We start from the raw sequence: 71,524 nt of genomic DNA on the forward strand, positions 1-71,524 counted from the left end.
TGAAAGCGATATGTGAATAAATGTCTTAGTGAACTCAGGGAAAATATGGTATATGATAATGAAATGATTTTAGAATTGAAAGAGGTTGAGGGTTCAGATAGGAAGTGGGTTGGTGATATGGGGGTTTAGAAAGGATTAAGAGAGGAGTATTGGGTTATAATGTAACGACCTGATAATCATGAGTGTCGAAAAGTGTATTTTCGGGACTCCGTTTTCGTAAATCAAACTTATTTACGAAGTTAGTTGTGTAGTTAATTAGGTTTTGGTTAAGTGAATTTGCATGAATTAAGAGTAATTAGGTAAAAGGACTAAATTGCATAAAGTGTGAAAGTTGAATTATAGATTAAATAAAAATTAAAGGGACTAAAGAAACAATTATGCCATTGTCTTAAAATGAGGCAGCATAAGGTGTATATTATTATAAAAAATTAAAGTCAAAATATATATTATAATATTATAATATTAAATCTTAATTATTAAGTATATATATTATATTATAATAATAAAATAAGTAATAAAAAGAAATAAAGAAAGAAAGATAGAAATGAAACAGAAAGAAGAAAGAAAGAAAAAGAAAAAGGGAAAGAAAAAAAGGAGAAAGATAAGGTTAGGGGGTTTCAAAGTTTCCAAGCTCAATTGGTTAGTCAATTTAGTCCATTTTTCTTGTAATTTTTATGTTTTTGGAATCCCGGTATTAAGTGCTATCCGACCCATGTCGAAATTTTAGAAATTATTGAGTTTTTAAGTGTTGTTAATGTTGAATAATTTTAGCATTAGGGATTAAATTGATAGGTTTTTAAGCTAGAAATGAAAAAGAATTAAATTTTAGAATAAATTGCAAATTTTGAGAAATAGGGACTAAATTGTGAAAAACTCAAAATTTAAGTGAAAATAGGGAGTTAAATTTAGTATAAAGTGGAATTTGCATGAAAATAAAGAATTAAATGTGAAGAATAAAAATAAGTCTCGATTTTGGGACTAAATTGAAATTTAGGAAAATATTAAGTAAAAATTTAAATTGTATTGATGTATTTTAATTGTTTTAATTTCGTAGCTAATGTCGTACCGGAACCCTTGACTAAAAAGGGGAAAGATAAAATTGACGTCGAATAGCTCGAAATTCCTGGTTTGTATTTCTATAATCCGAACCTAGTTATTAATTGTTGTAATTCGATTTAATGCATATGGTAAGTGTTTGAGGTGAGTATTTAACATTTTGATAGTTGATTGAAATGGATTTAATTGGCATATAAATTATGAATGTATTAATTATTGAATTGAAAAGAATATATGTGCTAATGTGAAAGTTGGATATTAATTATTATAGATTGAATTGAATTCATGTGTATATGTGATTACATGAAAAATTTATGAAAATTTATGTTAGATATTGGTTGTTTTTGAAATGTGAAATTAAACCCTATTGACTGTATCGGGCTGAGTCGGATATAGATGGCATACCATAGGATATGAAGAGTTTAGGGATTTCTTCAACTTCGAGTCGATGAGGCACTGGGCGACAATTTGCTTCGGTTTAATCAACGAGACACTGGGTGTCAATATATATAGCGTTGGGCGCATATTAATTTGGATTTATCTGATGTGGCACTGGGTGCCAAACTGGTGTGTTGGTTGGACCCGTGTATCCGTCCGAGTCCGAGTCGTGTTAATAGGGGTAATTAAATAAAACGGTACTATGATTAATATTGGATGATATTGTATGTGAATTGAAAATGGGATACTGATTTGAAACATGAAAATGAGATACATGAGTTATGTACTCATGAATTGGATATGGAATGGATAATGTTATTGTTTAAATGATATGTGGATCAAATTGTTAAAAGCTATTATATAGCAAGTGATGAGAATTGAGTATGGTATGAAATGATGTATTTATGAGTTGAATATATGAAATGATGTATTCATGAGTTGAGTATTGAATGGTTAATGCCATTGTATAAATAAATGTGGTTTGATATGTGAATAACTATTTATATAGCAATTGTGTGAAGTAGGACATTGTTTAACAAATGAAATATGATAGCATATGATAGTCATGATACTAGACATTAATATGTGCTTAAAATTCAATTGTGCATATTATATTATCTTATTTTTAAATATTCAGATTATAGAAATACCACTGAGTTTTACTCAGCGTACGGTTTTGCTTTTTGTGCGCAAGTTAGGTATTTAATTTTTGATCGCCGATTCAGCATCCAACAACGATCCCGAACTCCAATGTGGTGATGTTTTTCTTTTGCGTCGGCATGTACCGAGGGTGTCTAAATAATAGTTATCTTATGGATTGATTGTAAATGTGATTATAAGTTTAATATTGGTTTGGTGTATATATATAAACATGTAGTTGTGTTTGAAACCATAGTATGGTACGGTAAATTGAATCCAAGCTTGGTATGTGCACGTGAATTTAAGCTAATGTTTTAGGTAGATATAAACTAGGCCAAATTGATGGATTTTAGCATGCTTATAATTTTAATTTGAATGATGCATTGATGATATGTTTTGATGATATAAATGTGGATCCAATGAGGGTACATTGGTTAGGCACCTAAGATGATTGTTTTGGCATGCTTTGAATCTGTTTGATCTGTAAACTTTGGTAATTCTCCGTAATCCGATTCTGACGATGAATATGGGTTAGGAGTGTTACATATATATTGTGTTTACTGGAGTTCTCATTATCAGAGTTCCATTATAGGTTAGGAGTTTGTGTTTGTCCTAGATATCTACAATGCATCAAATTTATTGAACTCCTCTGAGATTCACTAAGGACTGCAAAAGTGATATGTGAAAGTATAAGCATTATAGTGTTATATGTATTTTAGTAATACATTTGAATTAATTGTTAAATGAAATATGTGAATTAAGTGTTTATGTTATGTTTGTGATATGAGAAAAATATTTTGATATGTGAATGTGAAAGTTGATCAGCGACTATATCTGTTAAAATAAATAACTATAAGTTATAATGTAACACCCCCTACCCGTATCCGTCGCCGGAATAGGATACGAGGTATTACCAGATTTTACTGAATTAATTTTTTTTAACTCAATATAACTCGTTTATAAATATCCACTCTTCCCTAAAATTTTAAAACCGAGACCAATCCAACATAACCAATCCATTTCAAAATATTTTCAAGATAGATTTACCGTATTCATAAGATAATCTTAGCACATACCAAAACCAAAATTTGTTAGCCATATTAACGGCTAATCGTATATTCATTCCACATTAACATCTACTTTACTAGCTTATACATGCCTTTGATTTCCAAAATAAAGTTTCTTTATGTACCGAGATCTTGAGGTTGATAGTGTGATGTGTCTCTGACCAAATCCGACCTCCGAGCTTTTAACTCTACAAACAGGGGAAAAAGAAACAGGGTAAGCACTTTGTGCTTAGTAAGCTCATGTAACAGGAATTATACTTACCTAATATTTTTTTTATACAATGCAATAAATATTCATACATCCATTCAATACATTATTCCCCTATCATGCACAAACTCAACATTCAAATTAGTCCAATAATTTCCATGTATCAATAATTTATACCATGATTGATGAGCTCATCAATTCCATGATTTCCATTTCCTTGTTATTTTTCCCGTTGAACTACTTGGAATTTCGATGGATTTTCAGGGGTACACCTAAGTGTACAAATTCCGGGTCCGTCAATTCATATTCATGTGCGCACATTTCCATTTCGAGAGCACACTCCCTGAACCTCATCCTATAATGGATTACCATTCGAGCTAAATCACAGAATATAAACTCATAGAGTATTGTCGGGATTACCAGTCCAGGCTAAATCCCTTGCAACGACAATTACTCTAATGAGCTTGGATCTGAATTACCAGTCCAGGCTAAATTCAGACCCTAATTCGGATTACTCGTCCGGGCTAAATCCATTTTCCACATATTCTTGGGGAGGGCTATATCAGAATAGGATCACACGTCCGGGCTAGATCCTTTTTACCGTCAATTCCTTTTCAGAGATCCATCGAATTTTCCTTTCATTCAACCGAGATTTATTTCCTCGTTTCATCAAGAATATCAATACTTCATCAATTATCATACAATAAACATCCAAATCATATTCACATCAATAACAAACATTTCAAGCATTTAGGAATATAATTCAAGTTACACGAACTTACCTCAATACTTGTTCGTAAACAAAAAAATCTACTAATCCCGAACTTTTTCTTTTCCTCGATCTAGCTTCGTATTTGAACTTTTTGGATCTAAATAAATAAATTTAATCATTAATCTAATACATTTCATGTTCATGTGTAAGATTCTCTATAATTCCATTATTATTTATAGTGCATTCAAAGCTGTCTCACTGAGTCATAGTCACTAAATTATTTATATCTTGAGCTACGGAACTCCAAATCAAGATCCATTAATTTTCCCTGAAACTAGACTCACATATATTCTTACCATAAAATTTTTAGAATTTTTGGTGTAGCCAATAAGTACAGTTTATTCTTTAAAGTTTTCCCTGTTTCATTGTTTGACAGTTCCGACCTCTCTTCACTAAAAATTAATTATCTCATTGTACAGAATTCGGATGATGTTTCCACTTGTTTATTCTGAAAATAGACTCATTAAAGATTCTAACCGTATAAATTATAACTCATAATCATTTTTGTACAATTTTTAATGATTTTCCAAAGTCAGAACAGGGGAACCCAAATTCATTCTGACCTTGTATCACAAAATCTATTATATCTCATGATTTACAATTCCATTGATTAAACCATTTCTTCTATGAGAGACTAGACTCAATAAGCTTTAATTTCATATTTTATTCATCCTCTAATTCGATCTCTACAATTTTTGGTGATTTTTCAAAATTGGACTACTGCTGCTGTCCAAAACTGTTTTAGTGTATGATGTTAATTACCATTTTTCCCTAAACTTTCAATAAATGATAATTTCATCCCTGCTCAATTAACCTCTCAATTGAGCTGATTTTTCTCAATTAACACTTTATCCCATCAGTTTAAACTACTTTATAACCTTTGGAAATCAGAATTTTAGCACTAGACTTTAATTCCAAACCTTTTCACAATTAGGTCCTATAAATCAATTTCTATTGAAATTACCTAATAAAATCATTTCATAAACAAATTAAAGCTTCACTTTCATGCTATTTCATCATGAAATTACAGCACTCAACCATAGTGACTTTCAATTTCATCCATGAAATCAAAAACTAATGAATTTAGTAATAGGACCTAGTTGTAAAAGTCTTAGAAACAGAAACATTATAAGAAAAAGGCAAGGATTAACTCACTTGGTGCAAAAATTATGAAAAACCAGCTTGAAGAAACCCTTAGGACGTTTTTGGCTGATGAGAGTGCAGAAAATATGAAGAGAATTCTAGATATTCCATTTTAGTCCTAACTTTTAAAGCAAATTTTTGCAATATTACAATTTTACCCTTAATTCTTCAATTCTCCTGATTTTTCTCAGCTATTGCCGCCCAAAATATCTCATTTTGGGGTTATTTTCAATTTATGTCCCTCCTCATTTAACAATTGAGCTATTTAATCCTTCTAGTAACTTTTACACCTTTTTCAATTTAGTTCTTTTTACTTAATTGACTACCCAAACATTAAAATTTTCTAACGAAATTTTATTACCATTTTACTAACACTTCATAAATATTTATAAAAATATTTTTGACTCGATTTTACTAGATCGAGGTCTCGATACCTTATTTTACCCAATTTCTTCAATACTTTCTTTTCTAACTAACCACTAAATCGGTAAAATTTTTCTATCAATATTTTCATACGATTTTCCTATCATACCAATATTCATGCAAAAATATTAAAATAAATTTCTATTTAAATCAGATTTGTGGTTACGAAACCACTATTCCGATAGCCTTGAATTTGGGCCATTACATATAAAGTTAATTTAATTGATTTTATATTTTGGAAATGAATTAAAACTTTAAGTATATCAATGAAAATTTTTGTGAATAAATATTATTAAAATGAATTAAATTATATATAAAATGTAAGATTGAATTCAATTAAGTACATATTAAGCTATTCACAAAAAAAATACAAATTAATCTATTGTAAAATTGTACTTTAAAGATAATAAATTACAAATTAATCTATGGTAAAATTGTACTTTGGCCCCAAATGTAAAAATATATATTTAGTACCTTCAAAATAGTGAAATTATAAATTAGTACATGGTAACTTTACATTTAGATCTCTCAAAAATTTATAATTTAGTTCTAACTCCCTAAAATATTTTTGGCCTCACCCCTAAGCTCAACTACTTATAGTTTTTATTTTTATTTTATACACTTTCTAGTTTTTTTATTATAATTTTAATGGTTTTAATTTTTACTATGCATATATATATATATTGAATTTTTAAGATATTTTTTCAATTGCAATAAAAGTATAATGCATGCCCTTATATTAGGAGCTAGATTGCAATTTACTCATTCAATTCAAAAAATGGGCAAGTTAGTCCTTATACATTAGATAAAAAAGCAAACTAGATCTTTTGTTAAAAATTTCATCCATTTTTGTTATTCATGGCACGTCGCATGTCACTATCTGATTATTTCGTCAACCACGCTAGTTTTTAACAACATAAATGGATGAAATTTTTATCAGAAAAAATCAATTTCCTATTTAATCTAATGTATAGAGACTAGTTCGCCCATTTTTTGAGCAGAAGGGGCAAAATGCAATCCAGCTTCTAGTATAGGGCTTCCATGATACTTTTACCTTCAATTGCCATGTTATCAACCACATCATCAACCATTCATCTATCAGCTTAAAGCAAGGTTATTTGAACTGGACCAGACCGATCAATCAAATTGGGAACCGACTGGGCTACTGGTTAAGAGAAGGGCATTTAACTGATTGATTTGGGAATCAACACGAACTAGTTGAATCGAACAAAAAATCGATTAAACTAGATTTTTATTTTTAAAATTTTATAATTTTTTAAATAATTTATTTAATCGAATAGGATGGACTGATTGTACCGGTTAGACTGAAAAACCGATGAACCAACCAATTCCACCGGTGGCCTAATTCTAAAATCATTGACTCAAAGTTAACGGGGTCAAAACTTCAACAGAAAAAGATAATTCAAATGGCTTAGTTGATTGTTATTTATAATTTTTGAGTTGGTTGACACATTTTTATAAATTTTATAGTTTTTTTATAATTTCATAAAAATTATTTAGATATATTCCTATTTCTTTTGTAATTTTATTTATAAAATTTAATAACATTTAATAGTTTTAGGATTTTTAAAATATTTTTTAACTGCTACACTAGCAATCACATTATCCATCTAGTCAACGGAAAATTAATAGCGTCAAAACTTAAATGGAAAAAGTAATTTTAAAAGTTTAATTAATTGCTAGTTTTTAATTAAGACGGTATTATTTTTAATTAGTGACTCAAAATTATTTATTTATTTATTAATGGTAGGATTTTATCTATCTAATATATATACAAATTAAAATTCTCTCTAAAATAAATAAATAATAAATTAAATATTTAATCGAAAACAATTGATGTCTTAATAAAAATAACCATCATTTAAAGTATTGAAATTATCTTTATATTTTTTAATAATTCTAATATTTTTCCTACTGCCACTTAAATTGCCATGTCAGTTAACATCGAGGCTTCCACCAAAATATAATTTTGAGAGCTTAAATGATTATTACTTCTCAATTAAGAAATAAATTAAGAGTTGTTTTCTTTTTAAGGCTGAATTGATTATTCATTTATTTTAAATATTTTTAATTAGAAATCCAACAAATGTAGAGGAGTTTTTTAAAATTAGTTTTAAAATAAAAGAGATAAATATTAAAATTATACATGAATTTTGGTTTAATATGTAATGTTGTACATGAATTTTGGTTTTGTGTGACTTTATATATGAAGTTTTGATTTAATTCAAATTTCACTAATCACTAACAACATTATCGAATAAATACCATTTTATATCGATATATTGCATACACAAACAATTATATTAATTTGATACGAAAATAAATGTATTTATTTAAATGTGTGTAATTGAATCAAAATTAAAACTTTATGTATACATATAAACCATGGCTCAAGTTTCATAAATATAATTGCGGTAAATTAAAATTAATATACTAAATTATACATTGTACAAAAGTTCAGGTATAAAATTTTAAATTTATCCCGAAATAAAAAAAATCATTTTTAATTTAAATCAAACTTGATCCGAAACTTTTAGGCCCAGTGTAAGAAGATTAGCCCCCTAGTTTGCGGCTCCATATTCTCTCTGTTAGCTTTGACTCGTCACCGTGCGGTAATTTTATAAAACTCTCCTCCCCAAAACGCACCGAAAAACTGTCTATAAAACGAGGTCGGGATCCGAGAGCATCATTGCAAAACCCTAATTCACAAATTAGCGCGTCGGCCGCCATCTTAGTTTCTTCAGCCTTCTGTTTGATCTCTAGCTGTTTTCATCATCAACCTGCTTCTTTTCCGATAAATTCTTCATTTGTTTTCTCCATTTGTTACTAAACGTTGCATTACTTATTTTCTATCAAAATGGAGGCCAAATGATGAACATTCGAATCGAATAATACTCGAAAAATTTCAAAATCGAGTATCATGATTTCGTTTATTTGAATAGGAAGATCTGATGCCTCTTTATTTCTTTATTTATTTTGATTTTAATCTTTTGCTTGCACTTTGTGAAAGAAGCCAATGATGAAACTATTTGAGACTTTCTGAAATGCAGTTCTATCTGTACTGCATGAATTTGTAGAAACTCATGAACTAGGACGGTCTGAGGCTTTCTTTAAAAACAAAATAAAATCCGTATTTTCTTATTTAAGTGGTTTTACTTCAGCTCTGTCTGTGTATGATGAGAAATCTTTGAATCAGTTATCCCTGTCTGAGCTTTTTGGATGAGATGTTGATATCTGACACAGACAACTGAGTTTTAGTTTTAGTTTTTGCTCTGTTTTTTTTTAAATGTGGTGCTTAGACAGATGAATTTCAGAGTATTAATCTCGATTTACAGAGGTTTTGAGAGACATTGAAACTGAATTAAATTTTAGTTAAGTTGATATTTGCCCAATGATGGAAAACTCATTGAATGGAGCAGTAGGACTGATTTTCGTGTTAGAGCATTTACTATCTTCATCTGTTCAATCTTTCTTTCTTTCTTCCTCTGTTTCTCTTTCTCCTTCTGTTTCTGTTACTCTATCTTCTCTGGTTTCTATCTATAATTCTCTCTTTCTCTGTATCTGTCTTTTCTCTTATTCTTACATCTCTTTTTTCTCACAGCTGATGATTGGTAAATTCTTTTAGCGAAAACCAGTTTGCTAATACTGCGAATGACCTGATATAGCTATGAGATCTGAGGGCTTTGTTCAACATTTTGAATGTCGGGGTTTGTCATCCAGAATTTGATTTATAATAATCTTGTTTTACATTATAGGGATAAACATTAAATTGATAGAATGTTTGAAGTATATCCATTATCGAGAATTTTAGATATTAAAATGAAAATATTTATAGTTTATAGTCAATGGTTGGTATGATCTGACTCTGAAATTGCAGCTAATGTGGGATCGTTTTTCTAATCATTGATGATTTGTATCTGATAACATTGATGGTTGGCCTCAATACATTGCTGTTTGTTTTTGAGATGTTTCCTTGTCTACTTATCATTTGTTTTTGCAGATGTTTTTATTGTTTTGGGATTTGTATTTTATTTGGTTCCCTTGTGGATTAGAAATATATTCTTTCCTGAATTTTCTATCAAAATAGTGTTATATGCATGATTAATTTCTTATTAATCTCCTCGCTATATTAATATACTCAATTTTATTTGTTAACTAATTTATATGATTAGAATGTAACGTATTAATATGGTTTAAAGATTTAAAAATTATAACAAGATGTTTGTTTGAATCGACTTTAGAAGAAAATTTTAAAATATTTGTTTTATTGGGTTTAATTAATAATGTATAAATATGATAATAATTAATAATGTTAAAATTGGTTTTTATAATTAATAAAATTAAATATATTGATGAATAATTTAATTAATTAAGTAATTAATAATATTTTAATTATCAATTCAATGGTCAATCTTACATAATTAGAATTTAGATTCATATTAAATTATACTTGTTATTTTAGATTAATTATATTTAATATTTGGCACTATAAATATTTGTATTAGATCCTAAAAGGTGTAATTTTATTATTATATGAGATGTTTAGTAATTATTATTTAATATTAATAGTTTTACTATTATTTGATTTAAACAATATTTACATAATTATGAATGTTGTTTACAATTATATTGTCAAATATTATGTCAAAGATAATGAAATGTTAAAGGAATGATTTTTCTAGGTGAAATTTTGACTTTTATTTGAATGACAAGTTACTTTATCCAATTATTTAATATTTTATTTTGGTTATTTCTCACCCTTTTATTTTTGTTATTTTATTCCCTAAATTGTTTATCAAATTTTATATTTTATTATAAATTAAATTTATTATCATTTAATTAGAGAATATATTTTGAAAATTATAGAAATATTATTTAATAGATTTTAAAATTAACACGTGTGCAACAACAGTTTGTGTTTGATATATATCACACTTTATTTATTTAAATTCATATTAAAAATATATGAATAATTAAAATATTTAATAGTTAATTAAAATTTAGATTTATATTTTTTGGTTAAGTATTTAAAAGTGTTAAGATTTACTCCATTATAGTTTCGTTCATTAATATCCAATACAACGATCATTACCATTCAAATGTGTAAAACTCATGTAGCACCCATATATTAAATGTGAAAATCAATTTGTGAAAGATGATTAAACATTTATTAAATATTAATGGATGAAAAAGTAATATGAATGATGATTAAACATGCATTGAATATTAAATGTTAGCCATCACGAATACAACCATGCAAATCTTGTGTAATGGGGCTTCGACTTAAATGTTCAAGCCAGTTAGGGGAACTAGACAGGGTTGTCCTTTGTTACATTATCTCTTCATTCAGTGCATGGATTGGCTGTGTCAGGTAATTCATTCATCCATTAACTCTGGCAAATGGATTCCAATTAGATTGTTGAGATCAGGACCTGCACTTTCCCATCTATTTTTTGCGGATAATTTGGTTATTTTTGCTAGAGCTGAGTTGGAACAAGATAAACTTATTGAGGAAACCCTAGATATTTTCTGTGGCTTTTCTGAACATCATATCAATGCTCGCAAAACAAATGTTTTCTTTTTCTAAAAGCATTGATGACGTTCAGGGGGGAGACTGTGTGGTGTCATCGGATTTTGTCAGGTTCAGAATATTGGTTCATATCTAAGAGTTCCTCTCTTCCATGAAAGAATCACTAACAACTCCTTGAGATTTATGGTGGAGAAGGTCAAGGCCAAGCTTCAGCATTGGGAGGCAAAATAACCGTCTTTAGCTGGCAGAGTCACGTTAGCCTAGTCGGTATTTCTCACAATTCCTAGTTACTTTATGTAATCATTGATGGCCCTAAAATGTATCTGTAAAGAGATTGAACGTATTGCTAGACAATTCATATGTGGGAATTCCGGAGGGGAAATAATTGGCTTTTGTTAATTGGCAATCAGTTTGTCAACCAAAGGCTTGTAGAGGGCTTGGGTTGCGACGGTTGTCAGATCAACATACCTCTTTTATGTTAAAATTGGGGTATAATATTCTATCCAATACTGATTCCTTGTGGGTTTTTGCTCTCCTTACAAAATATAGGATGGAATAAGGTATTCCTTTGAGTATTTGTAAGGGAAATTGTTCCTTCTTATGGAGAGCTCTTTTTAAGATTTGGCCTCTTCGTCGCGAGAACATTCTCTGGTCTATAGGAAATGGAAATAACATAAGATGTTGGAAGGACATGTGGATTCCTGGAATTAGGTCTCTTATTAGTTTTATCCCAACTCTGAATAATATTGATGAGGACTATGTGCTTAAGGAGCTGGTCATAGAAAATGGATTTTGGAATTTTGATCTATTTTAGATTTGGCTACCAAAGGAGATTATTAACCGTATTGTGAGCATACCTCTCACAAGTCCCTTTGTGGGTCCAGATATAGTGGCTTGGACGGGTACTTTGTTAGGGTCATTCTTTATCAAAAGTGCCTATAGGGTGGTGAAGGAGGATACGTGGAATCTAATGGATAAGCTGTGGAAGCTGTCATAGAAATTTCAAGGTCCTCAGAGGGTTCGTCTTTTTATTTGGCTGGTTCTTAAGCAACATTTGCTTACGTAAGTAGAGAGGTGTCGACGTGGTATTGAGACTAATGATTTCTGTTTTGTCTGTGGGTCAGTCTCGGAGGATGTCATCCATGCTATTAGAGACTGTAGATTAGCGAAAGATGTTTGGACTCAGGTTGTACCAGTTGAGAAACAAGAGTTTTTCTTTTCTAATGATTTGCAGGAATGGTTTTTGAACAATTTACAGAATCGTCAAGATTTGGTCTTTGGAGGGGCTGAATGGCCAGTCTTCTTTGGTCTAGTTACTTGGCGTATTTAGAAAAATATAAATCTCTATATTTTCCAAGGTTCGCCATGGAGTGTAGAAGAAATTATCAAGGGTCGTTTAGTTGGGCCTAGTAGTATGGGCATCTTCCCAAGGTAAGCTCTAATGTTAGGCAAGTGATGGGGGGTGGAAGTATAATCAGATGGGTAAATAAGTGCATTTAAGAACTGATTGTAACACCCCTAATCTGAATCCGTCGCCAGAACAGGGTTACAGAACATTACCAAAATTTACAGATCAAATAACAGACATTTCATATCATCTAGCATTTATATTAGAACTTAATCCAAATTCATAATATTGTCCATTATGTGAGCCCTTGAAGCTCAAAATACATGTTAGAAATAAGTTGGGACTAAACCAGGTATTCAGAAAACATTAAAATTTTTCAAAAGTGCAGGAGACACACGCCCGTGTAGCCAAGCCGTGTGTCTCACACGGTCAAGAGACACGCCCATGTCTTAAGCCGTGTGGGCATTCGAAATAGGGATACACGACCGTGTCCCAGCCCGTGCCCAAACTTGGGAGCTCTCTAACTTGGGTCACACGGCCAAGTCACATTGCTCATATGCTAGGCCGTGTGAACAATTTTGAGTATACTGACTTGTACAGATTTTTAAAATACAGGGGACACACGGTCTATAATGGCCCAAATTCAAGGTTATCGGAATAGTGGTTTCGTAACCACAAATCTGATTTAAAGAGAAATTTATTTTAATATTTTTACATGAATATTGATATGACAGGAGAATCGTATGAAAATATCGATAGAAAATTTTACCGATTTAGTGGTTAGTTAGAAAAAGAAATTATTGAAGAAATTGGGTAAAAACAAGGTATCGAGACCTTGATCTCGTAAAACTGAGTCAAAAATATTTTTATAAATATTTATGAAATGTTAGAAATATGGTATTAAAATTTCGTTAGAAAATTTTAATGTTTAGGTAGTCAATTAAGTGAAAAAGGACTAAACTGAAAAAGGTGTAAAAGGTACTAGAAAGATTAAATAGCTCAATTGTTAAATAAGGAGGGACATAAATTGAAATAAGCCCAAAAGGAGATATTTTGGGCGGCATAAACTTAGAAAAATCAGGAGAATTGGAGAATTAAGGGTAAAATTGAAATATTGCAAAATTTACTTTAAAAGTTAGGACTAAAGTGGAATTATCTAGAGTTCTCTTTATTTTTCTGCATTCTCATCAGCCAAAAACGTCCTAAGGGTTTATTCAAGCTGGTTTTTCATAAGTTTTGCACCATGTGAGTTAATCCTTGCCTTTTTCTTGTAATTTTTGTGTTTCTAAGACTTTTACAACTAGGTCCTATTACTAAATTCATTAGTTTTTGATTTTATGAATGAAATTGAAAGTTGCTATGAATATGTGCTGGAAATTTATGATGAAATAGCATGAAATTGAAGCTTTAATCTGTTTATGAGATGATTTTATTAGGTAATTTCAATAGAAATTGATTTGTAGGACTTAATTGTGAAAAAGTTTGGAATTAAAGTCTAGTGCTAAAATTCTGATTTCCAAAGGTTATAAAATAGTTTAAAGTGAAATAATAAAGTGTTAATTGAGAAAAATCAGCTCAATTGAGAGGTTAATTGAGCAGGGATGAAATTATCATTTATTGAAAGCTTAGGGGAAAAATGGTAATTAACATCATACACAAAAACAGTTTTGGACAGCAGCAGTAGGTTAACTTTGAAAAATTACCAAAAATTTTAGAAATTGAATTAGAGGATGAATAAAATATGAAATTAAAGCTTATTGAGTCTAGTTTCTTACAAAAGAAACGGTGTAAGCAATAGAATTGTAAATTATGAGATGTAGATTTTGTGAGACAATGTCAGAATGAATTCGGGTTCCTCTGTTTTGACTTTGGAAAATCATTAAAAATTATACAAAAATTATTATGAGTTATAATTTTTATGCTTAGAATCCTTAATGAGTCTATTTTTAAAAGAAACAAACGGAAACATCATCCGAATTCTGTACAATGAGATAATTAATTTTTAGTGAAGCGGGGTCGGAACTGTCAAACAGTGAAACAGGGGAAACTTTAAAGAATAAACTGTATTTATTGGCTAAACCAAAAAATCTAAAAATTTTATGATAGGAAGATATGTGAGTCTAGTTTCGGGAAAAATTAACGGATCTTAATTTGGAGTTCCGTAGCTCAAGATATAAATAATTTAGTGACTATAACTCAATGAGTCAGCTTTGAATGTATTATAAATAATAATGGAATTATAGAGAATGTTACATATGAAAATGAAATGTATTAGATTAATGATTAAATTTATTTATTTAGATTCAGAAAATTCAAATACGAAGCTAGATCGAGGAAAAGAAAAAGTTTGGGATTAGTAGATTTTTGTTTATGAACAAGTATCGAGGTAAGTTCGTGTAACTTGAATTATATTCTTAAATGCTTGAAATGTTTGTTATTGATGTGAATATGATTTGAATGTTCATTGTATGAACATGGATGAAACATTGATATATTTGATAAAAAGGGGAAGAAATCCAGGTTGAATGGAAGGAAAATTCGATGGATCTTTGAAAAGGAATTGACGGTAAAAATGTTCTAGCCCGGACGGGTGATCCTATTCTGATATAGCCCTCCCGAAGAATATGTGGAAAATGGATTTAGCCCGGACGGGTAATCCGAATTAGAGTCTGAATTTAGCTTGGACTGGTAATTTAGATCCAAGCTCATTAGAGTAATTGTCATTGCAGGGGATTTAGCCTGGACTGGTAATCCCGTTGTAAGGATGAGGTTCGCGGGAGTGTGCTCTCTGAAATAGAAATGTGCGCACATGAATATGAATTAACGGGCCCGGAATTGTATACTAAGTGTACCTCTGAAAATCCATCGAAATTTCGAGAAATTCAATGGGATAAATATGAAGAAATAACAAGGAAATGGAAATCATGGTATTGATGAGCTCATCAATCATGAGATATATTATTGATACATGGAAATTATTGGACTAATTTGAATGTTGAGTTTGTGCATGATAGGGGAATAATGTATTGAATGGATGTATGAATGTTTATTGCATCGTATTGAAAATATTAGGTAAGTATAAATCTTGTTACATAAGCTTACTAAGCACAAAGTGCTTACCCTGTTTCTTTTTCCCCTATTTTGTAGTGTTAAGAGCTCGGAGGCCAGATTCGGTCAGAGACGTATCACACTATCAACCTCAAGATCTCGGTATATAAATAAACTTTATTTTGGAAATCAATGGCATGTATAAGCTAGTAAAGTAAATGTTAATGTGAAATGAATGTATGGTTAGCCATTGGTATGACTAACAAATTTTGGTTTTGGTATGTGATGAGGTTATCTTATGAATATGTTAAATCCATCTTAAAAATATGTTGAAATGGATTGGTTGTGTTGAATTAGTCTCGGTTTAAAATTGCAAGGAAGGTTAGAAATTTATAAAGGGGTTATATTGAGTTCAAAAAAAAAGAACTTTGAGATTTTGCGAAAAATTTATTCGGTAAAATCTGGTAATGCCTCATACTCTATTTTGGCGACGAATACGGGGAAAGGGTATTACACGGCCGTGTTACCTGGCCGTGTGTCACACACGGTTGAGACACAAGCCCGTGTCTCTGCCCGTGTGGACAAAATAGGCCATTTTTCTAGCCATATTTCTCACCCAATTTGTCTTCCACCTACATTAACACTTTGAGTTAAGGCTGACTTAGGCAAGTTTGGACGAACGGATCGCCTAAGGCCGCACGGATCGCGAGATAAAAGGTCTAGCCCCGTGACAAGTGGTATCCGAGCTGTTGGTTCGAACCAAGTGATGTCCGAGTTATTGGTTCGAAGGCACCGTTGGGATGTCTTTAACACATCAACAAGCCACAACAAAGCAATCAAAACAAGCCATAATCGTGTCCTAAACATAATATATCAATACATACCAACCATAACAATGCCATATATATATACATACCATATAAAATCCAAACAAATGACTAATCTTAACAAAATATTTATATGCCAACATTGGCCAATTTAGCCTATACATGCCATTCTAATCAAAATAATTTATTATATATACCGAAATGGGACGATGGATAGTGTGATGTGGCTTTGACCAGCTTCCAACCTTAACGAGCTTTCGAGTTACTATAAACCAGGGAAAATAAAACAGAGTAAGCATTTAATGCTTAGTAAGTTCGTATAACATGGAATTTAACTTACCATTTAATCACATTAAAGGTAAGCATTCTAAGCATATTCAAATCAAATTGGCTAAAAGCCCTAACACATATCCTCATCAACTATGTTAGTTATGTATTTCATATGAATATCAAGAAACATGTATGAGCTCAACAATAATAAAATTTCCATATACATATACTTTCCACATCATGTGTCCATATAACATGTACAAATAATATCCATGTATTTCAAATATATTTTCGTAATAATTCGTCTTGAATTCAGATTGTCTCATATTATAACTTTTCCCGTTGAACCATTTAAATATCATTGGATACATGGGTAGTACATACGAAGTGTACAAATCTGCAATCCATCAATTCATATACAGTTATGCCCATATGAGCATATAATGGGGAAACTCTTTCGAGCCATGAAACGGGAAGCTTATGTGAGCCATATAACGGGAAGCTTTTGCGAGCCAATTATTGGGAAGCTCATACGAGCCATAAACGGGAAGCTCAAGAGAGCCAAATATCAGGAAGCTCATGAGAGCCATGTAATGGGATGCTCATAAGAGTTAAATAACGGGATGCTCTTGCGAGCTGTGGTGTGTCCACAACACATGCAGGACCACAATACTTCTTAGATTCAAACGGGATTTGATACTTGTTAGATATCTTTGGATATGTGATCAATATTTATACATTTCATAAACATAACATTCAATTTAACATATAAACATATAATTTAGTTACACGAACTTACCTCGACAAGTGTTCGTATACACAAAAGCTACTAATCCAAAACTTTCTCTTTTCCTCTATCTAACTCCGTATTGTGTTTATTTGGATCTAATTAAGCAAAATAAGCTTGCTTGAGCTCAACTATCATGACTAGGGTTTCCATCTCTTATTTTTAGGAAAGATGATGAAAATGATGATATTTTTACTATTTAATTCATTTATCATATTTTATTTAATCATCTTTTAGAATTAACTTTAATAATTTACTAATTTCCAATGATGAATAATTATTCTTATCTACTAACTCCACTAAATGGTCTATTTTTCATATAAGGATCTCAAATTTTGAATTTCATAGCTATTTAATACCTTTAGCTACTAGAATTTAACTTTTGCATTTTATGCAATTTGGTCCTTTTCATCAAATTAAACATGTAATCGGTAAAATTTCTTAACGAAATTTTCATGTGATATTTCTATCATACTATATACCATAAAATAATATTAAAATAAATTTTCTTCCTGTCATTTGTGGTCCGAAAACCAGTGTTTCGATTTTACTGAAAACAGGCTGTTACACTGATAATTTGGTTAAGGTAGATTCAGGATATGTTGCTGTAGGGGGAGTATTGAGGGATGAATGGAGGAAGTGGATTATGGGTTTTAATAGAAGATTGGGGAGATGTACTATATTTGAGGCAAAACTATGGGGTATTTTAGATGGCTTGTCATTGCTACAAGGAAGGAAATGTGACAGAGTATTGATGCCAACATATAGTTTGGAAGTCATTGAAGCAATAAAGGAGTTCAATTCGAAGACTTCCAACTTGGCCTTGATCAGATGAATTTATCAACATCTGAAGACTGTCGACCATTGGTTACTACAATATATCCCAAGAGAGGAAAATAGAGAAGCTGGTTGAATGGTTAAATTGGCTTTTGACAAAGAAGAAGGGCTAAAGTTGTTTGTGGGATGCCCTAGTGATTTAGTTTAATTGATTGTATTTTTTTTTCACCAAAAAAAAAAGTAATAACCAAACTCCTTTAAAAACTCTTATAAAAATGATTAAAAAGACAAAAAAGTCTCGTAGACATTAATTAATGACGTGAAAGTTAACGTTATGTGTGACATGGTAACTGGCATAAAAATAATGATGTAACAATTAACTTGACGCTTGACATTAAAAAATGTTGACATGGAGAACTTAATTTATTTTTAAAAATTATAAAATTATAGAAAAATAAATATAGAAAATTATTTTATAATAAAGTGTAATAAATTTAAAAATTTAATAATATTGAACTTTTAAATAGATTTCTAAAAATTTTCTAAAATTTGTATAATTTCAAGTAATTTTAAAAATTATTTTAATAAAATGTTGCTATCCCCCAACATTTTGTTATAGCTTAGTCGATCATTTTCAGCTTTTATTACATCACTCTCTTCAGCCAAAATCATTACTCATCACTCACATTAACTATAGTTGTTGGTAGGGATCGGACTAATTGGCGAATAAGTTAGATTGAAAACTCGTTAATTATCGGTCTAGACGAAAAATTGAATCAAAATTTGAGCAGATATTTCAATATTTAACTGAGCTAAAAATCGATTTAGCTTTTTAATAATTTTAGGGGGGATAACCATGGAAATTGGAGAGCAAGAGCGAGGGGTTTCCTTTGGCGCCAAAAGGCGGTCGTCAGCGGCGGTTTGAGGTCAGGAGCATTGCAGACAGAGAAGCATGAAAGTCTAAGTGTGAATCTAAAATAATTCTCAGTCCTGTCATTATCAACCTTTAAATTTCTCCTATTCAACAACAATCAAAAGATGGCATATGCAATAAAACAATCAACTCCGAAAATGACTGGTGTTTCCATTAAATCATCTTGACATAAAATAGGATCAGTGATTAAAGTGATTTCATGGATTAAGTGTATTATTCATCCTAACTTCTCCACAAAAAGCTTGCTTGCAAGGAAGAGTAGATGGATTATAAGAGGAAAACTTATTTTTGGCTGATCTTGGAGCTATAAGTAAGCCATTGCTTTTAGTGTAATTTAAACCCTACATTTTAATGGAGAATTCTAAAGCAGTAATCAATGCCATTGTAAGTAAAAGAACTGAAACAAGTAGAGAACACAAAACAGCTGCAACAATCATATTTTAGACATGAAAATGATCGAGGGATGTTTTATAGAAAGCCACGATGACCCCTACTGGCTATTTCAATCACCATTTTTGGCTTATGGACACCATATTATACGTGCTGTGAATAAATTAGTCCATTGCTTTTACTTAGTGGGAACCCATTAAGACACCCTCCGAGTTAGGCTCCATACATGTTTAAATTGAAGATTTAAGAATAATTAAAACCTATGGTCCTTGGACTTGTGTGCGAGTGTTGGAACACAAAGTGAATATGATAAATTCAAATCCTTTGTAAATACACACTTTTGTCTGTAAAGGACATTTATTGATACAACATGGTATATACAAGTTCTATAAAAGCAACCAACTATGTCAGATTATACACACGGGAAGATAAAATCTTTATGAACATATAAAGTCTAAAGCATAAGCATTTTTCTTTACTGCTACTGCAATTTGACCCAAATGCCTTTGCTGGGAATGCCTTGATGGACCACAAATAAAAGATAAAACCCTGACGGCGCAAGATTACCCGAACGTGGTGTCGTGACATCAATGTCATACGTTGCTTTCCCCAAAGCCACCACCTTGTCGTTTCCAAGTACAAGCAACCTTTGATTCATAGAGAATGAATGTGTGTTGAAAGCCGGCGCCACCATTGTTACCGACACCTGGTTTTTAGCTACTTTTCCGGTAATCACCACTCGAACAGTTAATTTTGTGCCGTATTTGATTCCGGACATTGACTTTGGAGCAGTGATTGTGGGTCTTATGTTGTTGAATTTAGTGTCTAAATATGCCGGAGAGAATGCCTCTAAGCTTAGTTCAGTAGGGAAAAGAACACCCGTGAGGTTGTAAAATGCGTGGGGATTGCTTCCTCCTACTAAAACTCTGCCATCACGAAGCAATGCGGCTGTGGAATGGTACAAACGTGGAACGGTTGTCGGATTTTGTGTCTCGAACCGTGTCCCAATTTTGTTATCAGGCTTGTACAATACCGGGTTCAAAACCGGGTTCCGACCCAATTCCCATCCTGCTGTTCCTGAACCTGCTCCATTGATGAGCAAGACATTGCCGTTCGGGAGCAATATCATGTCACCCATAACTCTAGCTAAAGGCATGGTCTCCATGACCCACTGTGGATTCGGGTCGGTTATTTTGATCCTGGCACAAGTATTCAAGGCTCCAATGAACTTCCCACGTACAGCTTGAACATAAGATCCTTTTGGAGCACCCCCACAAACCAATACTTCAGCTTGAATGGCTGCCGCTTTCAAGTTCTTCAGTGGAAGCAAAATGGCCGAACCAGTGCTCGGGTAGCTTCTTGGATCGCCGCCTGGAATTGTTGGATACGTCTTCACTACTTTGTTTTTCATATAATCAAGCAAAATAGCTCGATTGTTGGCGAAAATAAATAAGTTCCCATCAACGTTAAGAAACACAAAAGGGTAGAGGTTGTTCTCAACTCCTCTCTCACTGGTTTGCGACAAGAAAGGCAAACTGAACGTGTTGGCGGTAATAGTTTTAGGAACGAACTCGTAATTAAATTGTCTCCGACCACCGACAACAATTTGTCTTCCATCTGGTAAGATATGGTTGGAGGCGTACCATCTTTTGGCCGCCAATCCATTTGGTGTCTCTTGCCAATCGCAGGTGCTGCATGGGCTAAAAGTCCTAACCCGTCGTTCGCCGTCATTAAAACCACCGGTTTGGACCAAATTACCATTCGGCATGATAGCCCCTGAAGAGCACCAAACGTCGGTTTGAACCATAAGAGGCCTGAACGTATTGGTTAAAACATCGTACTCAACTGAATGAGCCGTGCAATCCACTTTAAGAGCAGTGTCAGATGGGTCATTGCGGCATTTCCCGTTTGGCAACGGCAGTTTGGACGGGCCAAAATCAGTCCTATCAAACACAACAACACGGTCATTCCTGAGGAGTTGCATGTGCATGGCGGAGACGCCAATGCTTTTTTGTAGAAGTTGCCATCGACCGTCGGCGGCGGCGGCGAGGAAACGGTGACATTGTTGTGAGGCAAAGAGGAGTTGAAGGATTAGGACGGAGAAAACAAATGGTATGGCTGACATATTAGATTGGGAAAGGCTTTTATTGGTTTTGTTTTTATTGCTCAAGGCTGACTGTTGGGGTCCTATTTATAAAGACCTCGTGAGGGAGAGAAGCAATGGAGGTTTGAGAATCCCACACGCTGGTTAGTGAAAACGATGGTGTCTGGTTTTAAAATTAAGGAATTTAGAGGGAGAACTAAAGCTGGCTTTCTAGGTAGTTGGCTTGGCTGTTCAATATTTTATGTTGCTAATATTCTGTCATCGTAGCTAGTTTGGTGGCCCCGGCCCTGGAACTACACTCCTCATTTTACCCATTCCAGTGTCTTCATTCATGTCTGCCTGAAAACTCTAATAATTAATTCAAGGATAATAAAAAAAATAGGAAGGGACTAAATATGTAAAATTCAAACTTGGGTTTTTAATTTAGAAATATTATAAATTGTATGCATTGAATGAGATAGAGTTTGACAGACTATAAGTTGTTAAAGATTCCCTGGAAAACACTCCTTTGACTTTGTTTTCCCAATTAGTAGTCCTCACGTTAGATTGTTGTGTGTGAAGACGTACATTCTTAACCAAAATAATAATACATATGGTGTGAGGAGTGATATCTTCAACTCATCATGATTAATAGTATAAAATGAATGCTTGTAAATGGAAAGATTGGGATTAGCTGATGAACCTACCTAACTCCTTATTAAAGTCTCAGAAATAGAATGGAACTAAAAGATGATGGGAGAAACAAGAATTTCTCAAATTCTTCATTCAAAAATCCTCACAAATCTATTTTTTTAATTATTTTATTACATTGTAAAACAAGTAACCCTTAATTATATTTTAATTTAAGGTTGGGTTGAAATTATTATATTTGCATTAAAAACTGGTAAGAGATTAGGCGTGCCAAGCCCAAGAAGCTGTATGCATCAGCATCAGTAGTTTGCAGCGAGCCTCGCCAGCCACATCCCAACCAAAACTCCATCATCCGCTACTCCAGCTTACAAATCCCAGCATCACCATTAAAATAGATACAAAAACTTTATTAATTATTCATGCTTCCAAATTTATCTTTTTATTCAAGCCAAAAGATAATTTTTCAAACCAAAAAATTCCGACTGAAAAACCAGTTGGGTGGCAAAATTATAAAATTGCCATTCCTTATATATTAATTATTTATTTTAAGTATTAACAGTGGGTTGTTTAAATTATTTTATTATATTTGTATTATAATCTAAGTTGAATTTTGTTAACACTAAAATAATAATTTTGCATTGTCGTAATAATAACGGCTGAAAACTTTACATTGGAGTCAATTATAATTTAAATTTGGTAAAAGACCTCTCAGTCCTCTCAATTTCAAAATTGAGCAAATTGGTCTCTTTTAAAATATTAAAGCAATTTAATCCCTACCAATTTGAAAGTGAGTAACTAAGTACAATTAATCACAATGTTTATGTCTTTTGTCAATTGTACATAATTTTAATTGATATAATATCAAATTTAGCCTTCAATGTTTACATATTTTGTCATTTTGGCCTTAATTCTAAAAAATCAACAAATTCATCCTCAACATTTACACAAATATTGCGGGATAAATTTGTTAAATTAGGAACAAATTGACAAAGTGTGTAAACTTTTAAGGCTAATTTTGTTATTATACCAATCAAAATTATGTACAATTGACAAAAGACATAAACGTTGTGATTAATTGTACTTAGTTGCTTACTTTTGAAATTGACAAGGATTAAATTGCTCTTGTTTTTTTTTAGAGCGACCAATTTTCTGAATTTTGAAATTGAGAGGGACTGGAGAGGCCTTTTTACGTTTAAGTTTGTATATTTCATATATCATAATATTAAAGAATTTGAGTTTATATATTTCATATATTACTTATATCAAAATGTTAATTACTTAATAAATTATTTAAAATATTTTGATTATAATTTAAGTTTATATATTCCATATATCATAAATTTAAATAACATTTAAATACATACTTTCTATTTTGTTTTACACATCATGTCTAAATTAAACATTTTATCTTATCAAAAGCACTTTATGTGACACCCCTCATCTGATCTGATCACCAATTCAAATGTTAGGTGTTTCAACTGTTACCAATGCAAGTCACAAAGCAACTAGTAAGTTAAAAAAAAATTAAAAATTTATTATAAATTCATCATAAATAGACAAAGTACGAGAGTTTTAAAAATGTTTTCATGACATATATCAGCTCAAGTCGTGCCCACAAAAGTAGTTGTGAACCTACAGAAGAGTTTGAAATGTTATCTTTGGACAGTGAGTGTCGTCGCAACATCAAAAAAGGAACGTCGCGACGTCATTCGAAATTTGACTAGGTTGCGACATGATAAAGCAAGATTGCAACATCGTGAGAGAATGTCGCGATGTTGATTATGGCCATAATCGCAATGTGACCTACTGTATAACCCCAAAACATGCCAAAATTGTCCCAAATAATTTCCATACAAGTTTTGAGTAAACTTTACTTTAAGGATACCTAAAAAATCCAAAACAATACCACACATAATAATCATACTCATGCTGAGTTTACTCACAATGTAAATTCAACCATAACTCAAAATTACCATAGAAAACAAGCTTAATGGCCTTCAAACCCTTGTTTCAAGAGAAGGGGTAGTGTCATGGATGCCAACATTATTAAACTTCAACACTATAAGCTAAGCATAATCATTAAAGCTATTCAAATGTTAACATAACAGTTGAATAACATATGGATCTAGACACCTTAGATAGATACATGCCATAAAACATAGTTACAAATTTCCATACTTAGGTAATCTCGATGAAAGTGTGATGCTCCTGAATTGAGATGGCTTCAAAGATTCGAGGGCGAAGATCTACGCGCATGAGCAACGGTGCATAAGCATAAATACTTAGTAAATTCATTTGACAACCACTATACTTACCTTGTCCTATTTGATACTCTTTTTATTTGGCTCAACAACCATAGCTTACTACCAACATGTCCACGTGGTAATATGTTAACAAAAGGGATTAATGAATATAAGCAAACTAATTAACATCATATTTACATATATACACTAGCATGCATAGTTCATTCTTATTTCATACCATCAATTCTATAGTTGTTCCTTATGTTTTGCATTCATAGGTATCAATTTCATTTTTCTTTTAGTTTTGTATTAATTTCATAATTTCGTCCATTGTAACCTTAGTAACACTATGGGAACTTGTACACTATATAAATATCGAAGTGTAAAGCCTGAAAGCAACAGAACTCTAGTATGACATAAGCAATTCGAAGAGGTAACACGAGCCCAATGATCTGCAACTAATGTTCAACTAAGGGTAGTATATCATAAATCCAAAATATACACATTAAACAAACTTCAAACCCTACAAATCGTCAGTACAGAACTCCAAATAAAATCACACAACAAATCCAAATTAGTATGCCAACTGTATTCTAATCTTCCTACCAAGCTTACATGGAATTCAATTCATTTGACCTCATGTCGGTGACATCATTGAACACCATAACTCATTTCTATCACTAATTACTTTAACATTCTTTCATATTATGACTAAATCTAAGATCTTGTCGTTATTGCATTCATAACTTATCACTTTCATGATTCAACTATATATTGATTATCAAATAATACCAATATCCATCAAGTACGATTTTTAACCACTTAATGTATTAGTTTTTCTAGCAAATCAATTCATCATATTTTCAGACTCACTAAGCCTATGGCATCAAATTAAAAATTCAAAAAAGGTAATGTCTTACCTTTCCAAAACAACAAAAAGGGATATTTGCTTCTCCAAATACTTTCACTCACAACACATTTTCTTTTCCTTTGGCTACCTCTTTCTCCATTCAAAATATATAAACACATACAAGTATTTAATCAAATTATGAGCCCATCGCCAATTAGCCTAATCAATTCAATAACAACTCATGTATGTGCTAAAAGTTCAAGTATGCTTCCTAAACAACCTAACTTTATTTCAATTTCTTCAAACCCTCACAAAAGCATAACCATGGGCTAGCTAATTTAACATTTAAAAGGATGGACTTACTTTAAACTATCACCTAACACCATTAATTTAACAAAAAAATACATAAAGGTTCCTTACCCTTGGAGAATAACCCATGGAAATAGAGGAAACTTTGAAAGATTTTTCCCTTTCCTTTCTTTCTATGTGAGCCGAATGGATGACTTCTCTCTCCCACTAACTTGCATTTTATTTATTTGTCAAAATTTTCATTTATTATTTATTATAGCATCCAATGGCCATGGTTTAACAAAATGATGGATAGTGGAAACGCATGGGCAAGATTAATGTTTTCCACTTAAACATTAAGGTTATGGTCATGATAAATAGCTACTTAAGTCATTAAGGTCTAATACTCTCAATTGGGCAAGCTACTTTACCTTGATCTACAATTTAATCCTTAAACCCTTCTACCAATTCTAATATCATTCCAATATATACTACATCTTTTCTCTCTCTCTCTCTCTCTCTTTTATCAATCGTCAAATTTAACTTTCGTATTTCGAAATTCAATTCACTCGATTATTGAGACAATACAAATATTGACAAAAATATTTTAGAATGTTACACTTTCTGACAGTAATAATGTACACTATAAAATTTTTTAGTACTTCAGAAAAATTTTCAATTTTAATGGTAAATTGGCTTTGAACTAAACTTGGTTAGGGTCCGAAAACTAAAGTAAAATAATGATGAGGCACTTTTAAGTAAAATAAATTTCCTTTTATTTGGAAAAAATGAAAAAAAAAATTTGTGTTGCAATTGAAAATTCGAGAAGCAAAAGGCAGTCAAAAAAGTCAATCACATATTAATGAATTCTTGGCCTCGGGCACGTCATCGCCAACGTAAACATTTATTCTCCACTTGAATATGATTTTGGGATTAATTTAAAAATATTATTTTAATTTTAATTCAAAGTAATTCTATTTCTATCTATATTTATATCTATACTGACTGATTGAGTTAGTGCCACGAGTTTATTCGATACTAATTTAATTATAAAATTATTAAAATATCCTTACATTAAAAGGTAATTAATATTATGGCAATGCTATTTTCATCTTTTATACTATCAAACAACTGGAAAAACATTATTTGAAAATTGAACACAAAACTAATAAACTCATATAAAAAGCCTTTGCAACTTCACTAATAATAATTTATTAATTTATTTTAATAAATTTATTTTAATATAAAATATTTTCGTTCACCCACATTGTGGGTGTGATAAAATCTAGTTTATTATTAAACTTTTGACTAAGTTAGGGTCAATGGATGCCAACTCAGTTGAAAAAAAGACTAATATACTTTCTATCAAATGATAATATTTTTGTGATGATATTTTGTTTTTCACACAATTATACATTCTTTAAATAAAAGAACTAAAATTAATATATCCAAAGATTGCACACGTGTTTAATGAATTTATAAACAAGTTTTTATCACTAAACTAATAATCTTTATTTAGTAAATTTTTTTAAAAATGTATATTTATTTACCTAAAATATTTTTTTATCGTGGATGTCAAATAATCTAGTATATATTAAACCTTTAATTTCTATTTAGTTTTATTTATTATTTTAATTTTAATTCAGTTATGCATACTTAAAAATAAATTTAATTATTTATATATGACCTAAACATCTATAAATATTAATCTCTTGATTAAGTTGATGTAACAAGTCAACTGAATATCAATTCATTTGAGAAATTAAAAAATATGATGATATTTTATCCTTTTATTTTAAGTATAAAACTATGAAGAATTTGAACTTACAATACATGACTTAATTGTTTTAAACAATACCTTATTTGGTTTTAATGTGAAATTTTATAAATATATTATTTATGTATTTTTTCACCCATAAGATATGTGTGCCATAGAACTAGTAATTATTTGTTAATATAATTTTTTAAAAAATTGTATGTAATAAATAAATGTAAAAATTTGAAAGTAGTATAATCGATATGTTAATATTTTTTAAGTCGATACGTTAATGTTAAAATAATCAAAATTTGTATATAATGATAAAAGTTTATATATAATTTTAATATTTATTCTTTAAATTTATATTTATATGGATAAAAATCAATATTAAATGTAATCATATTGTTTGATATTATAAGTCGAGTTAATTGCATCAAACATCGGCATATTGTGACTCCAATTTTAAATTGGTTCAAAGCTTCAAAACATTTTAATTACATCCCCAAACAACGATGTTATATATTAATAAGGTCTTTCCATTATTAAAATTATTAATCTAATCATTAAATGACGATCAAATCTTATGTGACTAAATATAAAATGAAAATTCTAAAGAAAAATACAATATTTTCACGTAACTTTTAGAAGTAAAAACTAAACATAAAGTAAAACTGAAAAAAAAATAGTGTATGATAAAGCTTTTATTAAAGTTTTGAAAATGTAAAACTCCTTACCTGAGTTCATATGATAACTCGAGCAAATGATGCTATATATATGAACTAAGAGCACTAAACTTGAACATCATCTAGTTCTGAAAAAATAACAAGAATTGTGGGAATTTTCTCTGTGTTTCATTCCTTCCAAAATCAAGAACATATTTACACGGTAAAATACAAAGATAGAAACCAAAATATTATCTCCTAAACTTTAGCATATAATCTCCTAATTAAACCAAAATACTATCTCCTAAACTTTAGCATCTAATCTCCTAATTAAAAGAAAATAGATATACACAAAAACTACCATACATATTTACAGAATTAATTCCAATAAGTTCACTTCATTTTAACCAAATTAAGCTCATTTTGGAGTGGCTCGTGTCATTTCCAAACTATCATCAAAGTTTGGTTGCAATCGGGGCGCATTTAGAACCCTTTCGGAGCAACATAAACCAAATTAGGTGGTCCGAAGCAATTGTTTCGACAGACCACCTAATTTGGTCTAGTTTGCTCCAAAAGGTTCCTGAATGTGCCTTGATTGCAACCAAAATTTGACGATAGCTTGGAAATGATCTAAACCACTTTAAAATGAGCTTAATTTGGTTAAAATGAAGTGAATTAGATGATGTTCAAGTTTAGTGCTCTTAGTTCATAAATATAACATCCTTTGCTCGATTTATCATACGAACTCGAGTAAGGGATTTATAGAAAACCTTAAAACTAATATTTTAAAACATCCATTTTTACAATATTTAGTTTTTCTTAAAATTTTCATCTTAATTCATGTCAGATAAGATTTGATGTGTCATTTAATTGTTAAATTAGTGATTTTCGTAATGGAAGGACCTAATTGATATAACATCAATAGTTTGAGGTGTAATTAGAATGATTTAAAGTTTAAGGACCAATTTAAAATGATGGTATTAGTTTAGGATGTTTGGTGCAATTAACTCTTATAAGTTTAAAATTATTTAGGGTAAACTATGCCCAAGGTCACTAAACTAGTAGTAAGTTTACATATTGGTCTCTCAATTTCAAAAAAGTTATAAAATGCTCACTAAACTATTTGAAAGTTTTCATCGAAGTCATCAGGCTGTTAAAATTATTGTTGTACGATCTTCTCTGTTCACGTCACATGCACTAATCAGAAGCTCTAATTCCCTTTTCTCTTCTACAATTCATTTATTTATGAAACATTTGTTATCATCACAAATCTATGAACTAAAATCCAAATAGCTTTCTTATTCGATCTTCGATACTGGCCATTAGATCGACTTAGATCTAATGTATCTTCTTCTACTTGTCGATGGGTACTAATCTACTGTATCGATCGTCGAATCGCTATTTAAAGCTCACTAGTCGGGCTTTAAAAAAAAAGTCCTGTGACTTAAATAAAAACTTTCAAATAGTTCAATGACCATTTTGTAATTTTTTGAAGTTGAGTGACCAAAAGGTAAACCTACTAATAGTTTAATGACCTTGGGTGTAGTTTATCCAATAAATATAGTATTTTCCATTTCATTTCAAATTGACTAAAAATGAAGATTCAGCGCCACTTCGTTTCCGAGCAATTAATCATATACGAAATCAAAATGCTCTCGAATTTAAAGACGAAAAATAATGCAAGAGTTTTTTCATCTCTGAACCAAGAAAAAACCATACATCGCTTTATTTTTCGTTGATCTGATCCACCTTTATTTCAATAAAAATGGCCGAACAAATTAGCATTGCCAAATGCCCATCCTCTAAATCAACGACGACTGTATCCAGACGCAGATCCTTATGGCCGTCCGTTCTCCGTTGGATTCCGACATCTATAGACCACATCCTCGCCTCCGAGAAACGCCTTCTCTCTCTCGTCAAGTATGTAATTCTTCGATTTTGTTTGCTTATCATTTAATTTTTGAATTCTACAAGTTTACCTTCAAAAAGCTGGAACCTTTGATTTCACGTTACCTCAATTCTCATGTTTCAATCACCTTTTTTTTTCCTTTTGTTCCTTTTCATTTGGATTACAATTGGGTTTATGTAAGTGGATTCTATTTTATTAATTTTGGTGGGAAAATTGGATAGGAATTCGATCGAATGAGCTGTTGAAAATTTCAGGACTTCATACGTGCAAGAACATGTGAATATAGGTTCAGGTCCATCTGGTTCTAAAATTAGGTGGTTTCGTTCTTCGAGCAACTCGCCGAGGTTCGTAAATTAAGTTACATTTGATAGCAAAAAAGGCGCCCCAACACTTGTTTTGATACATGGATATGCTGCTTCTCAGGGTTTCTTTTTTAAGAGCTTTGATTATCTCGCCGAACATTTCCAGGTCATTGCCATTGATCAGCTTGGGCAAACAGGAAGCTCCTTTTGTCTTAAAGCTAAACTGCACTAGTGATAACTTCGATTCGATCAGTTCTCAGGTTCATTTATGGTTTACTAAACAAAATCCTTATGATGTGTTTGTTAAAAAGCAGCTAATGCCATGCATCCTGTATTTTGAGCTTGATATCACAATTCCATTATAGTTTCTTAGTCTTTTTTCACCTTTCTTTCCAGTTGGGGTGGACCGAGCAGGCCTAACTTACATGCAAAAGCACTGAAGGTTAGTGAGAGGAATTAAGAATCCCTTCATTTACTAGAAGTTCCTAAAGCAATTGCATACATTTTTCTCGTTGTTTCCTTGTTAATGATGCAGAAACTGAGGCATGGTTTGTTGATTCTTTTGGGGAACGGCGTAGAGTGAAAAATCTCAGTAACCTTATTATACTTGGACATTCTTTTGGAGGATATATTGCTTCTAAATATGCTCTCAAGGTGACTGCTTTTACTTGTTAAATGTTTCAACGGAACAAGTTGATACCACATTTTTTGGTTCTACTGCCTTACCTTTATTCTGTACTCTGTAGCACCCTGAGCACGTTCAGCACTTAATTTTAGTGGGACCTGCTGGATTTTCATCAGAACCAGATAGCAGTATTGAGTGGCTAACCCGCTTAAGAGAGACATGGAAAGGGGCAACTTTGAATCGTTTGTGGGAGTCTAATTTTACTCCTCAGAAGATTGTAAGATTTGTTTATCTTGTCCAATTTTCTAAGCCTACAACCAGAAATCAAGGTCAGCTATTACACATTGCTCTGGACTGGTCTGCCAAAATTATATCATTAGAGAACTATTCTCTAAATGCATCTAGTAAGTTTGTTCACTGTTAGGAAAAACGTGGTAACCTGTTGCTATTGAGAACTAAAATCTTATCTCTCCATCTGCTCCTATTTGGTTATTGCTTCTACCTTAAACTGTTGTTGGAATAATTTTGTGGGTCTCCTCTGTTTATATTGCTGTCAAAGTCCTCCTACCCCAATTTGATTTGTTTGATTTTGTATTTAGTTTCATTGATTGCTTTTGGAATGAAATAGTTTGATTAATTGCTCTGTGTTTTCTGGATGATTCTGTATGCAGAGGTTTAGGTCCCTGGGGTCCAAAGATTGTACACAAGTATACGGCTACTAGGTTTAATCCTAAAGATTCAGCTGATTTTGTACTGGCAGAGGAGCAGAATAAACTTCTGACAGGTTAGATAAGATTTTTAAGTTTGTGTATAGCTTATGTATAAGTAAATAATAGAGATATCTAACAACTACTTTTTCCCTCTTCTTCATGGTTGAAGATTATGCATACCATATTTCCGCTGCCAAAGCAAGTGGAGAGCTGTGCTTAAAACATATATTCTCTTTTGGAGCACTACCTCGGGTGCCTCTTCTAAATAGACTTGGTTACACTGCTTGATATTTATTGGGTCCATTGCATTGGCTAATACATGCGTATTTATATTGATTTCTGTATAGACCTTTGAAAATACTATTTCTGCAATATCCTCACATTGACTTAAAAACATACTCTAGAATGCAAAATATGTATCTCTTGTTGCTCTTGGTACATTTCTGTAGATCCACAATAAAGAAGCAGGTATTGTTAACAACCATGAATTTATCTATGCATCAATTATATGAGAAAAAAATAAAATAAAATAAAAAGAGAGTAATGCCCTTGTAATGTTCTCAAAGCTTCACTCTGGTGTAAAATGCCAGTGAATAGGCATACCTTCATTGCTAGCAGAGGATTATGATATAAGCGGTTCATTCATAATTGCATGGCATCTAATCAAAACTAGGAGAACACACTTTTCAAAATTTGATGCTGACTAATTTAAGAGCCATAGAATATGAACGACTAGCTTGTATCTAGCAACAAGAGATGAGTTCAGGTTTTTAGAAGACACTACTAAGTTTCATTTCTTTTTTCTATCTTTTTTTTCTGTGAATAGTGCATCTGAATGGAAAGTGCCAACAACATTTATATACGGGACTGAAGATTGGGTGAACTATCAAGGAGCCCAAGACACTACTAAGGTTTGTTCACTTCTGCCATACATAAGAAGTCAACAGACATTGTGCATTTTTCCATGTAAACCTTTTATATTAATGGAACCTTAAATGGAGTAAGTTAGAACCCAAATGGCTATATCTTCCTGTCAGACTCCTTATCTTGGCTGCATTTCTGTCATATACAGGGTGGACATTTCGTGTTCCTTGAAAACACAGAGGGATTCCATTCGGCCGTGTCATATGTGCATGTAGGAGATTTCTCTCACCTAACCCTGATACTCAACCCTTGCCTTAAGGCTTGGAATCAGCTTAGAATAAAGTATTGTAATTTCTTCACCCACACTTTTTTGTATAATACATAATCACGAGATTCCTTTGTTCTGTAACATTCTTTTTGGTCAATAAAACATTCTTTTCTTCCAACTTTTTATCTTATACATATTGGCTGTTGAGTTGTAGATTGTATCTTATATCTGGCTACTGGTTAATGGGAATTTCTGATTTAACAGATTGTATCATATATTTTTATTGTATTTTTTAGTCAACATAAATGGGCAGTTGCAGTTTTTAGAAGGAAAACTGGAAAACTGTTTGGAGTTGGTTCAATATCATGATGGGATTGAATGTGGGGGGTTTAGGAGTGTTGAACCTTGTCCGAAGTCACGAGACACGTAAGGCCACTGTACTCTGTTGTTATTTCCATTATTTTATCTGTAACTATTTTCCTTCGGCGGAAATTAAAAAGTTGAGGCTGATACGGTGGGACCCGGAAACTCGAAACCATACAACTTTTCGTGTCATATCTATTATTTTGCATGCAGTAGTAATTTATTTCATTCACAAAGAGAAAGTGACATTAAGAAGAGTGGGTCCACGATGGAAACTATAAAATTTTTTAATTAAATTATAATTTTTATGATAGAAAAAATATAATTTTATTATTTTAATAGATTATATTTTTATTATTTTAAAAAAATAATTTAAAATTTTATAATTTAGGGTTTCAATGACATACTTAACTGCTACTTCTACTATTCCCTTCATTATCTTCACGTGTTTTTTACAGGTTATATGTTTTACTTTTTGGTGGGAACAACCTTCTTCATTCCGTACAAGGTAAAGCTCCTTAAACGGTGCCGTCCAGTCAAAACTAATAGTACATTTTATGTTTATATATTTAAACATAACTTGCATTCAGCAAAGATGGAATAGTTTGGCTAAAAGAAAGAACTTTTAACATATAATGCAATAAAAAATAGAACAATATAATGATCACAAATGACATAGTTGGAGTTTGGGTGCGAAATAAATTTTTTTTTTTTAAAAAGGAAAGAATGAAGGAAAGTCTCAAATGGGGGAAGGTAAAGAGGTTGGATCAGCTGAAGAAGGAATTTTAAGTCCAACCCTACATCCTTCTAACATGAAAACGATATCTGCCATTGATGGTCTATCAAATGGATCTGTTGCAGTGCAAAGGAGTCCAACTTTGACACCTAACAAGAATTCTTCCCACTCTGATGATTCAGGGTCTAACTCAACCAACCCTGGTTCCAACAACTCCGAAATTTGCCCCTTTTGTAGTTGCTTCTTCACCCATTTCACTATGTCTTCATCTTGTGTGAACATTACCGGTTTTCTTCCTGTCAGGATTTCTAAAACTACGATGCCGAAACTGTACACGTCGGCTTCTTTGGATGGTTGTCCTGTTAATGAAGCTTCAGGTGCCATGTAGCCTAGTGAACCAACTGGGGTTGATGATGATGAAGCCTCTGCCGGGGTGGCTATTGTCAGCTTCTCGAGTCCGAATTCGGACAAATGAGCTTCAAAATCGGCATCGAAGAGTACGTTTTGGGGTTTGATATCACCATGAACTATTGATAAGGAGTGCAAAATCGCTAGGCCGCGACCAATACCAAGTGCGATGAGATGACGCATTGGCCAATTCAACATATGTCCATCTTGGTGATTTGCCTCTTGGAGGAGTGTGCCTAGGTTTCCATTAGGCATGTAGTCATAAACAAGGAGCCTTAAGTCTGGTGGTCCGGCATAATAGCCTCGTAGAACCGTTATGTTTCGATGCTTTACCTTGCCAAGCAATTCGGCTTCTTTTCGAAATGTACATTCATCGATGGATCCATCAACAAGGCGACGGATTGATAGGACTGTTCCGTCTTGATAGGTCGCCTTGAACACAAGTCCATATCTTCCTCTGCTCATGACATTTTCCTCATCGAATTGCCTTGTTGCTTCTAATGTCTCTGCCAGCGTTATCTTGTTATTAAACATAACTAATTTCGGACCTCCATTTTCGCCGCCCCCACGATCCCTATCTGCTACCGAACTCGCACTGGCTGGACTTCTTTTCTTCTCCCCATTTCCCCATTCTCTGAGCCTCTTGCGCCAGCGTAAAAGGCCGTAAATATATCCACAACAGAACACTGCAACAAAGAAAGCTCCACCAGCAGCTATAACAATTAATAGAATCAGCTTCCTACGTTTTCTGTTTCTCACATTTGCACATTCTTTCTTCAATGGCTTACCACATAGTTCTCTGTTCATCGAAAACACGGAAGGATCATCGAAATGAGAACCGAGTGCACTCGGGATCTCACCTTCAAGATAGTTTCTTGACAAATTCAGGTGCTTCAAGCTAATCATGTTTGAAAGGCTTGATGGGATGGATCCGCTCAAGTTATTTGATGAAAGATTCAAAGCTGTTAGATTGGATAGTTTTGACAATAATTCTGGTATGTTTCCTGATAGGTGATTTCCATCCAGGAAAAGAGTAGTAATAGATGAAAATCTGGAGATTTCATCTGGGATTTCACCATCTAAATGATTCAAACCCAAATCAAGCTCTTTCAAATGAGATAATCGAGAGAGATCACCTGGGATATTGCCACTCAAACGATTCGAACGAAGCTGAAGTACTTCAAGATCAGAACAATTATCAAGCTCCAAGGGAACCATACCTGAAACTCGATTAAAGCTGACCGAAAGCACAACCAATGACTGCAATAAACCATAGCTACTCGGAATCTGACCAGTGAATCCATTAGAACTGAGATTCAAGTACTGCAAATCAACCAAGTTGGTGAAACCTTCAGGAACATCACCAGACAACCTGTTTTCTTGAAAAGCAACAACCTGCAAACTTGGTAACCCGAAAAGCTCAATTGGCAGCTCTCCAGAAATCTGCTGCTTGCTAAAATCAAGAGAAGTTAATTTCATCATGTTCCCAATACTCCCTGGAATCGCACCGGCAAATCCACAGGAACTTAAATTTAAAACCACCAAACTCAATAAATCCCCCAAACCAACAGGAATTTCTCCAGAAAATTTGTTATTGCTGAGGTTTAAAGTAGTTAAATTACTCAACCGCATTATATCTTCGGGGACCTTTCCGGTGAAATTATTTCCGCTCAAATTCAACGTTTCAAGCCCCGAAATGTTCCCAAACCCGTACGGGATTGACCCAGAAAATAGATTTCTCCCCAACGATAGACTTTTCAAGCTCTTCATTTGACTGAAAAAAATCGGCATTTGCCCGGAAAATCGGTTTCCTTCAAAATCGACGACCTTTAACGAGCCACACTGTAGGAGCTGAGTGGGAACCGAACCGGTCAACGAGTTGTTCGCCACTCTAAGATCTTCTAACTTAAAAAGGTTGCCTATTTCAACTGGTAATAAACCAGTGAAGAAGTTTCTAGAAATATCCAATATTCTCAACGTGGTCAAAGTGGTCAACCAAGAGGGAAAAACACCGTGGATTTTATTCTCGTGAAGGTCCAAAACCTCCAAAACTGCAACGCAACTTTGGTTATTTTGCGGCTTAACGAATTCCGTGAACTCATTAAATGCAAACTGCAGGATCCTCAACGACGGCGTAAAATTCCCCGACGATTTACAGAAAATGCTTTCGGGAACAGCACCGGAAAGTCTGTTATGCGATAATGCTAGCACTTGAAGATTCGGAACCGCACCGATACTTCCCGGAACAAGTCCTTTAAGCTTATTATCTTGTGCGCTTAAATGTACCAGCGAAGAGCAGTTCGCTATAGCCGACGGTAATGTACCATACAACTGGTTCGAGTCAAGCCAAAGGTACTGTAGTTCTTGGAGCTTGCCTATACTCGCCGGAATGCCACCGGAAAACCGGTTGTATGAGAAGTTGATAAGTTGGAGCTGAGACTGTGCCGAGAAATTTGACGGTAGTTCTCCGGAGAAATCGTTTGAGGATAAATCGAGGTACCGGAGGGACCAATGGAAATCGGAGGCGATTTTTCCGGTTAGATAATTATGAGCTACATTGAGGACTTGTAAATTGGTGAGGTTAAAAATGGAAGGCGGGAGGTTGCCGGAGAGTGAGTTGTAGTGCAAGTAAACAGCGCGTAAGAGAGCGCATTGGGCAAGAGCGTTAGGGATGTCGCCGTTGAAGTTGTTAGAATGGAGGTTTAATTTGCGGAGCTCACGTAAGTTGGATAATTGATCACTGAGTTGGCCACCGAGTTGGAGGCGAGGCAAATTGAGCTCGCGGACTCGGTTGTTGTAACAAACAATGCCACGCCAGTCGCAGGGAGCTGATGGCGTGAGCGCATCCCAGCCGTCGAGAGCACCAAGTGGGTCTTGGAAAACACTGCGTTTAAAGGACGTAAGCGCACGGATCTCCGCTAGAGTAACGGCACTGTGTTGTTGAGCGTAAGAAGATGGTACGACGACGTTGGAGATGAAGAAGGTGAGGGAGAGAAGAATAATAGTAGCCGTTATTTCCATAGAGAAGAAATGGAAAGTACAAAAAAACTGAAAGAGTTTTTATCGTATACATATTGGCTGTTGAGTTGTAGATTGTATCTTATATCTGGCTACTGGTTAATGGGAATTTCTGATTTAACAGATTGTATCATTTATTTTTAGTGTATTTAATTTTTATTCAACAAAAATGGGCAGTTGCAGTTTTTAGAAGGAAAACTGGAAAACTGTTTGGAGTTGGTTCAATATCATGATGGGATTCACGAGACACGTAAGGCCACTGTACTCTGTTGTTATTTCCATTATTTTCCTTTGGCAGAAATTAAAAAGTTGAGGCTGATACGGTGGGACCCGCAAACTCGAAACCATACAACTTTTCGTGTCATATCTATTATTTTGCATGCAGTAGTAATTTATTTCATTCACAAAGAGAAAGTGACATTAAGAAGAGTGGGTCTTTTTTAATTAAATTATAATTTTTATGATATTAAAAAATATAATTTTATTATTTTAGTAGATTATATTTTTATTATTTTAAAAAAATAATTTAAAATTTTATAGTTTAGGGTTTCAATAACATACTTAACGGCTACTTCTATCATTCTCTTCATTATCTTCACGTGTCTTTTACAGGTTATATGTTTTACTTTTTGGTGGGAACGACTTTCTTCATTCCGTACAAGGTAAAGCTCCTTAAACGGTGTGGTCGAGTCAAAGCTAATACTACATTTTATGTTTATATATTTAAACATAACTCGCATACAGCAAAATGGAATAGTTTGGCTAAAAGAAAGAACTTTTAACATATAATGCAATAAAAAATAGAACAATATAATGATCACAAATGACATCGTTGGAGTTTGGGTGCGAAATAATTTTTTTTTTTTTAAAAAAAAAGGAAAGAAGGAAGGAAAATCTCAAATGGGGGAAGGTAAAGAGGTTGGATCTCTCTTGTTGCTCTTGGTACATTTCTGTAGATCCACAATAAAGAAGCAGGTATCGTTAACAACCATGAATTTATCTATGCATCAATTATATGAGAAAAAAATAAAATAAAATAAAAAGAGAATAATGCCCTTGTAATGTTCTCAAAGCTTCACTCTGGTGTAAAATGCCAGTGAATAGGCATACATTCATAAGTGCATGGCATCTAATCAAAACTAGGGGAACACAGTTTTCAAAATTTGGTGCTGACTAATTTAAGAGCCATAGAATATGAACGACTAGCTTGTATCTAGCAACAAGAGATGAGTTCAGGTTTTTAGAAGACACTACTAAGTTTCATTTCTTTTTTCTACATTTTTTTTCTGTGAATAGTGCATCTGAATGGAAAGTGCCAACAACATTAATATACGGGACCGAAGATTGGGTGAACTATCAAGGAGCCCAAGACACTACTAAGGTTTGTTCACTTCTGCCATACATAAGAAGTCAACAGACATTGTGCATTTTTCCATGTAAACCTTTTATATTAATGGAACCTTAAATGGAGTAAGTTAGAACCCAAATGGCTATATCTTCCTGTCAGACTCCTTATCTTGGCTGCATTTCTGTCATATACAGGGTGGACATTTCGTGTTCCTTGAAAACACAGAGGGATTCCATTCGGCCGTGTCATATGTGCATGTAGGAGATTTCTCTCACCTAACCCTGATACTCAACCCTTGCCTTAAGGCTTGGAATCAGCTTAGAATAAAGTATTGTAATTTCTTCACCCACACTTTTTTGTATAATACATAATCACGAGATTCCTTTGTTCTGTAACATTCTTTTTGGTCAATAAAACATTCTTTTCTTCCAACTTTTTATCGTATACATATTGGCTGTTGAGTTGTAGATTGTATCTTATATCTGGCTACTGGTTAATGGGATGGGAATTTCTGATTTAACAGATTGTATTATATATTTTTATTGTACTTTTAAGCGCACGGATCTCCGCTAGAGTAACGGCACTGTGTTGTTGAGCGTAAGAAGATGGTACGACGACGTTGGAGATGAAGAAGGTATATAAGGGAGAGAAGAATAATAGTAGCCGTTATTTCCATAGAGAAGAAATGGAAAGTACAAAAAAACTGAAAGAGTTTTTGGAAATGAAGGGATGGCAGAGATTCAGAGAGGGGGCGCGGTTAAGCGGAGACAGGCGGACTGACAGAAACGACGCCGTTTAAATCGGGCCAAAAGGAGAGAATCATTTAACAGGACTGTTGTGCTCACGAGGGGTTAGATCAGGTCAGTTGGGTTTTGCTCTAATTGTTTTAATAATGTGTCTCTAGATGCAACCCAAAGTAATGCACTCACACAATTGAATGCTAGGAGAAAAAAAAAATCGTAATTATATATTTTGTTTATTCATTTTCTTATTTCAATTATGATATATTTGATTTTATAAAAAAAGTTATATTTAATTTCCATTAGAATTAAGTATTTTAAATGTATATTTAATTTAGTTATATATTATCATTGTTAAAGTTAATATATATAATTATAAATTTTAAATAGTTACAAAATTAAAAGAGAAGACAAAATTAAAATATAATTATTGTTTATAATATTTTTAAAAATAATAAACTTGCAACAAATGAGTTCTTAGTTTAATAGACAATTTTAAGGTTAAGAATTTATCTCGTATTTAAGTCTCATTTTGTGTAAATTATGTGTGGGTTATTAGTCATGTCTTACGGTATTTAGATCTTATATAGATTTATTTTGATCTCGATATGCTTAGGTTATCGATTGATTGTCATTTATAATGATTAATTCTAATTATAGTTATTCGGATCTACTATTTGTAATTGCAATGTGACTACTTGTAACTTCAAAAAAGTACATTTATTAATTATGTTATGTTTAACATATGATTGTATTAGAATATAAAATTATTTGCAATTTAATTCAGGCATAACGATAAATTTAATTCTTAACACTTACATCCTTATCAATTTGTCCCTTATTTTTTGAGCTGAATTTGGTCATCAACAATTTAAAAAGAGTCAAATTTCTTATTATTTTTTAACGAAAATATTGACTAAAACATTAAAATTTTGAGCATGATAGCTCACATGGAAATCCACGTATACCTTATGCTAATTTTCTTGAATTTTTATTTTTTTAATAATTTTATAATTTTTCAAATCCTTGGGTTATTAATAGATGGAATGCAACTAATTCAAAAAGTTAAAGGCTTGGATCCGCTTAATTCCACGTGTACCTTAATTCCACATTAAAATTTTGAACATGGTAACTCACATGGCAATTCACGTGTACTTATCCATTAATTAGATTGATATAACTTGATTTGCTCATAAAAAGTTAAAAAGGCTTGGATCCGTTTAATTCCAATTCGAAAATCTTGAGCAAAAAACATTGAAATTCAAATTAATTTTAACTTGAAATAACTTAAATTTGTGTGTCAAACCTAAATGACAAAGCTCAAAATTATCCAAACTTGAAATGTCCCATCCTAAAAAAAACCCAACTTGTAAGCTTGAGTAAACATTATTTGAACTTAAAATGTTGAGAAAAATTTTTAAACTTAAATTGAATCGATCTAGATTAACTTGACTCAAAGTTAACTTAACTCGTGTGGTTGATAGGTCTAATTAAATATAACGAATATCTTAATATCTCATTTAAATACTTTTATTTTCATTAAAAGAAAAAATAATTTAAATTCTAGTTAAAAATCAAGTATGAAATCAAGCATAATGATCAAATTCTAGTTAAAAATCAAGTACTAATAGAGCTATTAATCTGTATAAAGAACTAAGTGGATATAAAAGCAATGAAAAGAAGAAAAGGTTATGGTGTCACAAGCAGGCGATTGTTGCTTTGATAATATATAATATGGATTGAAATTTTATAGTGAAAAGGATGAGAATATTAGGAGTGATGTAAAGATGGCAAGTGGGTAGTGATGATTTGGTGATTAAAAGGTGTAATAATAAAAAGGCATGAGGAAATGATTTGTTTACTCCATCAAAGTGCTTATAATTTATAAGGTTGTAGTAGTAATGATTTGGTTGAGCAGCGTTTATGGGGCTTATCATTACAAACCACCTGCGCTCTCCTCTTCACATCATTTCGTTTGCTAAATAAAAATCATGCAATGGACGCCTTATATTGTTTTCTTAAGTTTGATTCACACCACCCCTGCTTTTGTGGATACTATAGGAATGCCTATGAACTCTAGATTAGGCATCAATTGATTCTAATGATTTAGTAATCGAATGTGATTACTTTTCGCAATAGAAATGTCATCTGAAGTCATATAAACTTTGTAAATAATAAACCATTAGCCCAATCACCAAGACTGGTAGGCTAGAGCCATTGACCAACCCCAACAGGTTTAGCGCATTAACACTCATTCTATACCAGACATGGCTTGAAAAGATAACTCAGGTCAGGTATAGACGTATAGGTCAGCATCACTCCGTGGAGGTGAGATAAAAAAACGAATCAGGTGATGATGTGGTACGTATCAAATTACACACAACCAGCCAAGAAAATGTGTTTGACTACTGAGAAAACAAAACAAAATAAGAGAGAAACATAAATCATTCAATAAGAATTTGATTATATCATCATATCTGATTGCTACTGTAGCATACATCTTTATATAGCATCATGCACCGTGTGCTCATTATTAACTGATGCATAACAACATTACAACTGACTTCAAACACTTTGGCTAACTACCATCATCTGTATAAGAACTTCCAACTGCTTAACTGATAGAGTTGCATTGTTAACTGATCTTGGAATCTATTCACTAACATTCCCCTGGTTGTCTTTATCTGAAAACTTCAAAACATCAGTAAGAGCCATTACTTGAAGGTTGTTTCGAAAAGAAGCAAACAGTAACTCAAACACACAATTAGCTAAGCTGCGATACTCAGTCTCTGAACAAGACCTGGAAACAACTCCCTGCTTTTTAGAACACCAGGCAATAGGATTCGGACCAAGGTACACATAGTAAGTAACCTGAAGTAGAACGTCGATCTTCAATTGTAGAGGCCCAATCTGCATCTGCATAGCATACAACAACAAGCTGCCCTCTAGTATAATACATGCATATTCCATCGTTCCAATGAGGTATTGAAGCACTCGTTTCACTACTCGCCAATGAGTATCCAAGGGCGAGTTCATGTATTGACTAAGTTTGTTAACAACATAAGGAAGACCTTTTATTTTCTAAATCTAGTTGGTTTCTTCTTTTCAAGTTAGATTCGAATCGAATCTTTTTTCGAGTCGAATAACGTAAATACGGTCTTGGTCTGCTATCCTTGTCACATTCAAATTAGTATTGGATTTTGTTAAAACAACAACATATTTGATAAGCGGCGAGGGTGGAGTTAAGGTGCCATCAACGAATTTCTGCAACTTATGGGCCTTCAACGCAAGGACATCTGTTGATGCCAAAGAAGATAATTAGTATCATCGAGTACTATATTAAATCTTTTTTGTAAAGAATAGTTGATTGTCAGAGGCCATCAGAAGAAGGAATGCTCCGCAGCGTCAGTGAATCATTCCAGAGAGATCAATATTTGGAGGTGCCATAGGATGGCAAGAGAGAGAGAGAGAGAGAGAGAACTAATACACGAACTAGAGAAGAGAATTCGTGAGGAAAAATAACTCTGATACCATATCAGATTACACACAATCAACCAAGAAAATTGTTTGGCTACTAAGAAAACAAAAGAAAATAAGAAAGAAACATAAAACGTTCAATAAGAATCTGATTATATCATCATATCTGATTGCGATAGCAACATACATCTTTACATAGCATCATGCACAGTGTGCTCATCACTAACTGATGCATAACAACATTACAGCAGATTACAACTGACTTCAACCACTTTGACTAGCTACCATCAACCATATAACAACTTCCAACTGCTTAACTGATAGAGCTACACTATTGGTTGATCTTGGAATTTATTCACTCATAGTACAATATCATAGTGTCACATTTGCTGACACATTTGATGGCAAGGTTAATTCTAGGTTGTTTTTGTGTCTGAAACAGTGGTCACACCTTCATGCACTGTTCCATTGCCTTATTTGCCTCTTTTAAGAGTTAATAGATTTTAGAACAAAAGCTTTGGACTATTTATTTTTGATGATATTGGATGAGTAAAGCCCAAAACCATGAAGACTAATTGAGTGATCTAGTCTTTGAACAATAGTGAGATCGCTAAAATTGATGAGTGCTAAACCAGTGTTAGGACTCAATTAATCATTTGTTGTACTGTGAGAAAGGCCCCACGGACATACACTGAGGTCAAACTGCGTAATCAATCTCAATGTTCATTTTATATTTTTATACTTTTAGTTTCGTGATTGAAACTGTGGCCACAGCTCCAAGCACTATTGCGGCCAAAGTTTTTGTTTGCAAAGCAAATAACCCCTCGTTTCTACAACATTCAATCTTTTAATAATCGGGTCCATGGTTGAACAAGCTAGACCATCTGTTCCTGGTTCAATCAGTTTGATTGATTCGACTGGCAAATCAACAATAATTAAATAAATAATTAAAAATCATAAAGATCTAAAAAAAATTAAACTCGTTCAACTGTCGATTTTTGTCTTGATTTTTTTTTTTACCAATTTCAAGCAATTTTCGAGTCAATCGATCCAACCCCTTTGTTCAAATCATTATATGGATCAATTCTCAATCCATCCAATTCAATAACATTGATTGGTCACATCATCAAATCTTGATAGAATCTAAATTTAATGACCAAAATGAATCTAATTGTCAAATTCAATGACAAAAGTGGACAAAACAATACAAATATCAATATGGACCTAGTTATCAAATTCAGAGGCTAAAATTTATATTATCCTTTATTTTTATATTTTTTAAACTTAAAAGTATTTTGCAAAAGGAAAAGAAAAGAGAAGACATGTAGTTACGAAGCGTATTCATGGGATGCCATGGAAGTTCAGAAGTATGGGGAACCCTTTGGTGACAAATTATCTTCGACATTAATGATGAATACATACATATCACCGAAGGCTTAGGCGGGGCATCTTTTGGTTTGATATTTTTTTTTTTGAGTAAACTACCTAATTGGTCACCCAATTTTTTAAGCATTTTCATTTTGGTCTTCTAAATAAAAATACTTGCAATTTAGTCACTACTAGTAGAATAATTAAATATTTTAATCACCCAATTTTTAACTCACTAACAAAATCTAATGTGGTGTTCCACATCATGTCCAAATAAGCAGTAATTGTTGACTATTTTTTGATCCACTACTATTCATCATATTCTTCCCCTCTAAATGTAACGACCCAAAATTCAGTGGTGTTGAAAATTATAATTTTGGGACCTATTTTCGTAAATTGAGTCCGTAAATCAAGCCATTCACTAATTAAAAATCTATAGCGATTGGATTTTACAATTTAGTCCCTGGGCCTTAATTAAACATAATTTCAGCTAAATTAACTATCCAAATTTACATATAACAATATATTATACACATCAATATTAATATTTAATATTTAATATTTACGAACTCGATTTTCAAAAATGAGATCCGAAATCGTAATTTTTGACACCATTGAATTTCAGGTCGTTACATGTGGAGGGGAAGAAGATGATGAATAGTAGTGGGTCAAAAAATAGTCAACAATTACTGCTTATGTGGACATGATGTGGATTGCCACATCAGATTTTGTTAGTGAGTTAACAGTTGGGTGACTAAAATGTTTAATTATTCTACTGGCAGTGACTAAATTGCAAGTATTTTTATTTGGGTGACCAAAATAAAAGTATTCAAAAATTTGGGTGACCAATTAAGTAGTTTATCCAATTTCTTTTTAGAGTTTTAAAAACTATAAAAGTATAATTAATAAAACTGTAAAATTTTTGTTTTGGTCCCTAAAGTTTTACAATTCAAATATGAATTCCTCGATATAAAAATTTCAAGTTTACGAAATGCAATACAAGGTTTACCATTACTCAAAAATAGAGAGTTTTCTATCAATAATGTGATTTCCCACCATCACGCTTCACAACTGGCTTGACATTCTTATCTATTAAGAGAATAAAGTTAAAATATGCTATAAGTTTTATACTCTTTATTTATCTGAATTTTAGTTTTATACTTTTATTTTTAGAATTTAGTTCCTCTACTTTTTGAATTTAAAAATTCAGTTAAAATCGTTATACGATTAAAATTATTCTATTAAATTCATTGGTGTGACGCTTTGTAGCCATGTAATAAAAAATATAACATTGTAATGGACTTGAATTTAAGAAGAATATCAATTGGATTTGCTTTTTAAATCCAAAAGTAAATACTTAAAAATAAAAGTAGAAGAACTAAATTTCAAATATAAAAAAGTACAAAGAATTGAAATATATTTTAACTTAAAAATAATTATATGTTATCAATTGTGTTGAATATGTGTAAATACTTAAGTAATTAATTTCTAATTTATGAAAATTTAATTAAAAATTAGAATAAATATGTAAAAGTTACATGTCGAAACCGTTTTTTTGAAAAACAAAAATTTGGTTGTCGATTTTAAAAATAAAAATTGGAGTCGCCACCGATCCTTTATTAAGGTGTGATCGGCTCACCTTAAAATGATTTTGGTCTACGAATTTTGAGAAAACGAGTTCGGAAGTCAGTTACGCACGAGGAAGGGTTAGCACCCTCGTAACGCCCAAAATTGGTACCAAATTGATTATTTAATGTCTTAGTGTCGAAAGTTAAAAAATATTTTAAAATAAGCTTGAATGATGAAACTTGCAAAAGGATAACAAATTGCTCAAGTCATGTAAAGAAATCGAGTCCCAATACGTTAGGGTACAATTCCTCATAATCCTCGAACTTTGAATATCACTTTTTATTTTATGCGAAAATCTTCATTTCGAGAAGGTAACATGCCACACCCAATACGTTAGGGCACGACAAATTAAGTTCCCAAAATGATTTTTGGTGCTCGTGTATTTAAAATAAAGAATATCCTCGGTAATTTGAAATCAAGAAAGAAAATCGAACCCAATACGTTAGGGCTCAATTTTCCTCGACAATCCCAAAACCTTGAATATTGTTTTTATTCACAAAACTTATGAATTGAGAAAAATTGATTTTAAGGCTTTGATAAAACCAAAAAGAAATAATTTCTAAAAGTATCTGAAAACCTCAATGAACAATTATGAGGCAAATACTTTAATTTAAAGCTTATATGAATAAATATTTACAAATATATATACAAGTACAGAAGCAAATTTGCAGATATGTATACACATATACTTAACACACATACGATAATACATATAAAAGATGGAATGCAATATATATAAAAATGCATGTATGGGTGAATATGAAAATTGTAAAATAAAAATAAAAAAATGTACATACGTTAATGCATATATAAGTGAACCAATAAAACAAAATTTATAATAATTTCTAAAAACATGTATGTGTAAAAATGCATATGAATTAGAAAATGTAGGCATATACACATATATATGTACATATTTATTTATATAAACTATGGGAGCAGAATATATAAAATATATGAAATATATGTATATAGGAACTAAAATATGTATGCATATATGTATCTATTTTAAAACGTATAAATATATATATGGAATATAAAATATGAGAAAGTTAAAAACTGTAAAAAAAGTTTTAAAAAATGTATGAATGCATGTGTTCATGAAAATTTAAAACATATATGTATTAATTAAGCATTAAGATAGGCGTATATAATAATAATAATAATAATAATAATAATAATAATAATAATAATAATAATAATAATAATAATAATAATATCAATAAATAGGATAAAATAAAAATGATATAGCATAATTATGATAAAAACAAAAAAATAGATTAAATTGAGTTAAAAACGAAGCAATGGGGCGAATTTAAAATAAAATTTAAAAAAGAGGCCCACACGAATGCGCGCGTAACAATGGAGGACCAAAAGGGAAATTATCCCATCCTTCCCAAAACGCTGCGCATCAATGGGTTAAATTGGAACACACAAAAAAAATGCGACTCAATTTGCAAAAGGAACAAATCGGTTTGACTGAAGCAAGTCACAAAAAACAGGGGCCAAATGCGCAATTAGACCTTAAAAGCCAAACGCGCGGATCCTCCCCTTCGGGTCGGGTCACCGCGCGGGTCGAGGCCTGGACAAAACGGCGCCGTTTTACTCTGCTATTTAAAGCAGTATTTTTTTTAAAAAAAATCAATTTGCAGCAGAATAAAAAGAAAAAAATGAAAGGAAGGAAAAAAAATTTCCTCTGCTAGGGTTTCGCCTCAGTCCCTTGCGCCGCTGTCCATCCGCCGTGGTTTCATCGCAACCAGTGGCCGGAGGCGCGCCAAACTGGGTTTTTTAACCCTTTTTCGAGCCGATCTGAGGGCGAGGTAAGCCTCTCTCCCTTTTCTTTTACTTTTGTATGCACAGAAACTAAACAAAAATAAAAAACTAAAGAAATTTTAATAAATCACCTTAAAACTGATATTTGCTTTTCTATTGATTTTTCTCTCTGTCATGTATTTCTCTTTTTCCCCTTTTACAGATTTCTAAAGGCTTTTTATAGCCCGAAAAAGAAAAAGAAAAATAATAAAATCAACATCTGTCTTTGCTGTTTTTTCTCTTTCGGATTCTTTGAACCCGTTTTTGCAGGTGTCGTGGAGCGAATTGTGCGCGTGGGGAGGCCGATCTCCGAGTCCTGCTGCGGCTAGAGGCTGGGGAGGTTGCTACTTGTTGCGGCTACTTGCTGCTAAGGTTTTCTGTAGTATTGGGCTAGTTCAATTGGGCCTACATGTGTTGGGCCATTCTAGGTTTAGTTGGGCCCGGGCATTATTGGGTTTGTACATTACATATTAGAAATTTATGACAACATAGATTGTATGAACATATAACATTTGTTTAATGCAAATAAATGACTGAATAAATTTAGATAAATGGTTTAAATATTTCATGGTGGTTGCATGTTAAAAAAAAATATTGGAAAAGAAACCGATCAAAGATTAGGGTTTTTGGTGGCTTAGGGTGTCGTGACTTTGTATAATAGCAGCGCAACGCGGTAATGCAGAAAGGTTTCGAATGTACTCAAGGCACCGCGACCCCACCTCTTGGTGTTGCATTCTATATAGCAAAGCCCTGCATCAGATTCATACGGAGAGCCATGAAGTAACCTCTTGGCGCTACAGTGTCTATAAGACTACATTGTTTTGCATTATTTCGGGATCTATAAATTTCAGTTTATTTAAATAAAATTTATAAATTTCAATACATCAGCTACATTTGTACATGTAATTTATTTTATTGATGATTTGAAATAACAACATTTGCATCTCCAAGGGTTGTTTGTATGCAGAACTTACACCGTTGGGTGCATTAAAGATCGATTTAGAAAACCTAAGGTCAACCGTTTGCCTTAAATGAGATCAGCTAAGGCTAATTACTAGCTATGTATAGCTTCATGGCTTGACTCCATTGCATTAATTAGTGTTGCATCAAACCGAGGACAAGCGTAAAAGAGTTTTAGGCCCGTTTTATAGGTTTGAGTTTAATTCGAAAAATGAATTTAAAATTTTATTTAAATTGATCAATTTGAATAAAAATGTTAAAATCTAATCTTAGATCGTCTGTATTATTTTTTATATTATTATTTTATATAAAATAAATTTTAAAATATAATATATTAAATACACTAAAACATTAAAATAAATATTTTTCAACAAATTGAAAATAAATTAAAAATTATTCACTTAAATGACACTAATATAGGTTCAACTTGACAAACAAATACATCTAAAATAGTAGCAAAATTAATAATAAAACAAGAGTTATACAATATCCAAATAATAATAACAAAATAGTAGCAATATAATAGCGAAATGACACTAAAGTATTGAGAAAACAACAGCAAAAATAGTGAAAAAAACAACAAAAAAACAGCAGATTTTTTTTTGGTAAATTCGAGTCAAATCAGGTCCAAGCAAAAAAAAAACCATACATGAGGCTCAACCCATTTAGAAAATGGGTCTTGTTTTTTTTATCAAAACTCATTTTTGGGCCTATATTATTGTTCAAATCCATCCAATTTTTGGGTAGGCTTTCGAGCTAGGCCAAGTGGTCCAGCCATGATTAGGTCCAAACCAAACTAAGCCTTAGTTTGGATGGGCGGTGTATTTATCTCTGATGAGGTTATGAGATTAGTTACTGTAGTAGTGAAATTGAATACTATAGCGGTGAGATCAGAAATAGCGATGGGTGTATATTTGAATTCAAACGCAGCTGTAGTGGTAAGATGAGAATAAAAAATTACCATTATAGACATTAGTTTACAATGTATTTATAATAAAATAAATAATTAAATTTATATTTATATTAAATAATATAATATAATATAAAATTGTATTTTTTATAAAATGATAATTAAAATATTAAAATCATATACAATAAAATTTAAATATGTTTAAATAATTTTATATTAAATAATAATTAAACTTATATATTTATGATAATAAATTTATAAATTTATTAGATTGTTATATAATAATTATATAATAATATCTAGTAATACTTTTACTTTCTATAAAACTCAAAAAAAAAAAAACAGAGAATAAGGGTTATAAAGAAATTGATCTCAACTTTTTCTCCATCCAAAAAATTAAGAACAGCAGTATGGTGAGAGTGCTCAATTGCACCACACCTCAAATTTTTCAAACAAGAAATCAGTTCAGTGAAAAAGAATATTCAGCCAATATTCTATTTCACTATGGGTAAAATTCAATCCAAAGGGAGCATAAGTGTCCGGATTATGTAAAGCAATTCTCTATTTCCTTTTTGGTCAATTAAAAAAGCAAGACTAGCCAGAGCTATACAACAGGATCGAGTATATTAAGGTTACGTGCAACTATCACAGCATAGGCCAAAAGAAAAAGAAAAATTATCCAACAATTCAAAGCATACACATATCCAAATATATCTTTAACATAAGATTTAAATACAGAAATTTAGAAAACGAAGAACGGGAAAATGTTCCATAATCATCAAATACATAATCTCCAACAGATACGATACACCATAGGCACATAATAAAAGTGACGATAATTTTTAAAGTAAAAGTAACAGTACACACCAATTTTGCTTTCACAGCAATATTATATGATTAACAGTGCATGAACTTAGCTTATGGATACGGAAATCATGGCGAGATAGATATTTTAATCAAGCAAGGGATAGGTGGTGAGATCGGAGCCTCCGCCACTGTGAAGGCTAGGATGGTTTGGCTGCAGGCGTAAAGCAAATATACGAGGACCTCCATTTTGATACCCGATCAGGGTATCATAATCGCCTCCATTATCAACTAATCCATATGGATCTTCTTTCAGGGATTCCTTGAATCAACATAATTTAACATATAAAAACAATGGTTTCAAATGGCTTCTAATTAATTTAAGGATTAATAAGGAGGTGCTTACCAGTTCATGTAAGAGATTTTTGTGTATCTCTTCCACATTCCTCACCTTCAGGCAACAAAGAGATGGAGCAACTTTATATATTTTGTTAAATTCAAATGATTTAGAATATTTAAATTGAAATATACAAATATTTATCACCACACATATTTTATATATACAATTACCTTTTTCCTGGAAGTATCGATCTGGTTGGAGAGAACACGATACTGTCGTACATTATAAACATAAAAATTTAGATTCTGATGAAAAGGAATTCCATCCAAGTCTTCTTTTTTTTTCATGCAAACGTTTCTTTGTAAATACAAGTAAAGAATAAGAACAATATATGAAATGATGATCCATATATGAATTTTTTAATATCATAAATGAAAATAAGAATTTGTTACCTTTCTAAAACCTCTGTTGATGGTGATTAAATTCTTTGTCATATATTTTTGTGTGTGTGTGTCTTTTAGACTAGCTTCTTCTTTTTATAGCTCTCTGATATGTAATTTTTAGAGAGCAAATGAAAAAGAAAAAAGATCTTGAGATATGAACTTAGTAAAGAAAAATAAATCTAACCATTTTTTCTTTTTGACTAAAAAAGAGTTAAAAAACTAACTTAGAAAATGCCAAATAAGGAAGATTAAAGAATGAAAACCCTAGTTGAAAAGTTCCTTAATTTGGTTATAAAAAAGCCCAAACCTTTCTATCACGAATAAGAGTGACAGAGCTCTCCATTTCTTGTTCCAAAGCACCAAGATCTTCGATGCTCAAATCATTCAAACAGTCGCCCATCCTTCTCCTAACATTGATTTCATCATATATAAATATATTTATAATGGAATTTCATAAAAATAAATAATTATTATTATTATTTACCTAATCTCTTTGCGCAGGTTCCTGTTAACCTCTTTCAGCTGCTTCAACTGCTCTTGCATTTTCTACATATAAAAAAAACTCCAAAAAATTCAATATAAAACAGAGATTTATGGCGTTTTAATGAAAATCAAACAAAAAATAAACAGAAAGGAAAAGAGAGAGAGAGAGAGAGAGAGATAGACCTCATAGTGGGTGTTCCAGATATCGATCCCCAAGGTTTTCTGGTACTGATCAATTACTTGCTTCGTTCTATTAAAAGAAAGAGAAACAAATAAGCTTTGTTTTTTTTTTCTATGAAATATAGTTTAAGTTTCAAAAAAAAAAATCTAGGGTTTTAGAGAAGGAGCTTTACGTGGTGGAAGGGCTGATAAACTCATGGAGTTTACCAGTAGTGGAAAACATGATGATCGAAACTCTAGCATCGCAAAGAACTGTAAGTTCATTAGCTTTCTTGAAAAGACCGTTTCTTCTCTTCGAATACGTGACTTGCCTGTTGGTCGAGTTCTCTATCAGCTTGATCTGGATCTTCCCTCGAGCCATGATTGATTTTATCTCTAGTTTTTCAGGGAAAGTTGTGAAAATGAAGAGGGGAAAAAAAACAAAGAGTTAAATCTTAAATGAAATGAAATGAAGGAGATGGTGGAATCCATTACCAAAAATGGAAAGGCAAAGCCTAATCGGTGAAAGGCTTCTCAAAGTTTGTTAAAGGCGGTAAATTGGAGAGTTTCCCCTTCTTTGATTTGAACCGAATATCGATGTTTCACTGTTTGGAACAGGAACTGTGGGGACCATCACTTTCCGTCTTTCTCCGTCATTTCTCTTTTCTTTTGTTTCCCATTTTTCTCCTGTTTTACTAACCCTCTAATTAACAGCGGTTAACGGTGTTTTGTTTGTGTTGAGTGTGCCTATTTATTTTTCAATAAAAAATATAACCGTGTTAGTTATTTTTGATGTTGTGTGATTATATAAAATTTATACATCATATCATATTAAAATTTATGTATAATTTTAAAATTTAGATAATTGTCAACATATATTCACATGTATTAAAATAATTAAATAAAAATAAAAATAATTAGTACAAATTTAAATTTAAAATAAAAAATAAATAAAATTATTATAAAAATAAGATATTTTCAAAATAAGTGAAAACTTTTATTCTCTTTACTAGAAATAAGTAATGGGAGTGATTAGTTTGTTACATATAGTAAAACATATGAAAAAAATTCGATGATGAAATAAAATGATGGTTTTTATAAAATTTATCATTAAATTGTTACCATGGAAGAGGAATGGATGATTCATTTTTTAGGGTGCTTCATGGATTGATAGTGAAATTATCAAGGTGTCGTATATCTGGGCAAAGCAATACGTCTCTTCTAACAATGGCACGGCAAATGACGCACAAGACAAGTTTTCGTCTTCATCTTTAACTAATGATTGGGTCATTTTGAGTATAGATAGTTCTGTCCAGAAAGAAGCTGGTTGCGCAGCATCAGGAGGAATATAGTGTGAGATCAAGGTGGAGCTTGAATTCTTGAATTTAATAAATATTTAAGGAATTGTTCTGTCTTTGACGTTGGGTCGTGGGGTATTCTAGAAAGATATTCTCTTTTTATTGAGAAAGGTTACGACAGTGTGTTAATTTAATGTAAGTGTTTTGAAGCGATTATAGCTATTTAGGAAAGGTTTTGTAGAGGGTACGATTCTGCTTGTGGTATCTTGCTAGGAAAAACAAAAATTGAGTGCTTAATATTTTGAAGGTCGACATGAACCCACTCATTCTATAACAACAGATTTGCATAGGCAATGGATCTTTGACACTTTATTTTGGATCCAGAGGAAAACTACGTATCTCCCACAATGATGATATTTAATATATTGCACTCTTTTGAAATAAAAATTGAATAACCTCTAATATTTGTCTTCTTTTATCATTTTATATATACCAATAAATTTTGGTCACTGTTTACATTCAAACCAGGGCGGGCCTCTATAAGGGTTTCGGGAGCTGAAATTTTGATTTTTCCCTTAAAACTTTTTAAAAAAATTAATAAAACCCTCAAAGTTAATTTTTGAAAGTTTTTAAAAAATTTTAATTAAACTCTTAAATTTTTAAATTCTCGTTAATATCACACAATTTTTAAAAATTTTAATTACCCTTCAATTATTTTTAAAAAATCTCATTAAACTTTTAAAATTTTTAAAATTTTACTAAATCCCCACTAATTAAAACCATTCATTAACAATAGTCCTGTCTTTGTTCTTAAACTTTTTCTTTAGAATTTTTTGGTAAAATGTTCTTAAATATTTTTATTTACATAATTTTTAACAATGCTTATTTATTTAATATAATTTTCATATATGCTAATATAACTCAAACTGACATATTTATATATATTGAGCCTTTTGACTAAATATCAAAATTGGTTATTTAGTGCTACCAACAAGTGTGTAATAATAAGATACATTATATTTTTAATGGGAGAATGATATTGGGACTATTATTATTCAAAGTAAAATCTAAATTAAATACTATTATTCGTTGTACATCTAAATTCATAAAAAGAAATCAAGTTAAATAATCTAATAATTTTAAAAAAATTGTCGATTCAATCTTAACTCTATTGGTATTGGCATTGTTGTCAATATAGAAGGACGTGGATTTGAGTGTGCTGAAATGCATTATCCTCATATTTATGAGTTGGAAAGAGGCTATAGGTAGTTGTAAGCATTGTATCAAAAAAATAAATATAATTAGAGCTTATAATAAAGTTATTAAAAAAACTATTAAAAATGCGAGTTAAAAACTACTAAAGATCTAATTATATATATAATATAAAAATTATACGCATTTTGTAACTAATTAATTCAACATATGTTATCTGAATACATATTTTGTATTCGAATAATAGATATCGAATGAAAATTTTAAAACTAAAATCCAACTATGTCCTTATTAACTCTAACACGGTTAGAAAGATTCTTAAATTAGTGCCAACAGATATTAGATTGCTCATGGGTAAAGACGAGAAAATATCCAGAGGATTTTCTCATATTCTGGATCTAGCTAGTTCATAGTCTGGGCGTGAGGGGCAGATGAACTGGACTGCGTTGGCCTGCCATTTTCTTTTTTGAAGAAATTAACGTTGTTAAGGTCTCGAGGTTATGTCATTTCAAAGCCATACCCACACGTCTAATCCTACAATTTTTTTCCATCCTTTTTGCTGGAAATATACCTTCTTGGGAACTGAAATTTGTAACAGATGAACAATTGATATGTTGTTTATACTGTGACCCTGCCTGGATGCATGATGGCTAGACCCACCAGTTCAAGATCCATGATGATGTTAGGTTTTCAAATGGCCTGCTCTCCAGAGTTCTTTTTTATTTTCAGTTATTAAATGGAGCTATTCTTTTTCGAGTAAAAAGTTTTGATCAAACGAAACTTAAATCGAGTTTAATTTTATAAGTGAAATTAAGTCTAATTCAAAGCTTGAATCCTCGAATTTTGAATTGAACTTCTTGCAACTTGAGTGCTAAAAGAAGAAAAGCATTAGCATAGTATAGTAGGACTTGCTTTAGCACATGTGCTGGATGTCAAGTCTTCCTCTGAGTGCTTGTTCGATCTTCTCAGTGGAGGAGGAAACCAGTACTTAATTACTTTGGAATATGAATTGGTGATCGGGTTTTAAAACGGGATGAAGCCCTATTTTCTCCCTTTACAAGTTTCAAAATCCAGATTTATCCAATACATGATGATTAAAGGTAGAGATGAGCAAATAACCTCAACTTGATGGGTCCAATTCTATAAATTAGGTTTTTTTTTTTTGGCATAATAACTTATTTGGTTCTTTATTTTTAGAAAAAGTCATTTTAGCTTCCATTTAATTTTTCACCTATTTTAACCCTTAAACTTGCATTGTTTGTCAAATAACCTCAAAAATAAATGAAATAATTAACATATGTTAATTTTGATGACGTGACATACACATGGACTGCCATTCATGTGGATGCCACATTAGCACTTAATTATTTTTTTTAAATAAAAATTTTTAAAAAAATATTTTCTAATATTAATTAATTAAAAAATAATTAAATGCTAAAGTGAAATACACATGGACTTCCACGTGGATACACATAATTATGGGCTTGCTCGAGTCGGGCTTGGCTGATGCAAAATTTTAGGCCCGTTTTCTTGGCCTGGGCATGACCCAACCTGAAAAATGGGCCTAAAATTCTACCAAAGCTCGACCTAGATTAAAAATGCTAAACCCGAGTCTGACCCAACCCGGACATATTAATTTAAAAAATATAATTGTAATATCCCGAAAATTACTACTGTAATATCCCGAAAATTACTACAGTAAGAAAGTAGGTATCATTGATATAGTAAAATAAGGAAATAAAATGACAAAAAGGGAAGTTTTGAGTTATGGCAATATTGGGAAGTATATTATGATATATTAATTCAAGAAAGGATTAAATCGCAAAAGTGAGAAAAGTTTTGTTGATTAAGAGTAAATACTCAAAATTTGAGGGGGTAAAGTGTAAATATGAAAAAGTTGAAGGACCAATGGTGTAAATATTTTAAGGGTGGAATAATCTAGAAACTAAGGAAAATAGATGAATTAGGACCAAATTGAAAATGTGAAGAATTTTGAGGACTAAATCATAATTTTACCAAATTAAGTGATGACTCAAGGATGAAATTTTTAAAGATTATGAAGGGCAAAATGATCAATTAGAAGAGAGAGAAATCTAGAAGGCAATGATGATGTTGGAGATATTTTAGATTAAATAAATAAATAAATATTAGTTTATTAATATTTTAATTTAATTTTTAAATATTATTTTATTATTTTATTTAGTATATATAAGAAAAGGAAGATGAAGAATCACCATCCCACCATTTTTTCCCATGCACCAACGTGAGAAGAAGAGAGAAAGAAAGAAAGTTTTGCTTTCTTTACAATTTGGTCATTCCACCAAAAATTCACCATTTTCACCTAGAAATCAAAAGAATTTCCATATCCATCAAGAGAGAAAGATAACAAGGAGACTATGGGGAGCTAGAACATCAAGTTAGATTCAAGAAAGAGAAGCTGGGGGAGAGAGAAAATCAAGTTAAAGGTTGAAACTAATAGGATAAGGTAAGAACATCAAGATTTCAATATATTTTTAAGTTTAATATTATTGAAAAAGCATAGAAATGATGTTATAGTAGAGTTTTCTTATATAAGGTCTTATGTTCTTGATATATTAGTGAAGGGAAATAAGTGAAAGAGATGAGAAATATTATAGAGAAAGGGAATAAGGGAGTTATAAACTTAGTAATCAACATCTTGCACTAAAATAATTTTGAACAGCAGCAGTAGGTTAAATTTGAAAAATCACCATAAACGGTGTAAGTAATGGAATTGTAAATCATGAGATATAATAAATTTTGTGAGACAATGTCAGAATGAATTCGGGTTCCCCTGTTCTAACTTTGGAAAATCATCAAAAATTTGAGAAAAATAATTGGGGGCTTAAATTTATATGTTTAAATCTTTAATGAGTCTATTTTCAATATAAACAAATGGTAACATCATCCAAATCCCGTACGAGGAGATAATTAATTTTTAGTGAAGAAGGGTTGAAACTGTCAGGCAGCAGAACAGGGATGAGTTTAAAGAATAAACTGCACTTATTGGCTAAACCATAAATTCTGAAAATTTTATGGTAAGAAGATATGTGAGTCTAGTTTCATATAAATTTAGTGGATCTTAATTCGGAGTTTCGTAGCTCAAGATATAAATAATGTAGTGACTATGACTCAAGTGGACAGCTTTGAATGAACATATAAATAAATAGTGAAATTATAGATAATGTTATATATAATAGATAATGTTATATATAAGCATGTTATATACATTAAGGATGTGGAATGGGAGGAGGAGGAGAAGGAGGAAAATATATAATTATTCAACTAGCATGAGTTTTCATTAAAATGACTAATTTGCATGTTTTAGGATCAAGGACTAAATTGAATAAAAGTAAAATTTTAAGGGTAAAATGGCTAAAATGTCAAAAAGTGACCAAATTGCATGAAATGAATTGTTTTATTATTTAAATTAATATATTGAATGAAATATTAATTTAGATCAAGATTGGGTGGAAATTGAGGAAAATAGAAAATTACCAAAATGTCTTTGAATTTTGGTATTTCTGCAATTTAGCCTAGTAAGTTCGTATGAACTATATTCTGTATAATTTTAATTAAAGTGAATGTTATTTGGTGATGAATATTATATAAATATGTGTTTTATTATTGGTAATATGTATAATTATTAGATGTATTGAAATGATTATCGGAAGCTCGATTGGATTGGAAGCTTTTCGGAGATATATCACACTATTCATTGGTTCTATCAGTAATTTTGAATGATTTGATTCTGGTTATAATGGAATGAATAAGTTAAATTGGCCAACGTTAGCTCATTAATGTTTTGATTGAAAATACATTAAAAAAAGTGTAACAACCCTTACCCGTCTCTAACACTGGATTAGGGTTATAGAATGCTACCATTCAAAACAGAACAGAAACAAGCTATCACAGTTCAAATTTTCTTTAAATAAAATTTATTCATTAAACATGTAATAAAAAATATGATATTCATACATAATTGGGGTTAAATTGAGCTTACGGAAGTTCTAAAACAATTTGAAACGAAGCAGAGACTAATTTGAAACATTTAAGAAAAAACATGGCAAAAATGCTAAACAGGGGTCACACGGTCATATGGTTCAAGGCCACACACCCTTGTCCTCAAACCGCGTAACAACCTGATGTCGTGTGATAAAGGCTCACATGGTCGTGTATCAAATTGTGGTCATGTGAACCATCCTGCACCTAAATTGAATAGACCACACGACCGTGTCCTGCACCCATGAATGACACACTGCCGTGTGGCAGACCGTTTCACAAGCCGTGTGTGCCTCAAATACCTTAAAAAACAAGCCAAAGTTGACCAAAGATCCCTTAAGCCACAAGCCAATGCATTAGAACCTTGAACAACATGATATAAGACATCAAAACATACCAAATTCAACTTAATTCACTCAACCTAAGTGTCTAACCAATATGCCACAATTGGCACCACAATTCAACTATGAAACAACAATTATTCATTACCATTCATACCAAGATTTTTCATGTCTAAACATACTCATACAATCATCATTTCCTTAACTAAGATATCAATAAGTAAAACTCAATAAGTGACCTAAAACATGAGTATCTATTTTCACAATTTAAGCATACTTCATTCAACCATGCCTTTAAATATTTCATACTATTCAAGCCAATCATTCCAAACATCAACAATTACCAACATTCATTATCAAGTCATGCTAATACCTAAACATACATATAATGCCATTCAAATATTGGATAACACCATCAAATTACTAAGTATCAAATAGGTACCCAACACTTGATGCATCAAGGTTATTTATAATCTTATTCACAACCAAAGTACCAAAACATTATCATTAACTTGCAAAGTAAACATCTTATATATATGTCATAAGTAATCAACTTCAAACTTCAAAAAGTCGACCGAATCAAGTGACGGTAGGTGTGAGCTTCCCGCTGATCCGATCGACATGTTCTGAACGTCCAAAATCTACAGAAAAGTAGTAACATGAGTAAGTGTATAAAATACTTAGTAAGCTCATACAATATAAACATTCACTTACCTCAATTTTTATTCATATATAAATAATTATCAATACAAATCTACCTATCAAGATTCAAACCACAACACTAATATACAAAGCTTTGAATTCAATCACATGAATAACCATAATCATCTTCATTTCCAATCAAGCCAATTTAGATCTCAAGACCAAAACACAACTAGTCACATAACCATTCTCAAATGGCATAACTCCAATGATTCAATCACACTTTTACTCAATAAAACCTCGTAAAAGATCTTTGTATACAAGCAAAAATGATAGTGTCTGGTTACCTGTTAGGGTTAAACCTTCACGATAAGTAGTCTGGCTAGGGCTTAATATTCATGTATTCTCGAGTCCACAACATATGCAGGAGCTCAGAACCTGGACAAACTCACTAGCCTATATACGAGAATTTACTCATTTTATCGGGACTTATCTCACGTTATAACACGATTCCACTTCGCCAGCATTCAATATTAACAATCCTAATATAACATATAAGCATAAAGAATTTGAATTATATTTTATGAACTTATCTATCGAAATCGTAATGGTTTAACTATCAAGGACTAGTCAACAATTTTTTTTTTCCTCGTACATCCTCCAGTCATTGAGATTTTTTTATCTAAAGTATAATTTGATTTAATTAACCAATCCAAATAACATATAACAACATATAAAAATCATGCCCAAACTGTAACACCCCTAACTCGAATCCGTCACCGGAACATGGTTAAGGAGCATTACCGAGATTTACAGAACATATAACATGCATTCCATAACATTTAGCATTCATATCAGAAATCAATTATAATGTCCCTTATATAAGCCCTCGAGGTCCAAAACATGCATTAGAAATAAGTCGGGACTAAACCAGGTACTTAAAGAGTTTTTTCGCAAAATTTCAAAATTTTTCAAAGGTGTAGGGGACACACGCTCTTGTGGTCAGGCTGTGTGGCTCACACGGTCAAGAGACACTCCCGTGTCTCAGGCCATGTGGGCATTCAAAATAAGGCACACGGTCGTGTCCCAACCCGTGTCCTTACCCATATTACTCTCTGACTTGGGTCAAACGGCCAAGTCACACGCTCGTGTGCTAGGCCATGTGAACATAATGACTTGCATTAATTAGGTGCAAGGGTCACACGGCTAAGCCACACGCCCGTATGCTAAGCCATGCGGATAATTTTGAGCATTCTGTTTCTTAATTTTTAAGATGCAGGGGACACACGGCGAAGTCACACGCTCATGTGCTAGGCCATATGTCACACACGGCTGAGACACACGCCTGTGTCTCTGCCCGTGTGGACGAAAACAGGTCATTTAGAAGGCCACTTTTCTCACTCAATTTGTCTTTCACCTATATCAACATTTTAACACATTCATAAGGCAATACCAATCATTCAAATCAAGCCAAAATCAAGTTTAGTACATATTATAACACTCCATATGTTCAAGTATTCAAACTTACCTAATTGACCCAATTTACATATATGCATATTTTACTAATTATGCTAACTCAAATCAATTAACAATGAGCCTATATGATTTTCATCACTTAACCAAGTTAAAAATTCATCAAACATATTAAAGACCATATATAAACACATCAAAACATGTCCATCACAAGCCATTCCAATGGCAAGTTACAACCAAACATTTACGTTGCCATCATTGGTTACGTTTAGCCTATACATGCCATTATAACCAATATTTGTTTGCTATATATATACCGAAAAGTTCGAGGGATAGTGTGATGTGGCTCCGACCAGCTTCCAACCTTTACGAGCTTCCAAGTACTATAAAACAGAGGAAATAAAACATAGTAAGCATTTAATGCTTAGCAAGTTCGTATAATGGTAACTTACCATTCATTTTCATTAAATAAACATACATAATGTATCCAAGCAATTTGACTAATATCTTAAACACACAACTTCATCAAACATGTTAGTCATTATTTCACATGAATATCAAGAATCAAGTATGAGCTTATCAATATCAAATTTCCATGTATTTCGTGCATATACAGATAACAATTCACTTTGAATTCATTTATTTTCTCATATCAGGATTTTGTCCGTTGAATCATTAAAAATATCGATAAATACCTGGGTAGTACACACGATGTGCACAAATCTAAAATCCATCAATTCATATTCGGGAATGCTCATATGAGCACATAAACGGGAAGCTCTCTCTCGAGCCATATAACGGGAACCTCATGTGAGCCATGTAACGGGAAGCTCTAGAGAACTATTAATGGGAAGCTCACAAAGAGCCTTTAATCGGGAAGCTCATGAAGAGGCATATATCAGGACGCTCATAAGAGCTACGGTGTGTCCACAACACATGTAAGATCACAACCAAATCGGGATGCTCCGAAGAGTTATTAACGAGAAGCTCACAAGAACCATAAATCGGAAAGCTCGTGACAGCCAAATATCGGGATACTCATGAGAGCTATTAACGGGACGCTCTTTCAAGCTATGGTGTGTCTGTAACACATGCAGGAGCATAACCAATTCAGGAATCCTGTATCCATTTAATTTCATTTATTCAAATGAAACTTAATACTTGTCGAATATATTTGGATGTGTGTCGAATTTTCATAGATGTCAATTGTACAATTTAATTCACATACACAACATTCAATTCAAAAATATAAATATACAATTTAGTTACATGAACTTACCTCGACAATGTTTGTGTATGCAAAATCTACTAATCCGACACTTTTTCTTTTCCTCGATCAAACTTTGTATTTGGTCTATCCGGATCTATATGAATGAATTTAACATCAATTTAATACAATTCATATTCAATTCAATCCAATTCACATCTTAGGCAAAATTACCAATTTACCCCTATACTTTTAATTAATTACGATTTTGTCCCTAGGCTCGGAAAATGAAAGTCGTATAATTTAATCCTTATTCCAAGCCTAGCCAATTTTTACATGTAACGTTTGCAGCCCACGTATTTCATAAAATTCAAAATTTTTCCATGAATTTTACATCTTTTCAATTTAGTCCCTAAATTATAATTTCATCAAAATTCTCTTAACAAAAGTTGTTTATATATCAACAACCTTTCATTTTCTACCATAAAGCTTCATAATTCATACATACTCATCCATGGTAAAACTTTAATACTTTGATAACTTTGCAAATTAATCCCCGAGATGCTAGATTAAGTTATTACGATCTCGGAAGTATAAAAATTACTAAAAACGGACAAGAAAACATACCTAATTGAGCCAAATAAGTTTGCTCAAAACCCAAATTCCATAGCTAGGGTTTTCATATATTTTGATTTGGGAAAGATGATGAAATAAGATGATATTAAATTTTTATCATGATCTTTAATTATTTCTCTTTCCAATTTAGTCTCTCTTTTCTTAAATTTCCTATGATGAATCATCATAGTTATCTGCTAACTCCTCTTAATGGTCTATTTGTCATATAAGGACCTCCAATTTTGAATTCCATAGCTATTTGATACCTATAGCTACTAGAACTCAATTTTTGTATTTTATGCAATTTGGTCATTTCCATCTAATTAGACATGTAACTGATAAAATTTCTTTACGAAATTTTCATACGATATTTTTATCATAATGCAGACCATGAAATAATATTAAAATAATTTTTCTTACGAACTCAGATTTGTGGTCTCGAAACTACTATTTCGATTTCACTGAAAACGGGCTGTTACACTAACTCAATTTCATCTATACCAAAATTTCTTAAATTTAACATTTACCACAATTTAGTCCCTAAAACCGAAACTATTATAATTCTCACATTTGAGCTTTAGTTTCGAAATCAATCTCAATTAAGTTCTCCAACTATCCAATAGAACACAAAAATTTAGAATATTCACACACATTTTGAATTTATTGCATTTTAGTCATTAGGTTCAAAATTAACAACTTTTACTTTACAAACTAGTCCATTAACATATCTAAGCTTCAAAACTAACCAAATAACCACAAAAGCTTCAAGAAAATATCAATGAAAACTTTAACAAATTTTAACAGTTTCATGAAATAGTCCCAGGGTTAACTAAATTATGGTCCTAAAATTCCAAAAACATAAAAATTACAAGAAACATACTAAAATAACTTACCCAATCAAAGATCGAAACTTGAATAACCAAACCTAGCTTTCCCCCTTTCGTTTTCGTGAAAGAAGATGATGAACAAGCCGAATAAAATGTTTTTTTCCCTTTTGTTTCTATATTTTATTAACTATTATACTATATAAAAATATTTATAATATAAATTATATCACACTTTAACTAAATAAAATCTCACTTACGGTCCAACACTATTAAAAATGGTATATATATAATTTAAATCCCTTAAAAAATCTCTAATTATGCTTTTTAGTTAATAAAAATCAATAGAGATTAAGTTTTACATCTTTTATGATATAGTCCTTTTCTTTAATTAACTAACCAAATGTCAAAATTACTGAATCAAATCTTAATACGACACTCACATAACTTCGTAAATATTAAATAAATAATATTTATAGACTCACACGTCAAAATTGTGGTCCCGAAACCACTATTTTCGAGACAATTGAAAAATGAGCTTTTACAAATGTTTTTATTCTTAAATAACACTAATGCCTCTAAAATAATAGTAAAATTAACAATAAAATAAGAGTTATACAATATTCAAATAATAACAACAAAATAGTAGTAATATAATAGTGAAATTATAGCAAAACAATAACAACAAAACAAAACAAAAAATTAAGCTGATTTGGGCCGAGCTCAAGCCAAAAATCCTACTCAAGGCTCAACCCGTTTAGAAAATGAGCCTTATTTTTTTGCCCAAGCCCATTTTTCGGGCCTTAGTTTTTAACCAAATCTTGCCACTTTTCGGACAGGCCTTCGGGCCTAAACGGGTGGCCCAATCCATGACCAAGTCTACACATAGATGCCACGTCGGTAAAGTTAACAGACATTAACTTTTTCATACAATTTGGGGTAATTTGATAAACAATACAAGTTTAATGACTAAAAGAGAAAATTAAATGAAGAGCTAAAATAACTTTTTTTTTATAAAGTTGGGAGGCGATATAAGTCATTATGCCTTTTCTTTTTCAAAATCGAATTTGGGATGAGCTTGGTTAGATTTTTTCAATTAAAAATTTCAAAGTTGTATTGAGATCAAACCTACACCAAAATTATTAAAATATCCTCTCTTTTTTTAATTTTATAGTTAATTATATATTTGAACTAAATAATTTATATATTTTTATTGGAATATTTTAAAAGCTTTTATGAGATTTTAATTGATTAGAGTCAGAATCCAAGTAATTTTTCTTTTTTCAGGATCAATTTTGGTATTATAATTTTAAATAAAATCAAGTTGGAAATAATATTAGGATGAGAGGTATAATACTCGGATCGAAGTCCGCCCCATCCTGTTGCGGCCAAGTTTGGTTAGAACAATCAGGTGATGGGCCAAAAAGGGTTACCTTGGGTTTAAGGCCCACAATAACCTAACCAAGCTCAGTAACTCTCGGCAGCCCTCAACCTCAACCTTAGTTTTAGCCTTTAGGAAAAGACAGACACGTAAGGCAGGCTCCGTTCGTCTGGTTTCCTGAATTCGCTCCGCCCGATTTCTCAGGGTCCATTTCAAAGAGAAGCGACCAAGTAAACTACAGATTGAGTGAATAAATTATATAAACCCTTGCCCAAATCTTCCTCCCCCACCACCAAAACGTGGAGAAGAAAGTTTTATACAGTCAGTCATTTACAGAGGCATTGAACAATGGATGAAGATCACAACAACGGCGGCTTTTTGGATATGGGAAAAGCCGATAGATCGGTTTGGTTGATGAAGTGCCCCGTCGTGGTCGCCAAGTCATGGAAGAGCCAACTAGCTTCTTCTTCTTCTTCTTCTTCTTCTTCTTCTTCTTCTGATTCTCAGCCTCTCGCCAAGGTTGTCTTCTCCCTCGACCCTCTCAAACCCGACGACCCTTCTTTACACCAGGTAAATTAGTTGAGATCAGATAATAATTAGTTCAAGTTAACAGATTATTTAATCGTGAATTTTTAGATATAGCAATTCTAGTAAAAGGTTTTTTTTAATTGATTGTTTAATCTAACAAGGCAAAGATTTTATGACATGTTTAAACATTGTAGTAGTAATTTTGTCGTTGTCTTGTTTCTTACGAGTTTATGAATTGACATTTATCAGTTTACTATGGAGGTGGCTGGATTAGAGACCGAAAGAATACCCAAAAGCTACTCTTTGAACATGTTCAAAGACTTTGTTCCTATGTGTGTCTTCTCTGAATCAAGTCAAGGTCAGAGTTATGGTTCTTTGCTTCTCAAGTATTCAATTTTATGTGTTTTATCAAATTCAATTATTATTTTCCTTAATTTTAGTAATGTAAAGTTCGTTCCTTTTTCTTAACTGGCTTGGTTAGACTTGGCAATCCATGTATGAGTGTATATATGTGTGTCCTGTTTCATATTTTTTAACATAAACCTAAACGATTCTGCCAAAATCCTAAACATGAATGCTATTATACTTGTCATGTTTATTTCACTGTTTTCGTGTTCATCAATCACGTCTAGGTGTCATTTTGTGCTCAAAATTCTCAGAGGTTTACGGTGACTTGAAGTAACAATTTACTCCGTGATATGATTTTCTCATAAAAGCCGGTTTGATCTTTCTCTTACTTCAGTTTTGTGCTTTAATTTGTATCTTAAGTGCTGTTTTTTTTGCTATAGGTTCGGTTGCAATGGAAGGAAAAGTTGAGCATAAATTCGACATGAAACCGCATGAGGAAAACATCGAGGAATATGGGAGATTGTGTCGAGAAAGGACAAATAAGTCCATGATCAAGAGCAGGCAAATACAGGTAGGCCAATGAGTATGCTTTGGCTTGGGTAAGCCATTCTCTTTCAATGTTACTATGGTGCCAATTATCTTATGTGTTTTTATGCCGTTTTGAAGGTTATAGATAATGACAGCGGAGTTCACATGAGGCCAATGCCTGGAATGGTTGGCTTGATTTCGTCCAACCCCAAGGTACTTTGAGACACAGTCTCTAGACGATGATATTTGTAATTTTTCGCGCTTATTGACAATTGCTTATCATCTGTTGTATCTGAGCAGGATAAGAAGAAAACAATTCCAGTTAAACAATCAGATGTGAAAAGAACCCGAAGGGATCGTGGGGAACTGGAAGATATAATGTTCAAGCTGTTTGAAAGACAACCAAATTGGACTTTGAAGCAACTTGTCCAAGAGACTGATCAGCCTGCTGTGAGCCTCTTACATTTCTTCCTCATACTGCTCATTGTGTCTTACAGTTTATATGGTGATTTAAGTGTTCTCTTTTCTGTAATATGTTATTCTACTGGCTTCATAGAAATGGCAAATTGCTTTTAAAATGGAAAAAGCCAGTCTCTGCAAGAACTTCAAATCGGCTATATATTTCAGCTTGATAGAGAAGACGATATTCTGTAGTTTGTTGTTTTTGTTCTTTGCTAGCACTTGGCTTGTATTTGCGTGTTTGAAAGTTCTTTCTGTACTTTGCAGCAATTCCTTAAAGAGATACTGAACGAGCTCTGCGTGTACAATAAGAGAGGCGCCAATCAAGGAACCTACGAGCTTAAGCCAGAGTATAAAAAATCTGCAGAGGACACTGCAGCTGAATAAGTCAGATATAGCTGTAATTTACGTTTCCTTTTTTCTCTGGTTAATCAGAATATGTCTGAAAACAACCCTCATGAAGACGACAGATAAATAGATGGACAATTATAGGAAGAAGGAAACATAGCTGTAGCTATTAACTTTGATGTCCATATGATACAATCTATCGTGATATTCATACTTGGTGAATCTGCATTACAGTTATAGGTATCTGAACTTATAGCATGTTTCGACCACTATTTTAAATAGTTTTTATGAGGTTTTCATGTAAATATTATAATACGAATTACAAAGCAATACAATATTTTAAAATTAGGAAAACAATTAAATTTGTTGATCTGCAAATAAGGTGAAATAATTCGTTACACATTATAACTTGAAGTGGAAGCTACAGATGAATGGAAGTAATTATTGTTGAATTTCACAACACCATGCTTTGAAACTCCCCTTTATCCTTCTTCACTTCATCAGCAGCATCCAACTCGACCGAGTTCTCGACCCTAGCAGTGCTCTGTCCCATGCCATTCTTTCCCTTATATCGTCGAGCAACCCACAAGTACTTCAAGAAATTAGCAGCATTGATTATCGCCAATACCCAGTAGAAATTATCGAGCCTGCTTTTGTTGAGATCATTTCTTAGCCACCCTGTTTGTTCTCCACCGGTTGCACGCTCAATGATTTTAACAATGGCGGTGCTCAACCAACTTCCAATCCCAATCTCACTAAGAAACATCGCGCTGCTTATGCTTCTCGTCCCATCGGTCGCTTCTTCATAAAAGAACTCCAATTGTCCCACGTAAGTGAAAACCTCGGCAGTGCCAATTAAGAAGAACTGCGGAAGCAGCCAGAACACTGTCAAAGATGACAGATCAGGGTGGTCTCGGCGTTTCTTCTCGACTAAAGCAGCCGAGGCCATTGCAAAGATAGATATGAATAGGCCGACACCCATTCTTTGTAAAGATGTAAGACCACGACGATGACCGGTGTGTTTACGTAAGATCGGGACCATCCATATTTCATAGATGGGGACGAGTAAGAGGGCGTTGATGGCACTGAAAACAGGGACCGAGCCTGCTGGAATGTTGAAGTGCGGACCAAGTTTGCGGTCCATAATGGTGGCTTGGCTGATGAAGAAGGTCGAGAGTTGAGCAAATGAGATGGAAAGAGCTATTGTAGATGCCCATACAGGGAGGATTCTGACGAAGGACTTGAATTCTTCTACTTGAGTCACTGTGCAAAGCCTCCATCGGTTTTTAGTATTAGCTTCAGGATCGATCACCATTGCTGCCTTGTCCAAGAACCTGTAATAAGAAGCCAACTTATACAAATAATTTCAATGTCCAAGGGACAGGGGTGACATTTATCTACAATTACCTATACTGGTTCGTTCGAGTGAGTTTCCGAGCACCAAAAATATCAGACTCCATCGAATCAACTTCATATAAAACAGCTTCACGTTTTAATTGAGCCCCATGAAAATGGTTCCTAATAGAAGCCACAAGAACCTGGAGAAACCTTGTGAAAGGACTTCCCATGGGTTTTTGGTAACGATAAAAAGGTATTCCAGCAGCTAGGATTAAAATGGAGCAAACAATAGCCACAGTAGGGACTCCAAAACCCCAACCATAACCTGTCTTCTCTTCTACATATACCAGAAGCGTGATCCCCAAAATGGCACCCATGTTTATAGCAAAGAAGAACCAGTTAAAGAATGAATATTTCTTTTGGGCTTCTTTTTCATCGGCTCCGTCGAACTGGTCTGCTCCAAAGGATGAAACGCATGGCTTGATACCACCGGTTCCAAGGGCTATAAGAGCCAATGCAACAAAGAGGAAACCTGATTGGTTGCCGGTTGCTTTAATGCATGGTCTGGCCGTGCATTGTGGTGGTCGCAGGCTGTCTATGGAAGCCGATAGAGTCAGCAAAATCATTCCCTGAGAAAGAAAAAAGAAGAACATGGGGCCTTTAGGATACATGGTCCAACAATAGCTGATGATTCAGGATGAGCCAACTAGTGTTATTTAGGCCTCTCTGCCATGGGATTTAGACCATCTAAGGCATATGAAATTATGAAAGGGAAATGCTAGCTTACGACTGCATATATGCACGAAAAGATGATGATGGTGAAGAATCGACCCAAATAAGCATCGGCAAGAAATGCTCCAAGTAGAGTAAGACAATAGGCAGCTCCGATCCAATCATTCACATGAGTTGCAGCAGATGGAAGCGATTGGTGCATTTCGAAAACCAAATAAGCCACCATGTTCACTGCTACTGCAAAGAATGCCAATCTCTCCGCAACCTCGTTAACTATAATTCAAAGAAAACCAAACCATGAATCAATCAGTGACCACAAAATCACGTCAGTAGATCTCCTCTTAATACCCAAAATTGAGCTGAGGCGTGAGCTGGTTTTCGTGAATACCTATGATAAATGGAGATGCCTTCCATCCTCCAGTTGTTTGTTTATCTGCAATATTCCCTCTAATATCCACGCATCCATTGCCAACCAATGTAGTTGATGATTCAATTTTCCCATCATCCTGCTGTATATTCTCAACAAATTTCTCCATAGATGGCTGAATAAAGGACTTCTCAAATGGGTTACCACCAGGTTCCATTATTTCCACTGTTGAAACTCTTGGGGTGGGTTCTGTTTTCGGGAACAATGCTATAACATTAATTCTGGTGGGGATATCTTAACTTGAGTCCTCACATAAATAAGAGATCAATTTGCCCCCCCCCCCCCAAAAAAAAAGTAACCCTTAAAAAACTGCCTTACTACGTGTCTTGTAGTTTGGTTTGCTTTTTGACGTTTAACGAGTATCTTCCAACTGATGGGGTAAATGATGGCGTTTCGCCGGCAACAGGAATAATGGGTCTTATTTTTTTTATTTGCTTAAATCGGGCTACTTCCAAATGGGGCTGAAGAGAAGTGCAACAGGCTGAAGTAATGCTTAGACAGTGACGATGATTTGTTGTCTATCAGACCAAACCTTGTATTGAATCATTCAGAACTGCCGCCTTTTTCATTTTCTGTCTGGATCCTTGTCTGATCAGGTCAAACTTGGTCCTTCTGAGAATCTGAAATAAGGCCTGTTCTTTTTCAAAGAAATCAACATATTCCCATATCAGAAGGCAACAAAATCATATATTTTTTTGGTAAAAACGTTGATCCCTCCCTCTCCAAAAAATAAGAACAAAATTTTTAAATTCTGTGTAAAATCAAATTAAAGCTCAAAGTTTCAATCCCGATTCTAAAAAAATCATATTATATATAATATAAAACTTTTAACTTCAGAAAATATATAGATGAGCAGGAAGTGTAAATTTGAGATTATACCAATTTTTCAGAAGTTAAATTTATGATTATCTCAATCTTTGAGAGGGAAAACTATAATTATAGCTATCAAAATTGTGACATCAAAAGGATCTTTTTGGGGGGACAAATGTGACCAAAGATACCTCATGTGGCTTGCTACGGAATATGGGTTTCTGGTACGGGCCAAGGCCCATCGTCAAGGCAAGCTCAAAAGCAGTAATGCTTGTTAGCTCTCTCTTTTCACATAAAATCATCAAAATTACTAAATTAGATATGAGTAAGAGTTAAAGTTTGCAGGAGCTATGGGATCGAAATACTTGCCGGTTACTATCATTGGTGGACTACGTAGTGTAACGTTTTCTATTTTCCACGTCCCAAGTAGTCTCTTGCAAAATTTATTCACTTTTCATTTTATACAAACGTTATACACTTTTCAACATAGTAGCTGGGCTGGCTACAACAGCATGTAACTGATACTTACAGGAATGTAAATAATTATAAATAAAAAAGTAGAAAATATAAAAAGACACTGCCATGAAAAACCCAGAAAAACCATGTGGTTTTCATGGCTATTAGGTATTGAATGTATAGAAAGACTATGGAACGGCTTTCACATGTTCGACGTAGCTAGCAGAGAGCTGATTTAGATTTACATGCACCACGGGGTTTGCAAGGCATCCCATCCTGTTGTATCGACAAGACTGGTACCGAAAATGCTTGGATCATCCATCACTGGAAAATCTAATGACATAACAGCTTCTGCCCAAATGGAGTCATCTAAAACAGGCAAGTTCATCGTCATATTCTCCCAAAACCCACCATTTTCTTCTTGGTTTTGTCCAAATTTGGCATTGTTCGCCACCATGTTCCCTTGAGACATATCTGATTCACTGTTGCTCACTGGTGTTACTTCATCGACCCTGATAATAATTGGGCTGTTCGGTGAACTGGTAGTCGCATTTAGAGGTTGGTTCCCTATCGGGGCGACCTGAGTATTTGACGAAGGAGGTGGAAACCGAGAGTTGACACACAAGTGTGGCAAGTTGAGCTTGGCA

General features: G+C 32.6%; 7 protein-coding genes, 1 long non-coding RNA gene and 3 other non-coding genes across 22 annotated transcripts in view; 6 read left to right on the plus strand and 5 right to left on the minus strand.

Moving 5' to 3' along the window:
* The first annotated feature begins 8,641 nt into the window (after positions 1–8,641).
* LOC128041491 (small nucleolar RNA snoR64a) lies at positions 8,642–8,722 on the plus strand. The gene has a single exon (XR_008196510.1). It is a non-coding gene; the product is annotated as a small nucleolar RNA snoR64a (small nucleolar RNA).
* A 57-nt stretch (positions 8,723–8,779) lies between these two features.
* On the plus strand, positions 8,780–8,872 carry LOC128041492 (small nucleolar RNA snoR20a). Its single transcript, XR_008196511.1, has one exon. It is a non-coding gene; the product is annotated as a small nucleolar RNA snoR20a (small nucleolar RNA).
* Positions 8,873–8,932: 60 nt separating this feature from the next.
* LOC128041485 (small nucleolar RNA R38) lies at positions 8,933–9,012 on the plus strand. The gene has a single exon (XR_008196505.1). It is a non-coding gene; the product is annotated as a small nucleolar RNA R38 (small nucleolar RNA).
* Positions 9,013–19,964: 10,952 nt separating this feature from the next.
* On the minus strand, positions 19,965–21,930 carry LOC105770034 (aldehyde oxidase GLOX). The gene has a single exon (XM_012591065.2). It carries the CDS (start codon positions 21,801–21,803, stop codon positions 20,160–20,162), a length of 1,644 nt encoding a protein of 547 aa, XP_012446519.1. The 5' UTR covers positions 21,804–21,930; the 3' UTR covers positions 19,965–20,159.
* Positions 21,931–29,814: 7,884 nt separating this feature from the next.
* On the plus strand, positions 29,815–39,197 carry LOC105770035 (probable 1-acylglycerol-3-phosphate O-acyltransferase). 12 transcript variants are annotated; one of them, XR_008195760.1, is made up of 9 exons: positions 29,818–30,134; positions 30,345–30,467; positions 30,547–30,685; positions 30,822–30,867; positions 31,004–31,079; positions 31,172–31,327; positions 31,722–31,834; positions 31,930–32,671; positions 32,833–33,070. XR_008195760.1 is itself a non-coding variant. In XM_052630173.1 (6 exons), the coding sequence occupies exons 1-4, from the start codon at positions 29,980–29,982 to the stop codon at positions 30,843–30,845; spliced, it is 408 nt and encodes a 135-aa protein (XP_052486133.1). In that variant the 5' UTR covers positions 29,816–29,979; the 3' UTR covers positions 30,846–30,867; positions 30,961–31,079; positions 31,172–31,202. The 12 variants fall into 12 exon arrangements, 1 of the variants encoding a protein (XP_052486133.1); XR_008195763.1 differs by having other exon boundaries at positions 32,587–32,671; XR_008195758.1 differs by lacking the exons at positions 31,172–31,327; positions 32,833–33,070 and adding an exon at positions 38,960–39,197 and having other exon boundaries at positions 29,819–30,134; positions 30,961–31,079; positions 31,930–32,012; positions 32,587–32,671.
* LOC105770033 (probable LRR receptor-like serine/threonine-protein kinase At4g36180) lies at positions 33,883–37,515 on the minus strand. The gene has a single exon (XM_012591064.2). It carries the CDS (start codon positions 37,418–37,420, stop codon positions 33,995–33,997), a length of 3,426 nt encoding a protein of 1,141 aa, XP_012446518.1. The 5' UTR covers positions 37,421–37,515; the 3' UTR covers positions 33,883–33,994.
* Positions 39,198–47,628: 8,431 nt separating the features above from the next.
* LOC128041347 (uncharacterized) lies at positions 47,629–48,343 on the plus strand. Its single transcript, XR_008196267.1, has 2 exons — positions 47,629–47,799; positions 48,062–48,343. It is a non-coding gene; the product is annotated as an uncharacterized LOC128041347 (long non-coding RNA).
* Positions 48,344–50,336: 1,993 nt separating this feature from the next.
* LOC105770918 (floral homeotic protein PMADS 1) lies at positions 50,337–52,338 on the minus strand. Its single transcript, XM_012592284.2, has 7 exons — positions 52,085–52,338; positions 51,915–51,981; positions 51,733–51,794; positions 51,556–51,655; positions 51,036–51,077; positions 50,872–50,916; positions 50,337–50,787 (listed from the first exon to the last, which is right to left on the minus strand). Exons 1-7 carry the CDS (start codon positions 52,270–52,272, stop codon positions 50,614–50,616), a joined length of 678 nt encoding a protein of 225 aa, XP_012447738.1. The 5' UTR covers positions 52,273–52,338; the 3' UTR covers positions 50,337–50,613.
* A 12,700-nt stretch (positions 52,339–65,038) lies between these two features.
* Positions 65,039–67,383, plus strand: LOC105770149 (transcription initiation factor IIF subunit beta). Its single transcript, XM_012591227.2, has 6 exons — positions 65,039–65,473; positions 65,681–65,789; positions 66,220–66,350; positions 66,446–66,520; positions 66,608–66,757; positions 67,034–67,383. Exons 1-6 carry the CDS (start codon positions 65,252–65,254, stop codon positions 67,151–67,153), a joined length of 807 nt encoding a protein of 268 aa, XP_012446681.1. The 5' UTR covers positions 65,039–65,251; the 3' UTR covers positions 67,154–67,383.
* Positions 67,384–67,451: 68 nt separating this feature from the next.
* On the minus strand, positions 67,452–69,810 carry LOC105770148 (protein NRT1/ PTR FAMILY 8.2). Its single transcript, XM_012591225.2, has 4 exons — positions 69,573–69,810; positions 69,240–69,457; positions 68,522–69,081; positions 67,452–68,448 (listed from the first exon to the last, which is right to left on the minus strand). The coding sequence occupies exons 1-4, from the start codon at positions 69,766–69,768 to the stop codon at positions 67,569–67,571; spliced, it is 1,854 nt and encodes a 617-aa protein (XP_012446679.1). The 5' UTR covers positions 69,769–69,810; the 3' UTR covers positions 67,452–67,568.
* Positions 69,811–70,855: 1,045 nt separating this feature from the next.
* Positions 70,856–71,524, minus strand: part of LOC105771316 (dehydration-responsive element-binding protein 2D) — a 1,030-nt gene continuing 361 nt past the window's right edge. The window contains exon 1 of the mRNA XM_012592739.2: positions 70,856–71,524. This exon is cut by the window's right edge and continues 361 nt beyond it. Coding sequence (XP_012448193.1) covers positions 71,119–71,524 — 406 coding nt within the window. The 3' untranslated portion in view covers positions 70,856–71,118.

This window comes from Gossypium raimondii, chromosome 5, assembly GCF_025698545.1.
Source record: "Gossypium raimondii isolate GPD5lz chromosome 5, ASM2569854v1, whole genome shotgun sequence".
Classification (NCBI taxonomy): Eukaryota; Viridiplantae; Streptophyta; class Magnoliopsida; order Malvales; family Malvaceae; genus Gossypium; species Gossypium raimondii.

Excerpts from the sequence above, each read along its gene's own strand:
- LOC105770034 (XM_012591065.2), bottom strand. The coding sequence starts at position 21,803 with ATGTCAGCCATACCATTTGTTTTCTCCGTCCTAATCCTTCAACTCCTC.
- LOC105770035 (XM_052630173.1), top strand. The coding sequence starts at position 29,980 with ATGGCCGAACAAATTAGCATTGCCAAATGCCCATCCTCTAAATCAACG. Across the intron at positions 30,468-30,546 it reads TCTTCGAGCAACTCGCCGAG|GGTTTCTTTTTTAAGAGCTT; the intron begins GTTCGTAAATTA and ends GCTGCTTCTCAG. Across the intron at positions 30,686-30,821 it reads TCGATTCGATCAGTTCTCAG|TTGGGGTGGACCGAGCAGGC; the intron begins GTTCATTTATGG and ends CTTTCTTTCCAG.
- LOC105770033 (XM_012591064.2), bottom strand. The coding sequence starts at position 37,420 with ATGGAAATAACGGCTACTATTATTCTTCTCTCCCTCACCTTCTTCATC.
- LOC105770918 (XM_012592284.2), bottom strand. The coding sequence starts at position 52,272 with ATGGCTCGAGGGAAGATCCAGATCAAGCTGATAGAGAACTCGACCAAC. Across the intron at positions 50,917-51,035 it reads TCGATACTTCCAGGAAAAAG|GTGAGGAATGTGGAAGAGAT; the intron begins GTAATTGTATAT and ends TGTTGCCTGAAG. Across the intron at positions 50,788-50,871 it reads AAAATCTCTTACATGAACTG|GAATCCCTGAAAGAAGATCC; the intron begins GTAAGCACCTCC and ends TGTTGATTCAAG.
- LOC105770149 (XM_012591227.2), top strand. The coding sequence starts at position 65,252 with ATGGATGAAGATCACAACAACGGCGGCTTTTTGGATATGGGAAAAGCC. Across the intron at positions 66,351-66,445 it reads TCAAGAGCAGGCAAATACAG|GTTATAGATAATGACAGCGG; the intron begins GTAGGCCAATGA and ends GCCGTTTTGAAG. Across the intron at positions 66,758-67,033 it reads AAGAGACTGATCAGCCTGCT|CAATTCCTTAAAGAGATACT; the intron begins GTGAGCCTCTTA and ends TGTACTTTGCAG.
- LOC105770148 (XM_012591225.2), bottom strand. The coding sequence starts at position 69,768 with ATGGAACCTGGTGGTAACCCATTTGAGAAGTCCTTTATTCAGCCATCT. Across the intron at positions 69,458-69,572 it reads GGCATCTCCATTTATCATAG|TTAACGAGGTTGCGGAGAGA; the intron begins GTATTCACGAAA and ends TTTGAATTATAG. Across the intron at positions 68,449-68,521 it reads ACTCGAACGAACCAGTATAG|GTTCTTGGACAAGGCAGCAA; the intron begins GTAATTGTAGAT and ends TTCTTATTACAG.